Source organism: Mytilus edulis, chromosome 9, assembly GCF_963676685.1.
Source record: "Mytilus edulis chromosome 9, xbMytEdul2.2, whole genome shotgun sequence".
Classification (NCBI taxonomy): Eukaryota; Metazoa; Mollusca; class Bivalvia; order Mytilida; family Mytilidae; genus Mytilus; species Mytilus edulis.
The window spans coordinates 72,301,278-72,373,366 of record NC_092352.1 but is presented as its reverse complement, the minus strand read 5'-3'; the positions used below and the strand labels follow the sequence as shown (position 1 = coordinate 72,373,366).

The following is a 72,089-nucleotide window of genomic DNA, read 5'->3' as shown; positions in this document are numbered from 1 at the left end:
CACTGGTTACCTGTTTACGGCCATCTGTAGCATGTTTAGCTAATATCATTTAATGTATAAGTGATTGATGCCACGATAACTATTGACAAGTTACCTGGACAAGTAAAATAAACCAACCTGACAAATGCAAAACCTCTGCTTTTCCTAGTGAAACGATCTCTGGGAATATAAATGTCTCCAACCTCGCCGTACTTCTCAAAGGCGCGTCTAAGATCTTCTGGTGTTGTTCTGAACGTGAGATTGTCAACTTTAAGAGATGACATACGTTCTGTGTTAGGTGGAGGACGAGAGTAACTCATTTTTGTCGCTTGAGTTTCGACTTATGTATGTAAATTATATTAAATTGATACTATTTTGTTTCTTGCATGTTCTTTCTCGTCAAAATTTATCCAGCCTCGTTCTTGAAATTCTTTGTCTGTTCAACGCTTGCATGGAACTCACACAAAATCGGCCCACATTTTCACCAACCATGCTAACTCGCCCCACTCCTTTTATTTTCGTGATCATCATTTAGTTTTGAGAGTTCTCACTGAAAAGTATATATTCAACAAGGCGATAAAAAAATATTCACATGCTTTGTTGACCTACAAGCTAAAGAGTCTTTGACACAGTCATGATGGACTTTTTTTTTAGACAATAGCGGAGTGAACGCTCATGATAATTTATAGCTTGTGCAGCCAGTGTCCGGTGTGAGCCAAGAGGCCGTTCCTTGAACTATAATGATTTACGTTTATAAATTGTTTTTTGAACGGAGAGTTGTCTCATTGGTACTCATACCACATCTTCCTATATCTATCCGTATAATTATGCAGATGACAACAGTTACATTCTTTCATACGCAGTTAAAGATTTAGATCAATTAATTAATACTCTAAGACTAGAAAATGAAAGCCAAATTTTGATAAATTGGTTCTCAATTAATAAGATGAAACCTAATCCAGAAAAATCAGTTTCAATCCGTGAATAGCTGAAGGTAAAAAAACTAAAGACAAAAACTAGCTAAAATTTAAATAAGAAGGTAATGAAATAAAACTTAAACATGGTGTAACGGGAGTCACGGGAAGTTTCAACTGGCTTCGTTTTCTCGTTGCCGTCGACCCAAGTTCTGGGATATTGGACAAACTACGTAAAACTACGTAATTATAAACTAGATGTTTATTTTAAAAGACATACGTTATGGTTGAATACAAGTTACATATTCCCAAGCCAAATTTGCACGTGCCCGACACGGGAGAAAGAGTTACGGAACTATAATTATAAGTAATATCAACATTAACCAATTTCCCCTCATAAATCAGAGGGTTTATTGGAAATTTGCCTTTCAGTAGACTACCTACAAACCCCTCAAAGAGTTGTTGCAAGTTTCTTAACGTGCAAAGAGCGTGGCATTTTCCAGTGTATGTAAAGTGCGGATCCTAAAATATCATTTTCACTGTATATGCCAGAAGTTTTTGATGTAGAATGATAAATAAACAGACGACTTTTTTTTATTTTTGAAGTAAAAAGTATATGTTAAGAAACACATAATATAGTCTGGCTGATTGGTGAAATAATTGTGGGTTTGATGATAAAAGCAAAAAATTTGGCATGGTATTAGGGATGGGTATTCTAAACAATATTAGCTATGGACCCACCTTGAAATTTCAAAATGGCGGCTTTTTTCAAGATGGCTGCCATCGAATATCAAAATTAACACATTTGACTAATATTATGTTACTATATGTTTACTGTGGGTGCAAACTAGTTTAAAAGTAGGAAACATAATTGAAATCATGTACAAATAAGATGTATTCTGTCATTTGAGGTATTGGTAATCTTGTAGCTGTATATATTGAGATATAAACTTATATCGCTATTTTATTAAATTTTCCATTAATCTTGCTGACTAGGAACTAAGGACGAACATGCCTGTTGTCATGAAATTAACAACGTCGTCACAGGTCAGATAGCGATAAACAGATTATCATTGGTCATCTCAACTCGATTGCTTTTCTCACTTTCGCCGTACTGGCTCAAGCGAGAAAATAATTCTCGTTGTGATTATCAACGATAATCTATAAGTAGTGTTAGCAATGTCAAAACAGTGTCAAATTGTAGACCCTGATTTATTATAAACATCTTCTATATCTGCTGGCTTTGATTGTAAATAATGTATTTTGTGCTAAAAACAGACAAAAGAAAATTTACAGCGTACTGCTAATAGCAAACAATCTGACCTAAAAGAAGGAACAGGATACAAAACACTTGAAACGATTTTAGAACGTTGTCAGCTAATTGAATGGTTCCCGATTTAAATAGATAAAAATATTTAACTGACGAAATTAAAATTGTTTGGCTTTAAACTTGCAGCTGCACAATGCAAAGTGGCACAACATATGTAGAAATAAATTTTCAAACAGAATTAAAGATAACTAGAGGCTTTTAAGAGCCTGTATCGCTCACCTGATTCTACTTGGGTTTTTGAAATCATATAAAAAAATATAAAATATGGCTAAAAGTGACAACACAACCTCATTTATAAGGAAAGGAACATGTTTAATTTCATTCAAAAGTCCCCCACTGGTGGCCAATTTGATGACGGATCGGCTACAAAGTAACAACACTTGGTCAGCACCTCATAAGGAACATTCATGCCATGTTTGGTTTTATTCCATTCAGTGGTTCTCTAAAAGAAGTCATTTGTATGCATTTTCCATAGGGTCCTATGTTAAACTAAGTCCCCTGCTGGCGGCCATCTTGGATGATGGATCGGCTACAAAGTAACAACACTTGGTCAGCACCTCATAAGGAACATTCATGCAATGTTTGGTTTTATTCCATTCAGTGGTTCTCTAAAAGAAGTCATTTGTATGCATTTCCCATAGGGTCCTATGTTAAACTAAGTCCCCCGCTGGCGGCAATCTTGGATAATGGATCGGCTACAAAGTAACAACACTTGGTCAGCACCACATTAGGAACATTCATGCCATGTTTGATTTCATTCCATTCAGTGGTTCTCTAAAAAAAGTCATTTGTATGCATTTCTCATAGGGTCCTATGTTAAACTAAGTCCAACGCTGGCGGCCATCTTGGATGATGGATCAGCTACAAAGTAACAACACTTGGTCAGCACCACATAAGGAACATTCATGCCATGTTTGGTTTCATTCCATTCAGTGGTTCACTAGAAGAAGTGATTTGTATGCATTTCCAATAGGGTCCTATGTTAAACTAAGTCCCCCGCTGGGCCCTTCTTGGATAATGGATCAGCTACAAAGTAACAACACTTGGTCAGCACCTCATAAGCAACATTCATGCCATGTTTGGTTTTATTCCATTCAGTGGTTCTCTAAAAGAAGTCATTTGTATGCATTTCCCATAGGGTCCTATGTTAAACTAAGTCCCCCGCTGGCGGCAATCTTGGATAATGGATCGGCTACAAAGTAACAACACTTGGTCAGCACCACATTAGGAACATTCATGCCATGTTTGATTTCATTCCATTCAGTGGTTCTCTAAAAGAAGTCATTTGTATGCATTTCCCATAGGGTCCTATGTTAAACTAAGTCCAACGCTGGCGGCCATCTTGGATGATGGATCAGCTACAAAGTAACAACACTTGGTCAGCACCACATAAGGAACATTCATGCCATGTTTGGTTTCATTCCATTCAGTGGTTCACTAGAAGAAGTGATTTGTATGCATTTCCAATAGGGTCCTATGTTAAACTAAGTCCAACGCTGGGCCCTTCTTGGATAATGGATCAGCTACAAAGTAACAACACTTGGTCAGCACCACATAAGGAACATTCATGCCATGTTTGGTTTCATTCCATTCAGTGGTTCACTAGAAGAAGTGATTTGTATGCATTTCCAATAGGGTCCTATGTTAAACTAAGTCCCCCGCTGGGCCCTTCTTGGATAATGGATCAGCTACAAAGTAAGAACACTTGGTCAGCACTGCATAAGGAACATTCATGCTATGTTTGGTTTCATTCCATTTAGTGGTTCTCTAGAAGAAGTCATTTGTATGCATTTCCCATAGGGTCCTATGTTAAACTAAGTCCCCCGCTGGCGGCCATCTTGGATGATGGATCAGCTACAAAGTAACAACACTTGGTCAGCATCCCATAAGGAACATTCATGCTATGTTTGGTTTTATTCCATTCAGTGGTTCTCTAAAAGAAGTCATTTGTATGCATTTTCCATAGGGTCCTATGTTAAACTAAGTCCCCGGCTGGCATCCATCTTGGATGATGGATCAGCAACAAAGTAACAACACTTGGTCAGCACCTCATAAGGAACATTCATGCCATGTTTGGTTTCATTCCATTCAGTGGTTATAAAAGAAGTCATTTGTATGCATTTCCCATAGGGTCCTATGTTAAACTAAGTCCCCCGCTGGCGGCAATCTTGGATGATGGATCGGCTACAAAGTAACAACACTTGGTCAGCACCCCATAAGGAACATTCATGCTATGTATTTTAACCCATGCTACTGTGATATCGTGACACCAAATCGCCTGCACTACAGCCGTCCCTCTAGACCACACGACTACCTGGGCTCTCAATAAAAGAGCTTTCGCTGGCCGTGTGTTACCTTTCCTCGTCAGTTTTAATCTAGCGGCGTACTGCAGTACATGATATATAAGGCATGAAGATGTTATTGTTACAGATCAGCTAAAATATCTATAGTAAAGGATCCTACAAATTAATGTAATATACAGTCACAGAAAATAATTATATTTATAAGTACGTCTGAGTCAGTGACAACTCTAAATATATATTATACCGTAGGTTTCTCACTAGTAATATTTGAGGCTCTTTATAGCTTACTGCTCCGTGTGAGTCAAGGCTCTGTGTTGAATGCCATGCTTGGACCTATAACCGTTAATTGTACAAATTTTGACTTGAATAGAGAGTTGTTTCATTGGCACTTATATCCCGTTTTCATATATCCTAAGCTTTATATGAAGCATATTGATAAATTTAATCACCCCGTTAAATAAATTTTGCTACTAAAAGAATAAAGGTATAAGAAATTAGTACAAATATCTCATGATTTTCTGAAAGTCACAACATGATAAATTAATTAAATTAATCGAAAGTGGAGACGGGCCGTTATCGCCATGCACTTGTCATTATGGTTTATCCCAGATTTCAATGTAATGCCAGTAAAAGCGAGAATGAGGTTAAATTTTCAATTTAAGTAAGATCACACCACAGTGAAATTGAGTTCTCAATTATGCAGAGAACTGTGAATCACATATTCAAAATTACAATTTTGTGTGAAACGCTAGCTTGATGATATTTTTCCAAGAGGGGTAGGGTGTAACTTTAACAAATTATGATAACTAGAACACACCCGTGATATCGCGGGTCCGTGACTGAATTAAAGTATATAACTATGCGTAAGCCTTATTTTAGTATTGGTATTGTCATCTGATAAAGTCGTGCCGATTATAAGATACACAGTTTTCTCTGCTTTCAAATCTTTCTGTTTGAACCCGTCGACCTGGAACTTTTCAATTATTGGTAATATTCAGGTCCTGGAATTGAGTATTTTTTAATCAACAGCATTGTCTAATAAAGTTCAAATCTTTGATTCGCTGTTTTACGTCATGCCCGCTAACAAATTGAAAACTGTACCTATACGCCTTAGTCCAAATTTTTAGTATTCGTATTGTTATCTTAGAAAGTCTTACTAATTAAAAAACTACAATAGGGAACAATTTGACAATGATTGAATTTAGTTGTGTCGACTTTGTGATTATAACCCGTGTATATAGTAAAATCAAATACACCATTTGGTGGTGCGCCTGTTAGATGCCGAACGTACAGATAAGGTAATAGGTAACAGGTGAATATACTATTGGTATCGGTACCGGATTTGACCCGGAACTTGTTAATTATTGGCAATATTAATTATGTGGAAAACGAAAGGGTCTGGAGTGGTGTAATTTTTAATCTACACAATTGTCCTATATTAGCTATATATAAAGTTGAATTCTTTGATATGTCGTTTTTACCTGATGCCGGCTGATAAATTGGACCTCGTAATTTTAGTATTATAGATGACGTATCGACCAACACAGTATATTGTCCTATACTGTAGGGTTCAAATTAACAATAAATCTTCTTGGCCAAAAAATTATACTTTTTGGAACCGATAAAAATAAATTACCCCCAGGTTACATGTTTACAATGTCTGTCACTGGAGAAGTGAGTATTTCGACTCAACCCTCCTATTTGTATTTTTCGTGATACTGATAATATTTGGCTTCCTTTAATCTTAAAATCTATGTTTTACTTGCAATTACTCTGCCTTCAACATAGTTTATTTGCCGCTATGTCTGTTATTTATGCAGAAGTTCGTGATTCATAACACTTTACGATTCAGGCTCTAGTCAAAGGAAAACAACTAGCCTGATAAAATAACTGTACTTACAAAAACAATAGAAGTTTCGCTTTGTACTTACAAAAATTATAAGTTAGATAATTTGATATTAAGATATCGTCTATTTGTAAACGTGCACACATTCAAAATAATTTATTATTCTGTTGACCTATTTGTTTCTTTTGTAGTGATCAAGCCTATAACACATAATGGCTGCTATACACCAATTTATGACATTTTACTAAATATGGCTGATTGTTTTTCACACACTGTTGTCAATGTAACGGAATTTTATGCAGCTGTCATACAAGCTACAGGTACAGCTAGCTATACAAACTATGATTAATTGTCTACACAAGAAAATACCTGTAACAAGTCAGAAATATGACAGTTGTTGTTCAATCGTTTGATGGTTTCAGCTTTTGAATTATCCGTCTTGAGTTTCCTCGGAGTTCGGTATTTTTGTTATTTTACTTTTTATTAAACGTGTTAAAGCAATAAAAAACAAATCACAATAAAATTATTTATGGAGTGCTTTGACATCATACCTCATGGAGTAAAGGGATAAAAAAAAAACCCATATATATATATTTTTAAAAGCCTGATGACCCCCGTTTTATTTTACCTTAAAATGCCCGAAACGTTTTTCGTTTTCAGTAAAGAATAACACTTGCATATTATAGAAAATCGAATGAAATAATATGTTTAGCCTTTTACTGTAATTGAAAAATGGTAAAATTTTGACAGCAATGTAAAAATTATAGAAAGTTTAAGTGAAGAACAAACAAGAAAATCATTTGAATTTAAAATGTAAATGTTATAATAATACTGACTTAGTTCTAAAAAAATTACGACGTTTTTATTGTTGAAAGGCTGGCCCTAACCGCATATAAGTTGAAAACTGCACATTTGAGGTAAAAACGGCTTGTCTTAGCATTTGGATCAGCAAAAAACGGTGTTCAACATATGAAAAAGAAAAATTTTCCACTAGGAATCCTTATTCAGTGAGTCACCTTAACCTACAAAATTTGATACTTGGTTTGATAATGTAGGAACAAAACGATGGCTACCACTCTTCCCGAACACGAGAGAACACCAATTGTTGTTTTGGGGCTCGATATTTTCCATGTTGTGTTTTGTATACTTTGTTTATCTTTTGAAGTGTTTTTTTAATTACATGTTTGAGTGTTCCTTTGGTATCACTGACTGTCGTTTCTTGAAGAAGTGGATTTTAAATCAGGCGGAAACCCCAGTTAAAATTAAATCAAAGAAATGGAGCCCTTTGTTTGAGAAGGTGAAAAGCCAAAAGTGGTATATTTGATCCTTTTATAGCTGTTTATATTGTCTTTAAAAGTTTGATAAAGGTATATAGTTTAGAATTGTATGCATCTTATATACGCATTTAACTTTAATTATAGTATAGAGCCATTTGAAAACTTTTCATAAAACTGTCGATTGTGGCAGGTTCATTTTTGTGTGTGCATCAACATACATATCGCGATGAAACTCACAGAAAAATAAAAGATTGATCTTTTAAAAGCTTTTTTAGCATTTATGCCCCCGGTGATACTTTTTGGGAAATAATTGCATCGAAAAGAGATAGTTGATGTTTTTAATTAACCATTTTGTCTTGAAAATGTATAAAGAAAATATTAAAACATCAACTCGCTTCAGGTTCTATTGTTTTTATATATTTAGGTAACAGGTTGATGTTGATTGTTGTTGAAATCACAGTACTAAAATAAGAACTATATGGGTCAATTGAAATACCTTTTTAATGAGTCATAACAACAGAGTAGGAGTGTTCGTATAACACATTTTTGGGATACGATTGCTTTCAAGCAATCTGTAGACTTATACCGGTGGCTCAGAGCAATTTCCCTCACGTCAATCGTTTTATTCTAAACATTAAGGAACATCTCAGATTCTTATGATTGTCTTGCTTAAAAAGGTAAAAACAAACAAAGGGATTGAACTTAATCAACTTTCCTATAATGTTCTTTTCATAATCTTCATGTTTTATAATTCACTTGACTTCGATGCGTGTTTTTAACAACACGGAAAATCAGAATTAAGCAGTATTTATATTTAGTGTAGTTATAAATTTAGAAACACGTCTGAGGGACTTCCCAGTTTTGATAAAATGCGAGAGGTCTCTGAATACCGATAAATCTATTTCTGTCATATAAGAACTGAAGTGGAGTTTTTCTTATATGTTACCATTATGAAACTGATATTTGAGATTGTACTTCCATAAAGAAATTGAGAACCATCTAGGTCGTTTAAAAAGCATTTAATATATCTTCCCCAGGGTTTGATTTGGAAATTATGCGCATGCGTATAGTTTTCTTGACTTAAAGGGGTTTTAGATTGAATGGTTGCTCTGGATTCCCCACTCAATTAATTAATTTATAACTCATGGGATCTTTTCTATGTATGTCTGCTATTGAGGGTTATTGTTGTTGCATAATTTTAAATCACATGCATCATTTAGATTAAAATCAATATATTCCACATCGTAGAACACCCCTTCAGGCGAAATGGAGTCTTCCATATTATCGTTTCGAGTTGTCTCCCTTCCGGCAGTAACTTCCGTGAATTCTGAATATAAACAAGACATCTAGTATTAGCTCGTTCTGTCAATAAACGTCGTATTATATTGAAAACGAATGCAATTTAAACCGATAAATGTGTACGGAAAGGAGCCATGATGACTGACCCAAAGGAAATTAAATATTTAAAGAGTTAGGAATGGGGTTCCTCCTAGAATTAACGTAGGAAAAAAGGTGATAAGATACGAATTGAAATCTACATCTACATCATACGACGATCCATCAGCACATTGATGACTATACGTCGGCGCATCGCTAACAGACACGTAATAAAATATAATAACCAATGAGTGAAATAAAATACCTTCTCTGACATCTCTCACTCTGAGTCAGTCAGTGACTGCTGTGGAAAGTAAACTTGGTATTGATAGTACAAAAATAAAACACAATAGACCTAATTACATTGTTCATACACTTTTATCCGGGTTTTGCTATTTTGTAACTATTTTACATGTCTGTTTGTCATTTGAATTAGTTTTGAAAATAATATTATCCAGCTACATGCATACATGTGTCAATGAAACAATGGCAATCGTATCCCTCAGAGCTATCTGCTCTTTGATTATTAAAGTACTTGACGACAGACTTTACGGCGTATTAAATTATAAACCTGGTACCTTTAGATATCTATTATTCGTGTGTTTCTCTGTCCTATATGTTCTCCCATTTATATATATTGTAGTCCTGTCATGTTATGTTGTCATTTTAATGTTATATTTAACATTGCCTTAAAAGCGGGAGGTTTGGCAAGCCACAAAACTAGGTTCAACCCACCATTTTTTTCTTGATATGTCTTGTATGAAGTCAGAAAACTTGCCATTGTTATATTATATTTCGTTTCTGTGTGTATTTCATTTTAGTGTTGGTTTGTTCAAGTTGTATCGTAGTTTTCCTTTTATACTTGATGCGTTTCCCTCAGTTTTAGTTTGTAACCCGGGTTTGTTTTTTTCTCAATCGATTATGAATTTCGAACAGCGGTATACTACTATTGCTTTTATTTTATTTTATTTTTATTTGTTATTTTACAACTGGGTCTTCATAACTTAAAAAAACGTCATTGTTTGTGTGTTATCTAAAAGAGGGGCAAAAGATACCAGAGGAACAGTCAAATTCGTATACTAGTATCGAAAATAAACTATCAACGCCAAAGCTAAAAAAGACAAACAGACAATTGATAGTATACAACACAACATAGAAAAATAAAGACTTAGTAACACGAACCCCATAAAAAATGTGGGTAATCTCAGGTGATCCGGAAAAGTAAGCAGATCCTGCTCTACAATAGGCACCCATCTTGTTGCTCATATTACCGGTATTACAATCCCCGCTAAATATACGGTTGGTCAATAACGGTCAACTTGTGATTGCGTCCGTAAAATTTACGGAAGAATGGTTTCAACTTCACTATATATTTAATGTTATCTATAGTTATTAGTTTTCAACATCTGAACATTTTGGGTCTGCCATTCCTAGTTTATCAGTTTTTTTCAAAAATGTTTTAAAACAATCAGAATGTTAACTCCACTTGAAAACCGATCAGATAACTTATGACCATCGGTATAATACTAATAAAACTTAATGCAGAAAAGAACAGTAAATGGTGCGTAATAGCTTGTAGATACATGTGTCATATAAAATACAACTGTCATACAGGATTCGTAATGGTGCTATTTTGATAAATCTATAGGTATATTAGCAGATCGCCATCCCTATTCTGGCGTCCATTTTCAGGATTGTAAAGTTTAACTGGTGTAATGGGGAGATAATTTTGAAGATGTAGAAACAAGGAAAAGAGTTGACGCTCTGTAATCTAATGGTCATAAACTAAATTAGTATATATTGTTGTTATTCAAGGCAAATGAAAAAAAATATACATTTTCTTTTTTTTTTAATTCTTATATCATTCTTATATGGCTTTTTAATGTCCATTAATATGCTTGTGTCTCCTCCTAGCACATGGTTTCTTGGTTCCAATGGTCGTTGTAATTTCGGAAGTGGTCGTGGTTGGTGTGTCTGTAGTAACAGTCGTTGGAATTTCGGAAGTGGTAGTGGTTGGTGTGTCTGTAGTAACAGTCGTTGGAATTTCGGAAGTGGTCGTGGTTGGTGTGTCTGTAGTAACAGTCGTTGGAATTTCGGAAGTGGTCGTGGTTGGTGTGTCTGTAGTAACAGTCGTTGGTGAATTCGTAGTCACGCCACTACAGTCCTTCGGAATGCTTCCATCTTCTGGACAGGGTGTGGTAGTAGTTGATGGACAGAATGATGGAACTTGGCATACAGGAGGAGTAGTTGAGTCTGGAAATGAGGCTGAAGATCGCACAACAAATGTCAAATAAGCATGATAAGGGAGCAAAATAATAGTATAATTTTATATACATATATGAAATTGTAGTTGCCTAAAGAGATTGCAAATTATACATAGTTTGTTTTGTTCACTAAACGTGATTTATAAACTATGTTGCCAAGTCATTCCATATGAAAATATTTGATACAGTTCAATGTGTTACCTCATTTGTTATTTTGTTTCAATTTGAAATACAACTGTACAAATATTGACGATAAAGATTTACTTTAGGCCTGCCATGTCTGATTTATAAAGAAATGCGTAAACCGTTTTTCGATATGATAATCGAAAACAACTATTTGAAACACACAACGGCAACATGATGTCGATAGTTGATTCATATATACATTATTTTTGTATCAATGATTAGATAACAACAAACGTATAATCCTTTATCTACCTGTTCATAGACCAATGGAATTCTGTAATGATTATACATAATGTTTTATCAATACTAAATTAAAAAGACCCCGCACATTCATTTCATTTAAAATTGTTCTTTATATTTAATTTTATTATAATAGAACATACAAAAGAAGGCTGAAAAGTCTAGTGTTTACATTTGACGTCAACAGAAACCAAATGACATCATATTTTTGGATACCAAAGGCAATTACATCATTTCGCAGAATTTTGTCATATGCAGTTTAACAAAGAAGAGGCTGTTGAAATGGACTGATTTGTTGACATGTTGTTTGCATTATATTAGAGAAAACTGGTTTGTTTTTGAAGCTTGGCTTTCGTGAAGCTCTCGCAAATGTCCATTTAGAAGATCCGCTTTGCGTCGCTTAGAAATCTCAATATGCGGCTGCAAACCCCACGTTTTGCGTAGGCTTAGCTTCAAATATACACGTGTAATGATATTTTCAATTATCCTTGTCGTACATATTTTACTTTGTTACCTATACTTACATGGTTGTTCTGTAAAACAATAAATCATTGTTTGAAACAATAAATTATAGTGTGAAACAATAAATTATAGTGTGAAACAATAAATTATAGCGTGAAACAATAAATTATAGTGTGAAACAATAAATCATAGTGTGAAACAATAAATCATAGTTTAAACAATAAAGATAGGAAGTGTGCAATTTGCTTCAATTGTAGAATTAATTTCTCTAAAATTATGGTAATGGAAACAAAAACTGAAATGCTTGCCAATAAAATTAACGGTACCAATTTTCTTGCACCAGATGCGCATTTCGACAATACATGTCTCTTCAGTGATGCTCGTGGCCAAAATATTTGAAATCCAAAGCTTATATAAAAGATGAAAAGCTATAATCCAAAAGGTCCAAAAAGTATAGCCAAATCCGTGAAAGGAATCAGAGCTTTGCATGAGGGAGATACATTCCTTAATTTATAATAATTTCTAATATTTTGTAACAGCAAATTTTAATAACACAAAAAATCCGTATGTTCATGCCAGTACCGAAGTACTGGCTACTGGGCTGGTGATACCCTCGGGGACTAATAGTCCACCAGCAGAGGCATCGACCCAGTGGTAGTAATAAAATTAACGGTACCAATTTTCTTGGCAAACCATGAATAGAAACTAACGATTAACTATTAAGAGTCACAATGAACATGATTCTAAAATGATCTTTATAGTTCTTGTAAACGTAGCAACTATTGTCGTGTTATCAAATATCAATTAGCTAATATTTATTCGTTCGATGTGTTTTATCATTTGATTTTGCCATTGATTAGGGACTTTCCGTTTTGCATTTTCCTCGGAGGTCAGTATATTTGTGATTTTACTTTTTTTTGTATACATATTGTTCTAGTTTGAAGTTTCTTGTTCGAATTAGAGAGATAATAGTCGGCTATAAAAGGCCCCGACATAAAGAATATGAAACAAGTTAATTGAGAAAATTTACGATCGAATTTATAACAAATCAATTTACGAAATTTAGGGAGACTGACACCAACCAATGGTAACCACTTACCTACAGGGTTAAACATGTTTGAAAATGCCAATCCTTAAAGTAAAATTCAGTTAGGATCATTGATAATTATTTCTGTGATTAACCTTACCTATTGCTACGACTGTGAATTTGTCAGCACCGTTTTCTCCGCATACTTCACACAATTGAGACTCATTTAAAGCTGAACTTACATTCTCAAATACTTTCCAATCGAACTCACCTAAAAAAAAAAACGTATTACAACACAAGTAAGAACCTATAAACAAAAATGAAAAAAAAAACCAATTGATGGACAAATCTGTTCAAGGAAAAAATATGCCGACACTTCTGAAATTCAAACCCAGTTAAATTATAATACAATGTTGACTGCTGTACCCTCACGTTTGACATTTTTACCTGTTATGTCGGTTTGTTTTGTTCACACATTGTTGATTTATACAGCTATAAAAAAAGTGAAATTCTTATACTTACGGAAAAACCAGAAAGTCAGAAATATGACAGTTGTTTTCAACTCATTTGATATGTTTGAGCCTTTGATTGTGCCATCTGATAACCTTGATAAGGGACTTTCCGTTTCGAATGTTCCTTTACGTTCGGCATTTTCAAAAATATTTCTTCTTGTCAAGAAAATGACAATCACAAATAGAGATAAAGTATAGCTAAAATTGAAAAAAACCTTTAAAATGATTTCCTATAATTTGTTACGTCATATTTTAAGATCAAGATTTGAGTATTGCCATGCCAGTACCGGATACCAAAATACTGGCAACAGTGTTGTTGAATCACAGTCAAATAGCAGACGTCTAGTGGTAGTATTAACATTGACAGGTACAATTTGAGTGCACCAGATGCATATGTCGACAAGAAAAGTTTCTTAGTGATGCTCAATGCCAAAATTTTCAAAAATCCAAAAAAACTTTTTACAAAATTATCGAAAACTGCTCTAAAAGCGCTGTTCCTTTATCTTTTGTGCTTTTTACTTTTGTGTCATGGATGGAAACCCCATAATATTTTTTCTATTGTAAACAAGATCATAATACATCTTAAGCTGTTCGAGGATAACGAGCTTTTGCAATGGGGAGATATACTTTTTGGTTGTTAATGATTTAAAAAAACATTGATATATATATATTTTGATTGCAGTATCGGTATATCCATGCCAGTAGTAGATGTAATTAAAAAAGTCAAATTTGTGTTGGTTTTTTCACTTCATCACCTACAGAAATATTTAAAAAAAATTATAACAATAGTGTTTTCGTCCCGGGCAATTTTATTGCAATAAATGGCAAATCTTCACATGGACATGTTTTATATATTAAAACTTGTTAAAGACACAATATTAACCATTGAACAAATATGACAGCTGACAGCAATCAACGAAGATATTCAAATTACCGGCTTTTCACTATGGAAATGTATATGAGACATGTGATCGGGCTAACATGTTTTATAGCACTCAATTTCCCTTTAAGCTTGAATACAAATATTTTGATAATAAACTCATACTCGTAAAGTTATAACTATATAAACCTATTCTTTTATCAATGAACAAATATTTAATGCTCTTATCATACGTACGATCACAATAATCAGGTGGAATATTTACGGGCTATGATGGCAAATTATAACCGAGCATAACATTTCCATTTAGTATTTATTTGTTTATAAATTGATACCAGGTCTTCTTTTTCGATAATTAAAAATTGGTGTGGGATTTTTAAAGAATAATCACTTTTTTAAATTGAGTTTGAAAACATATATATTGCGGATACATTGAATACTGACAATAGCACGTTAAACCATCAACAATTAATTATATCAACTTACCTTGCATGATAAATGTAAAGTTTGATTGCCCGGCTGTGTAGAAGATTGGGAAACACCAAAATCGTGACGATTCCTCTATTCTGAACAAATATTAAGCAATTACCATAAATTAAAAAATAAAGGAATCATTTCTCCGCATGAACGCAGATTTTTCTGTCGTTGATTCCTCTATTCTGATAAAATATTTTACAATTACCAAAAATGAAAAAAAAATCATTTTCCCGCATGATCAGTACCAAATGCCATATAATATGTAGGTGTAATATTTGTCTCTCTCTTTTCATCCACTATTACAATGTATTAGCGACTTTTAAAAAAAAACTTGTAAAATATCATTATGCTACCATATCAAATGAAATGGGTGATGACAAAAAAAAGGTGTGAGTTCAATTTTATAATGCAAACTAATTCTTTATCAGGCTGCAAAATTGTAAACCAACCGTTTTAATTGAACAACAATATCTGAAACATTTTCGACCCTCCCCTTCTTTGTTTTGTTAATCGATAGATACCAAAATGTTTTCTATCTGGGTTTCTTGAAAAGCCAATTACCTTCATCAAAATTGCAGGATCAAACGGCCTTAATGGTAAAATTATAGATAAGAACGTTCATAACAGTTTATTCAAGATGTGTCACAGTCGGAATTTCTTGTAAACATATTAAATTGTGAATTTTCAAGTCAGGGAAACTCAAAGTAACATGTTTCCGTTTCTACTTGGAAAGAGCTATAAATGGATGAAGGCATAGCTGTCCTTTAATGCTTTTATGAATGACCCCAAGATTTTGATTATTCTCGATATTGTCGAATAAGCCCTGCATAAAAAATGGGCTAACAAAGCAAATGTTAAGAACACTGCAACAAAAAACTTTTCTGTTCAAATTGATGATCAATTCGCCGTTTCAGAATCAATGCATTCTGGGTAAAATTTTCAAAAACGTGCACCAACATCTTGTGATTGGTTTAAAACGTTCTAAACAATGGAAATTCAACCAATGACGTAACGTTAATTTCATTTTGCTGCACGAACACTGAGATTACCCATAGTCCTTTAGATTATGAAAAGGCGAATCACAAAATGATGACGATCTGTTGAAAAATATACCTGACAACAAGAAACTGTTCAGATATTTGAAAACAGTTTACAGTACCACCAAACACGGTCGATGCCGATCCGTCAGCATTGAAAGTCCAAGTAATGAAGGGTTCAGTACCAAATACATCTAGATACAGATCAAATGTTTTATTTCTAAAACCACAAGGAAAGGTACAAGCAGCCTCAGATTGACCTAAAATAAATGAAATGTGGAATACTTATATAAAATTGCATATGGTTTTGTATTGCTTCAAACAATTATATATCAGTTTGATTTAGCAATTGGAAATCTACATACTAATTAAAACAGTTCTGTATTTGTTTTGATTTCAATCACAAGAAAAAGAGCAGTAAGTTATATTGATTATCATCATGACTGGAATTGAACGACATATAATTTTGGGTTATTCCTAATGTCGTATTCAGAAAGTGCAGTTATTTTATTGAAGATTAATATATTAATAAATGCTAGTTGGTTAAATGATAATAACGGTAATTGAAAATAATTATGTGTGTTTGTTTTGTATACGCAACGTTGTCAATATAATGGAATTTGATGCGACTATCATACAAGTTAGAGGTTTAACTAGCTATGAAACCAGGTTCATTTCCACCATTTTCTACATAAGAAATGACTGTACCAAGTCAGGAATATGACAGTTGTTATCCATTTGTTTGGTGTGTTTTAGCATTTGGTTTTACCATTTGATTAGGGACTTACTCATCTAAGAAAGTTAGGTAGTTAGGTAGCCATTCGTGAAGTAATTACATTTGGCATGTGTTATTTTTTTTTAATTTGTTAACAGTAAAAGATGCTGCATAAATTTAGAGTCGCTGGAAATTAATATCGCAACAATACAACCATGGCCAATGGGCAAAAATTCAATTAACAAGTAGATTAAATTTCAGAATTTTTAATACAGCAAATAAAAGATAGAAAAAAAAAGAAAAAGAATGAACCGTAAAACAGGAAGAAAAAAAAGAGAAAAATTAAAAATGAAAACTTATGGCTAAAAACACAAAATGTCCATGAACAAAACCCTAACAAACAAAAATCCAAGTATAAATTTATTAAGTATGTGAGATGAAAATTATCACCAAACTATTTGCATGACTCATTTTTTCTTGTTGTTCTAACTGGAAAAAGAATTTGATTTCAGATTAAATGCGTATACTAGTATGACATTTAAGTAGATAAAAAACGTAGTAGAGGGGCATTATGTTTTCTGGGTTGTGCCTCCGTCTGTCTGTTCGTTCGTCCGTCCGTTCGTCCGTCTGTCCGTCTGTCCCGCTTCAGGTTAAAGTTTTTAGTCAAATGATAGTAAAAGGTTCAGATGAAATTTTTGGTTAAAGTTTTTGGTCAAGGTAGTTTTTGATGAAGTTGAAGTCACACCAACTTGAAAATTAGTACACATGTTCCCCATGATATGATCTTTCTAATTATATTTCAAAATTAAACTTTTGACCCTCAATTTCACCTTACACATCTATAATACTAAAATTACGAGGTCCAATTTGTCAGCCGTCATCACGTAAAAACGACGAATCAAAGAATTCAACTTTATATATAACTAATATAGTACAAAGGTGTAGATAAAAAAATACACCACTCCAGGTCCTTTTGTTTTCCACGTAATTAATATTGCCAATAATTAAGAAGTTCCGGGTCGAGTCCGATACCGATACCAATAGTATATTCACCTGTTACCTATTACCTTATCTGTACGTTCCGCATCTAACAGGCGTACCACCAAACGGTGTATTTAGGATTGATATGCTATATACACGGGTCATAATCACAGGGTTGACACTACTAAGTTTAATCATTTAATCAGTAAGACTTTCTAAGATAACAATACTAATACTAAAAATCTGGACTAAAAATAAGGCGTATAGGTACAGTTTTCAATTTGTTAGCGGGCATGACGTAAAACAGTGAATCAAAGAATTCAACTTTATTTATAACTAATATAGGACAATGCTGTTGATTAAAAAATACTCCATTCCAGGACCTTTTGTTTTCCAAATAATTAATATTACCAATAATTGATAAGTTCCAGTTCGACGGGTTCAAACAGAAAGATTTGAAAGCAGAGAAACTGTGTATCTTATAATCGGCATGACTTTATCAGATGACAATACTAATGCTAAAATAAGACTTGCGCATAGTTATATACTTTAATTCAGTCACGGACCCGCGATATCACAGGTGTGTTCTAGTGTACATGGAAAATGATAGTGCGAGTGGAGCATCCGTGTACTATGGACACATTCTTGTTTTTAATTTAAATATTTATAATAAACTCGACGAAGGCTAGTTTATTGACATATGGAAATCAAATAATTCCTGTTGATATCAAGCGATCTCCAATTCTCATTCGTTATGAAGTCTATAATTACATCATGTTTTGAACCTTTTTGGTCTTATAATTCATCACGTGATTAGGGAAATATACATCATTGGTATTCAATAGTAAGGGGTTTAAGCTTTCGTTGATAAAAATAAATTTAGAAAAGGGCTTCCGAAGCTTACACTTTTTTGTAAAGTGTTGTTTAAATTTCACCACACAAATGAACTATAATTAATGATAAATGCAACAATATTATTGATTAATAAAATAAAACTAACCTGCAGAAAAAACATGAAGGTAGAACGTCAAATAAATTACAATTTTCATGTTAATGTTGCCTGGTCTATACTCCATGTTTGTCAAAACAAATTATGATTCACAACTCAGAATATTCCTCCTTGTTAATTTTATATACCAACTGATTTGCTTGCTTGCATTTTTGTCTTGTGTTTTTTTTTTAAAACCAGTTGTGACGAAGTAAACATGTGTGAAGAAATGTTTGTTTTTTTCTTATTAGGAAATCAATTATATATATATTTGATACAGTGATGTTTCTATCAATGAACATTTTTTTTCAAAAATTAAATGAAAAGAGGGGGGAGGGGGATAAACGACGGTCATCCAAACGGATATGAATATACAATTAGTTACAAATAGATTTCGAAAACGTTCCAGTTTGAAATACATGTTAATCAACGTTTTTACTTTTATAGAATGACTATTAACATTTTGTGGATCGAATCAGTCAATCAAATGGTTTCACTTTCAATGTTCATATTCATTTCCTTTTATATAACATATAACCCTTATCTAACTATTCTATTAAATTGACGGTCTTTTGAATACGGACTCACTGATATCGCATTATTCACTTGCAAGTGAATAATTCATTAGCGATATTTCTAAGTCAAACTTGAACAAACTATTAATAAAAGCGAATTTTCATGGCAATATATGATATGTTGATCTGCAATCTGCCCCCGACAATGAATTTAAATGGATAATGCACTATCCTGATCATCTTACCAAAACCGTGCTTAGAGCTCTGAAATCTAAGAGAGCTGCTAAAGTAGCTTATAAATTACTTGACATTTTTCTTCTCTTTGGTGTGGAAGTAGGAAATTTTGGCTCTGGTGTAAGGACAATAGCTGGTAATTTATCAGGAGATTTAAGCAGAAACCAACTAGAATCAATCAGTGACTCTTCTTTGTCCGTTACAAAAATTCCAGATTTAAACTTTCCCTAAGGGAAGCTATGAATTTTTGTCTAAAAACTGGTGGACAGGGTCATCTCTCTTGCAAATGTAGAGGCGGTTGTAACAATTCGAATTGTAAATGCAAAAAGCAGAATGTATTGTGTAATTCAAGGTATCATGGTTCGCTCACCTGCTCCAACAAATAAGAGCATTGTATATTATTGTATAGTATTATAAATAGAGTTATCAGTGTGTCTCATATTTATTCGTAATTAAAATTGAAATTTTTATCAATTAATTTGAAACTTATTCTATGTAAAATATTCTACAAGCTATAAGTGAAATTAAGCCTTATTTTGTACAAATTATAATGTGTACAGGCACTTTTTGTACAAATTACAATTTGTACAAAGTCAAAATACAAATTATAATTTGTACAAAATGATATCTTGTAAACAACATATATATATATTACTATTATTAATTATTGAAAAAAAAAAAATAGATTCAATTTGGCTTTTCCGAAAATGATCGAAGCTTTATTGGACTTTAGTTATTATTACATAGATGTATAAAGATGACATTGCTACATCAGGCCAACCCAGATACAAAATTCCTTGACTCTTTATAACGATGACTGTTAACTAATTATCGCTTTAAACATGAAAAATACGCCCAAAGGGGGATTTTAAGAAGTAAATTTACTAGATCATGGCGTCCGGTGAAATAATATTTTGACAGCAATACAAAGAAACTTCTTCTAAAAGAAATTAAAATCATAGATATAAGAAGATGTGGTATAGGTGCCAATGAGACAACTCTTCATCAAAGTCATAATTTGTAAAAGAAAAGGTGCAATAGGTCGGAGTACGGTCTTCACTATGGAGCCATGGCTCACACCGACTAACAAGCTATAAAGGGCCCTAAAATGACCATGTTCAACCATTCAAACGGGTAAACCAACGATCTCATTAAAAAGAAACATTTATGAACCACATCAACAACATAATTGATTATAAAACCATCCTTAGATATGAAAACAGACCAATATTCATCTTATCGCGTACGAGGTTTTACTGTATTTATAGATTGCACAAAGACGTTTAACCAGAAGAATACATCAAGGAAGGATTCACCAGTTACTGTTATTTGATTGGTTATGACTAACTTCTCCTTCTTGTACTTTAATGATTACAATCTGTTGCAATGGTATCGTCCTTGTTGTTTCTATATTTACTTCAGACATGTCATTGACTTTGTACATAGGACAACAACTGATAATAAAAGTACAATCTATTGATTTACACGTTAACAATAACTATATTAATATTATAACAATTATTATCTCTAAATATATTCGCAAGTCAATAATTTGTTACATCGAGTCAATTCTTCACTGAGGTCAGCATGCTTGTGACCTCCCTATAGTTAGCAATTTAATTAGTCATGCATGCATACTTTGACATCTCTATCATTTATTTGTGTTTTCAGATAGGCGTAAAATTATAAAATGAAAGCCTTATAATCTTACTGAATTAGTACGACTAAATAAATGACGAATGTCGATTTGGTAAGGGAATTTTCGTTTTGAATTTTCCTCGGAGTTGAGTATTTTTGTGATTTTTTACTTTTTATTACATTTGACGAACCATCAACATTGCCATTTGATTAAATAACTATTCTGAATATGATAATTGCGACACTCCTTGTGTCCTTCCTACAGCTCGGTGAATGTGATGCACATATTCAAAAATGTTTCGTCGTAGATTCCCTAATACAACCTCTGTAACAATAAGTCTTGGTGAGTACTTCGCTAGCTCTTGGAAATTCAATTGATATATAATACCATTGAGAACTAATGCATTGTTTCAGAAATTGAATAATGATGGAGTATTTGCTTTAGAACACGTCATATTAGAGGGCAAAAATGCATCTGAAAATTTAGCAATCGTGTGATATGATTAAGTCCAATTTAATGACATTCATATGGTGATGTGTAGATTAGAATACCTCTCTATTAGTGTATATTTTTTTTAATTTTATAGCACTTCATTTTTTTCGATTTTGTACACCATTGGCTTTTCAATATTCTACTTCCATCGTTCCTGATGAAGGTAAATCCAGAAAAGCCCATTAAATTTATAATGTATTGTTTTCTTCTTTTTCTTTCTATTATAACGTTAGATTGGCTCAACTTCAAATTGTCGAATCTTTTTTTGGACAGAAGTATGTTCAACAACTCATTATTTTATAGATGTTTAAAGATTATATTGCTTCATCAGGCCAAACATTGTAAAAAGCGATGGACGCTTTACCATAATGATTGTAAATACATTATATTAAGGCTGTAACTATGCCACAAAGAGAGACAATCAGTGATTAATTAGATCATGGCGGCTGGTGGATAAATATTTGGACAATGATAACAAAAAGTAAGTAAAATTCAATACAACAAACCATTTCTAGTAATAAAAAAACTCAACACGTTAATTATCATATATTGAACGAGGTTGTACTGTATTTACACAGAAATTCAACTATAAAAAATACAATAAGGTTTACCAGTATTATTCAACAAGGAAGTAATCACCTGTTACTGTTATTTGATTGGTTATAACTAACTTCTCGTTCTTGTACTTTTATGATTACAATCTGTTGCAATGGTATCTTCGTCGTTGTTTCTATATTTACTTCACACATGTCATTGACTTTGTTTATAGGACAATAACAGATAATACAAGTACAATACTATTGATTTACACGTTACCAATAACTATATTAATATTATTACAATTCTTATCTGTAAACTTTTTCGCAAGTGATTTTTTTTGTTGCGTCGCATCAATCCTATTCTAAGGTCAGCAGGAATGCGTTCACCCTATAATTATTCAGACATAAAAAAACGTCGAAATATCTGTTAATTTGTTGTGTTTTCAGGTAATTATAAAAGTTCAACCATCTCATGCTTATGGTTTAACTGTATACAAATGAAACACAAAGTCAACTAGAAGAGGATTGCAATTGGTAAACGTTGGAATGCCGTTTGTTTGTTGAAAAATACGTCGTCCAAAAATAACAGATATGTTGTGAATTATTGTAAACCAAATAGTTTTGGCGAGCGATTTATTTTCGCGACTATCGCTAGTAGATAAATAACACGAATATAAATCGGCGAGAATATGTAAAACTTGAATTTTGTCGTCCTTAACTACATTAAGTAAATTTGAGAATCGCGAAATTAAATCGCCGCGAAATGGGCAAGAATTGGCCAAACGCGAAATAAGGTATCCGCGAAAATAAGTTGGTTTACCGTATGAAATCATTTCTTGTAATAATCTAAGATTTACCGATCTTTTGCATTCACTCAGATTTACATGTTCCGTCATAAAACAAGATAAATAATCTACTTCGGTCATTCTTTTTTGGAAACAATGCAGAATCATTTCTTTAAATTTGTCTTTATTTTAGAACGGGGGACAGAAGTCAAATGTTTAAAACAAAAGGAAAGATACTTAGAATTTATATACAGATTATATGGACTAAAAGATTAACTACAGATTCATTTTTAAACTGCATAGTTATACAAAATGTTTGTTAAACAAATTTGGAAATAATCTACTTATATTGCAAATGAATCTGTAAAATGTAAATCCGATACCAGCAATAAAAGTTTTGATTTAGGATAAGAATTATAAAAGAAAAAAAAACACCCAAATAAATACAAAATCATCCACGTCTAAACAAAAAGCTAGTATACCAAACGGATTGGTTGAAAATTGTTCAAGAACAACTGATGCACTAAGAGATAATGTTTTGTATTATTGTGTTATTGTACAATAGTTTTGTGTATTCTTGTCTTTGATGTTTGTTAATATGCTTGGTTTATATGCCATTCTGTGTTTCTTTGTTATATTTTTGTTTTTTTAAGTAATTAAGATTATAACACAATGTTGACTGCTGTACCCCTATTTTGGACATTTTTACCTAATATGCCTGTTTCTTAGTTCGCGCATCGTTGTCAATGTAATGGAATTTGATGCGACTTTCATATATTTCATATAAAATAGGGACGAAAGATACTAGAGGGACAGTCAAACTCATAAATCGAACATAAATTCACAACGCCATGGCTAAAAATGAAAAGGACTAACAGACAAACAATAGTACACATGACACAACATAGAAATCTAAAGAATAAACAACACTCATATAAGTGAGCGGTTTATAGCTAGCTATGAAACCAGGTTCAATCCACCATTTTCTACATAATAAAATGTCTGTACCAAGTCAGTAATGTGACAATTGCTGTCCATTCATTTGATGTCTTTTATATTTTACCATTTGATTGGGGACTTACCATGTAAATTTTCCTTTCAGTTCAGTATTCTGCAGATTTAACTTATTTGTATCTTTCAGTCAGAGACTAAAACGTTTTATGAATAAACTAGAAAGAAGTAAAATTCAAAAATAAATTAATAAAACAATGGAGAACAAGTTAAAGAAAAAACTAAGTTGATTTAAGATGGTACCCAACACTTTAGCTAACATTAATTTGGGTCGTTCAATTTTCTTTAAATTTTGACAAAGTATTTACTTTGACCCTTTTACAAAAATATAAAAATTTCAAAAAGTTTGAACCAACCGTTTTATCAGAAAAATTACACTGGTTATATAGCAGTTTGACAAACACTTATTTTGATCATTGAGAAGCTTAATATTCTTTTAACAACACAACGTAATTAAAACGTTGAGCTGATCTTACAGAGTTATTTCCCTGTAGTGTTAGATACCACCTTGAAAAATTGAAGAGACTATTTGATTTAGGAAACATAGAGAATAAAACTTAATATATATATATAAATGGGCCCAGAGCTATTTGATGATAGAAAATTAATTAAAGATGGAAACTCTTATATTTTACTCTTTCAGACAATGTTTAATCAAAGCTATGGAAAAAGTTTCCAAACTCAGACTGTTAGCACTGTAACATTAAAGAAGATTAAAACAACCCCTATTTTGTTTTTATCAAATGTCACTTTCTTGATAAGTTATGGGAAGAATTATATAATCTGTCAGAAAAAGTTAGACCTGGAAAACTCATTTAACTCTAAAGTAATCAATTCGGGTGACAAAATAAATAATAAATTATACTAAATTGTTTATTCTTCTTACCAGTACACTTTGTACAATCAAAAACCTGATAATAAATTGTTCAAATAAGGCCTTCGAAAATAGTGGAATTAATCACTTTTGGAGTGTCAAGAACTCGTTGGAAGTACTTGATAAATTGCATGCTTGGTGATTTTGAATCTGTTCAACGATTTTATTTTTCTACCCTGTATACCACATTGCGTCACATTCTCATTAAGAAAAAATTCACACACCTAATTGAATGGGGATTTAAAAAAAAGTCAGAATGTGAATATATATGTTCAAACAACATCTGATAAACAAATTCAAAATTACATTTAGATGATATTTTGGCTCTCAATAATTACGACTTCAGTATGTATACTAAAGAAATTTATCCTGTTGAACTTACTTTAAATAAAGCTAATACTAACAATGACCACTGCCCTTTCCTCGATGTTGCTATCTATATCACTAACGGAAAGCTTAATTTCTTTATTGAAAAACACTTTACGCCCATATGGGCCAATGGCTTAAAACATTTTACATAATATACAGTTTACATATATAAAACAATGAAAATAAACAATGCAGACACTTTGAACTATAATCCTTGTCTTTCTTTAAACCAATATATATAAGAGATTCAAATTATATCAAGGACTCCCTGCCCTCAGTCTTAAAAAGGAGCCTAATTTGCAATTGTCCTGTTTTGTTTAAGGATTGAGGATATGTTTTAATTTATCTATATCATTTAAGTTATTATATTTATTTTCATTTAAAAATTCTTTTCTTAATTGTTCATTTATTTTACATTTAAAAAAGAAATGAAACTCATCATCTAGTACATCACAATGTGTACATAGTCTTAAATCTCTTGGAATTTTCCTGTATCTACCAGTTTCTATTAATAAGCAGTGGTCACTTATTCGAAATTCAGAAATTAGTTGTCTATATTCAAAGTTTTGATGAAGTTGGTATGGTTCAAAGTTATAGCTTTTCTTTATTTTTTTTTAAAAGTTGGAGTTTGCTATTCTCTTGTAAATTTAATATTTTATCATTATATAAATTTTCATAGGAGTTTTCTAAATTTTGTTTGTATATTAGCCTATTATTTTATCCTTATTTTGGTTAACAATTTCTAAATCATTTTGACTTCTGACATTTTTTACATAGGAGTACCAAGAATAAATACCTGCATTATGTAAAGTTTTTGCCAAATTTAGTGTCTCTTTTAGTAAGGGACTAGTTTCTTCCCTTAATTGTCTATCATGAAAAAGAAGAGTTTGTCTTTTTTATAAAGCAATCAATAGGGTAACTGCCTTATTCAGATCGAGCAGCTATATTACAAGAGCATTTTTTTTACTCCTAGAGTTAACTTATTAAATTTATTTAGTACTTTATCAGGTGAACTTTTGTCAATGAAATTAAGAGTATCTACTTTTTTATTATTTTTATCTCCGTTAATTGAAGCTTTATAAAAGGATGAGTATGTATCCATATACCATATTTCACTGTTATAAGTTAATATTGGTCTAACGAGTGAGTTAAATAAATGGTTTGACAAATTTACAGGAGTCTGATGAATCGAATTACAATATGTTTTTATAGAATACATGACTTTCATAGATTTTTTGGCTAATTCTTGTGCTGAATGAATAAGATTTCCATTCTGACTAATGATATTAGCAAGAAATTTAAACTTTTCCATTTGCTCTAATTTGTCCCCATTATAATTAAAAGAGTGGTTAAGATTTTTCCTATTGTTACTTGTGCTTAAAATCATAGTTTTAGTTTTTTTTACAATTTACAGTTAACTGCCATTTATCACAGTATTGAGCCAAATGGTTTAAACTTGACTGAAGACCCTCTTTAGTTTCAGACATTATCAAAATATCATCAGCAAATAGGAGGCTTTCAATATTTGTCTGTTCTATTTTCAGGGGATCACAGTCATCCTGTTTAAAAATTTGAGGTAGATCATTTATGAAAATATTGAATAGGGTGGGACTTAAATAATCCCCTTGTTTTACCCCTCTAGTTACTTCAAACCAGTTAGTGAGTTTATCTTTAATCTTAATTGAAGATTTTGTGGTTGAATACATATTTTTCATTACTTGATACATTTTACTGCAAATACCCTGAGACAAAATTTTATATTATAAAGCTGTTCTCCAAATGGAGTCAAATGCTTTACGTAAGTCGACAAAACAAATATATAATGGTTTCTTTTTTAAATTCAAATATTTATTAATACAAATAGACTATCTGTAGTTCTTAATTTAGGAAGAAATCCAAATTGTTCCTGGCTAAATTTGTTTTCCATATATTTAATTATTCTGTTATTTAAAATTGAACTAAATATTTTGGCAATACCATTTATAAGAGATATTCCTCTGTAGTTATTTGGGTCTTTGGAATCTCCGGACTTAAATATTGGCACTAATAGAGAATATTGCCATGTTTCAGGGGAATATCCTGAATCAAGAACAAGGTTATATAATTTTGTGTAGCATTTAATAGTTACTGGACTACAATATTTAATCACCTCATTTTCAATGGAGTCTGGTCCAGGGGATTTTTTATTTTAAGGGATTTTATAACTTTATTTACTTCTCATACTGTTATTGGACTATCAGTTATTTCATTAAATCTATTTTCACTCTCTTTGTTTTTCAAAAAATGGTTTATCTCATCTTCTGCTTTGTCGTAAGGTTCGTTCCAAAGACCTTGCTTTTGAAAATGGTTTGTGAGGTTATCTGATTTCATATCAATTTCTGTGGTATTCATATTATTTCTTATAGATTTAAGTAGTTTCCAAAATTGTTGAGGGTCTTTAGTTTAAAGATTTGATAGTTTTTCAATCATTTATTGTTGATATTGGATTTTTTTCTTTTTACTTGTTTTTTTTTCTAAATATTTTGCAGTTTCAAAAAATTGCTGTTTAAAATTTCTATCAAATGGTTTATGTTTTAGTTTTTTTACCTAAATTATTGATCTTACTTTTTAAATCTTTTAATTCATTGTCTGACCAAGGGTTCCTTTTTTGTTTAGTTTACTTATATTTTATTGGAACTTTTATTATACATGTTTTAGAGGCTACATTATCTAGAATTTCTGTTAATGATTTTGAAACTTCATTTATGCCTTTTTCATTTTTACAAAGTGGGTGATTTCAAAATACAAAATCTTATTTTTTACTTCGTCAGAGTTTAATGCTTCATACATCTTACCATGTGACACATCAGTCCATCTGTTTGTTGTGAATTTTTTCATATTTTTATTATTAAAGTCCTTTTTATTTATATATTGTTTAATATCACATTTTAGTTTAAATGAAATCTGTACATGGTCCGATAAATTTTTTAGATCAGAGGTACAAAAATATTCTGCTCAATATTGCATAGTCAACTGTGCTACAGCCATTTTTAGAAAAATATGCGTGATAACTCAACGAATCTCCTAAATATCTACCATTTGAGATCCTTAGTCTTGAGGATAAACACATGTTCAGTAAATTATTACCTTGTTGGTTTAAAATATTTAAATTATTTCTTTGAATAGGAGAATCTAGATTATAGTCTTAGGGTAACATATCCTGTAAAAATTGGATACTATTATTTTCATTTTCAATGTAGTCAGCTTGTTCCCCAGTTCTGGTATTAAAGTCCCCAATTAGGTCTATATCCCTATATTGTGAGTAATTTGCTATCTCAGCCTCTAGATTAAGTAAATCATCTGCCGTGTGTGTTGAATTTAATGGGGGGATGTACACCGCACAGAGATATATATGTGTTCCCGTCCCAAAAAATGTTTTATTCAGTTTAAGCCACATTTTATTTGGTGACTGAGAGCCATCCTTTAGATATTCTATTCCTGGATATATTTTTTTTTATATAAATTATAATACCCCCGCTATGTCTCTTAGACCTTTTATTCCCCCCCCCCCCCCGTAGATTTTGAGATTTATATAAATCCATTTATTTGTGTATCGCACTTTCTGATTTTCATGTTTCAAGAATTACATTTATATCAGATTTAATATTTTCAATAAAACTAGGGTCCATGTATTTATCCCCAAGACCAGGAATATTCCAAGACGCTACTGATAAATGCTTTTGTTGAAAAGTCATAATTACCAAAAAAGTGAAACAGTTTTAAATTCTGGTGCATGGGATAGTTCCAAGAGTTTTACTAAAGTATAACAGTTATCTCCCTTTGTACATAATGTTATTCAATAAAACTGAGAATGGAAATGGGGAATGTGCCAAAGAGACAACAACCCGACCATAGAAAAAAACAACAGCAGAAGGTCACCAACAGGTCTTCAATGTAACGAGAAATTCCCGCACCCGGAGTCGTCCTTCAGCTGGCCCCTAAACAAATATATACTAGTTCAGTGATAATGAACGCCATACTAATTTTCAAATTGTACACAAGAAACTAAAATTAAAATAATACAAGACTAACAAAGGCCAGAGGCTCCTGACTTGGGACAGGCGCAAACATGCGGCGGGGTTAAACATGTTTGTGAGATCTCAACCCTCCCCCTATACCTCTAGCCAATGTAGAAAAGTAAACGCATAACAATACGCACATTAAAATTCAGTTCAAGAGAAGTCCGAGTCTGATTTCAGAAGATGTAACCAAAGAAAGTAAACAAAATGACAATAATACATAAATAACAACAGACTACTCTACTAGCAGTAAACTGACATGCCAGCTCCAGACTTCAATTAAAAAGCTGAAAGATTATGATTTCATCATATGAACATCAAGTATACATACAAGTGAAAAATATTTTTATTTAAATATATATGTCAATTATATATAAATATTCTTAAAGTTTCAGAAAAAATTTCAAGCTGTAATTATTTTCAATTGAAAATATCTAGATGTACAAGTAATTCAGATGTATTATTTACATTTTAGTGTAAATATTGTTCTCTTAGTGCTTAGCTTATATATATCTATGTAAACCGAACAATGTAAGTAAATTCTTATAAAATACAGCAAATGTATTTCTTTGTCCTTATGAACAATAAAATATGAATAATTTGAAAGGGATCCTATTGATCCTATAATACATGTAGATGAAGGAATTACTACTATTAGCTACCAATATCAAGATAATATTGACTTTGTTTTCTTTTTGTTTCAACAAACATATCAGATAGGCCAAAGCAAAACATATTGTACTTCCTGTACTACTAAAATAAACAATTCAAAAATAATTAAATCTCATGTTTTCTTTCTTTCTTTTTTTTTCTCTTTTTTCTGTTAAGAAACAGTTAAAATATTAAAGCCCTCAGCACCTCATCGAATCTTTCAACGTCAAGTTATCATTAATTATGAACAAAAATAAAAACCGTACCTATCAAAATTTGATATAAATGATAAATACAAAATTTACTTTTCAGCTTTATTCATGTTGTTTATGATTTGACAAAAAAATCTAATTAAAAGACAATTTTCTTAATAGCTTTTTCATCAGTATATCCATGTTGTCATTTTCATGATTAACATTGTTTCTCTCATCTGATTGGTACGGGTAGTTTTGATCCATTTGAAAGTGTCTATTTTGATATTCCCTCTCATTTGGGTATCTTTGATATTCTTTCTCGTTCTGATGTCTCAGATGTTCCCTCTCATTTTGATAACTTGGATATTCCCTCCCATTTTGATATTGGTTATCATTATAGTTTGTATATTGGTGTCCATTTGAGTATGATTGATGTCAGTTTTGTATTCCATATTGTTGATTATAGCCTCGGTTGTACTGGACTCTTTCTCTCATTTGTTGATTGTTCCTGGAACTGATTCCTAATATTGGGTTCAAAATTTTCTTTAAATTTCTGACGTAAGTTAGGACTCCCTTTTCTAAAGACAGATGTATTCCATCCATGAAGTAAATTCGAGTCAGGTTTTTCTGTCTAATGATTGTAAATTTTCGTGTTTCTGTTCTTTTTTGGTAGACTCTAGGCAAAATTTCTCCTACAAAGATGTTGCAGTCAGGGGGCATACTCTCATGTTTCATCAATTTTTTCAGTTGAATGTAGAATTTTGGCTGTATTTTTATCCTGTGTGGTCAACATTATTTCACACTTTTCTTTGATACATTTTTGAGTTTCCATGGTAACATTGTCAACAGCTTTATATATATATTTTCTGCAAGTTATCTTGTTTCTTTGTGTTCCTTTTCAACTTTTCCAGAAATTATATTCATTTCAGATTTAATTCCCTTTGTTATTGTTGACATATCTGTAATTTTATGACACATCTTGTTATTAGATATTTCTAGAGATATCAGTTTATTTGCAAGTTCATTTACTTTGTCAATTGTTTGAATTTTTTCAATAAATAGCAGCTCCATTTTATTTAATGTTTCTTTGATTTTATCGATATCTTTTTTGTATTCACAATTTCTTTGATCATGAGTTGATTCGTCTTCCTTACTGTTTGTATCATTTGGGATACATGTATAATTACTTCTTGTAATGTGTTCATCCTCTACTTCACTGTTCTTTTCAATGTTGTCAGTATCTTTATCATGAACATCAAGTAAAGTTTTGGGATTTGTTTCCTCAAAGTCCTCATTGTCATCACTATTATGATTGGTTACTGGTATTTCTTTTTCTGAGTTTTTATTATCAATAATTGTAAAGTTTGGGGGCCTCATGTTTTTGATTTTCCCATCTAGAATTTTTGGATTATCTCCCTTTAAACACATTATTGATCATTTTCTTAATGTTATCGAATTCCCGTTTAATCCAACCTTGGCACTGAATTCCTTGAACTAAACATTTGTACGTTGAGAAAAACAGTGTAATGGTTAAAAGTTTATTCCCTTTGTAATGGATCTGAACCACCGGCTTGAAGAGATTTGGGTCCGAAATCTTCTCCGAGAACGGTTTGCTTTCATCGTTCAACGTGAGAAGTCTTGACTTTTTATCAGAATTAGACCATACAATATTAGTTTGAGGGTCTTTACCTGCTTCAGTGAAATAGTGTATTAATAAAGTTCTTCTCAAATACCCGACTGACTTTTTATTAAGCTCAAAGGTAATCTGGCGTTGATCTCTTTTTTGTTGGATACCGGTGTCGTCTGCCATGTTATTAGTTTGGTTCATGTAAATGACTTTTGTACAATTATTAACGAAAGTTCTTGTGATATAAAGTTAGGATTTATAATTGTTTTGTTTTATGACAAGCTAATTTAGTCTTAAACAGCTTGGAATCCACCAGAATTCAACTTTTTTCACCTGCATGATTTAGCGTGTCCACTCACTGTGGCGGCCATTTTCATTATACTAAAATTTATGATAAAAGAGATGATTTTTCATTTCCTATCGTTAATTATCCATTTTTAGATGGTGACGTTCCCTTGTCACCACCTTACGGTGTTTATATATCTCAACTTGTACGATTCGCTCGTGTATGTAACAGTGTTTTAGATTTTAAGGAGAGAAATTTATGTATTACTGAAAAATTATTACACCAGGGGGTTCAATATCACAAACTAGTCAAAACATTTACTAAATTTTATCATCGGTATAAGGACATCATTCGTAAATATAGCTCAACATGCAGACTTTTTATACGTTCAGGTATTTCACATCCAATTTTTAATGGAAATATTCTTTATAAAGCACATAAATGGCAGTATTCACCTCAGAAACTAACAAAACCTTTACATAGACTTATTAAGAAGGGATATAGTTACGATACTGTTGTCAGGTCATTAAAGATTGCATATTTTGGCGTTAATATTGATTCACCTATAGGGTCTTTGCATCGGAACTAAACACATTTATTTAAAAACCAGTTGTTGGCATGACACGGGTTATGTTCTTCTCATATATGTTATGATGGTATGATACTAAACCCCTAACGGGAAGGATAGTGCCTGATATTCATATGATGAAATCATAATCTTTCAATCAGTTTAATTGAAGTCTGCAGCTAGCATGTCAGTTAACTGCTAGTAGTCTGTTGTTATTTATGTATTATTGTCATTTTGTTTATTTTCTTTAGTTACATCTTCTGACATAAGTCTCGGACTTCTCTTGAACTGAATTTTAATGTGCGTATTGTTAAGCGTTTACTTTTCTACATTGGCTATATAGGGGGAGGGTTGTGATTTCATAAACATGTTTAACCCCGGCGTAATTTTGCACCTGTCCCAAGTCAGGAGCCTCTGGCCTTTGTTTGTCTTGTATTATTTTAATTTTAGTTTCTTGTGTACAATTTTGATATTAGTATGGCGTTCATTATCACTGAACTAGAAAATATTTGTTTAGCCTAGGGGCCAGCTGAAGGACGCCTCCGGGTGCGGGAATTTCTCGCTACATTGAAGACCTGTTGGTGACCTTCTGCTGTTGTTTTTTCTATGGTCGGGTAGTTGTCTCTTTGACACATTCCCCATTTCCATTCTCAATTTTAATATACTGTATTACCATATTATTATGTTTTCTTAATTTTTTTTATCTTCAAGCAATTTAGTTTTCAATTCACAAAATACAATGTTTGTCAGAATTTAGAACAGCAAATATTATTCTTTATTATTTCTTTAAGTTGTTATTTCCTTGCTGCTAGTTTTTTAAGCTTATGTGTGTCTTGTGTTCTTGATTTCTCAACCCTTATAATTGACTCTCATTACTATCAAGTGACGTATTCTCTTTTTCTCTTTCGTATTTTCACAGCATTTGACAACATGTAAAAAACGCAATTATAGCAGTAGACGGTACAACCAGTAGAATGGTTACGATAAGTTAAGTATAAATGGCCAGGCGTTTATTCATTGTCCATTTTTGTGACTATTGACACCACTGGGTCGTTGCCACTGCTGGTGGACGTTTCGTCACTGAGGCTATCACCAGCCCAGTAGCCAGCATGAATATCATTTATATGGTCATTTTTTTTTAATTTCCTGTTACAAAACTTTTAATTTTTCGAAAAACTAAGGATTTTTTTTATCCTAGGAAAAGACTACCTTAGCAGTATTATGCACAACTTTTTGGAATCAAAATGTGACAAGAATGTCACAATTATCAAGATATTTTAAAGATATGACTTTTCTGCGATGACTATAGTCAATCAAATTTATGAACTAAAGAGTTTTCAAATGTTACGCCATCACAGAATACAACTGTGTTTTTCGGTCACACGTTGTATATTTTTTTATGCTTGATTTACTGGATAAACCATATATATCAACTGACGTCATTTGCACTCTAGTGGATAGTTGTCTCATTGGTCATAATACTACGTCTCCGTATTTGTACAAGCGGTTGTCCCATTAGTAATTATACCACTTTTCCTTATTTGTACCTGCAGTTTTCTCGTTGGTAATTATACAACTTCTCCTTATTTGTACAAGCATAACTCATGGTATTTAAAAGATAATTGTTAGCACCTACAAGTTGAAAAATACCAGACATGTATCGAACTTATATATATGACCCGTAATTATACATCACACAAGAGTGCGCACGCTGATATGTCTTGTCTTTTTTGCTGACGATTAATTTGATGTTAATAGTTCTGAATATAAAGCTTTACTAAAAATATCAATTCTAATATGACGTTCTGCTTTAGCTTTGCGTACAAAGCCATGTTCTAATTCGAATAGAACATGGGCTTGCACGTGATTGACGTCACAATTAAAATTGCAACGTCAGATGAATTTTGAACAACGCCAGAGATCAAAATGGACATTTTTGTTGGTGTTCCTCGCTAGGAAATTAAATAAAACATTCTAAAAGTAAGTTTAAATGATTCTGTTCTTTTTTTATTGATAAACTGTTGATTTGTCTATAACGTTTTTGTTAATCAAATCAAAATGGCGACATTTCGAGCGTCTTCTATTGGTCCGCTTCGAAGTACAATAGTTCAAAGTATTCCTATTAGAATCGAAATAATTCTATCATGCCATGCTCTATGCTCATTTTAACATGGGTAGGCATTATATTTGTAAACATTTAATACCTCGCTAACGCTCGGTATTAAGATATTAACAAATATAATGCCTACCCATGTTAAAATGAGCATAGAGCATGGCATGAAAGAATTATTTCTTAAATAAACTTTATAAGACCGAAAACATTGAGGTCAAGGTCAGATTAACCAAACCGGAAATACATGTATATATTGCAATCATTCAATAAATCAAATAAAATTGACCTATTGCTTATAGTATCTTAGAAAACAGACGTAAACAAGAAACTAAACATTGACCAATAAACCACGAAAATGAGGTCAAGGTCAGGTGAACCATGCCAGACAATGTACACCTCACAACATGTATAACCAATCTATGCATTACATATAGTTGATCTATTACTTATAGTATCTAGAACCAAACTTAATCAAGAAAACTTAACAGTACCTAACTAACCATGAAAATGAAATAAAGGTCAGATAATACCTGCCACACAGACATTCACACCTTATTATCATTCCATACAACAAATATAGTTGATCTATTGGTAATAAGTTATGAACTTTAAAAATGAGGTCAAGGTCAAGGTCAAATAAACCCGCTAGATTGACATCTACATCGTAAAATATTTCCATACACCAAAGAATTTTTATTTCCTCATTACTTAATGTTTTGTATTGAAAATAATAAAAAAAAACGTTTTCAGAAAAATCTATGACCTAGACAGTGAAATTTATCATAAATGGTAATTTGTAAATAAATGAAATATCTATAACTAATTAAAAATGAAGTTTAAAAAAACACCGGAAGGCAAGTTTATACATTGATCTGTGAGTTCCAGTTGATATCATTTCCAAATTAAACAGAGCTAATTAAGTAACACGAGTAATATTACCACAAATAAATACAGTTAGTTTATTATCATTTCATTTACAGTGATTGTTGATATATAAATGTTTAAATGATATTACTTTGAATACCTTGACATTTAAAACCAGTGTAACATATTTCATGCATATCAAGAACAAGTAAATTAAGACAACTCACAATGTTATTTATTTAAAAAGAACTAAATGGAACAAGGGAACTGTATTAAATGAACGAAATATATTAATATAAAAATTATCAAATAATTAAAACACACTTGTTTTCGAAATAAAACATCTTGGTCTTTAACCTGTTGGATACACTTTTCTGAACATCATCACGGATGATTGTAATGAAATGCTTGATGCCTTCCACATGTACCAATGAATACTCTTTAAGTCAACCTGTCCACCTTGGAGGTACTGTCCGTTAAGATTGACGGATGTACAGGAGTGATACCACCAGGCTCCACCTCTGTCATTCGCACAGTTAACTATATAATGAAGATCGTTTTCCCTGTCCTTTGTAGTAAAACTCATCCCATTATTATGCTTCAAACTATTTCCTATACAAAAGAATTACAATACAAATTGTTACAAACTATTTTATTGGGTTTCATTACATTATATATATATGTGTGTGTGTGTGTTTTTTTGTTTTGGGTGTTAATAATTCATTCCACTACTTTAAATCATTCTTTAATTAACCTGAATCTATTAAGAACGTTATTATGGCCGTCGATCGTCATCCATGGTTCTTTCTAAAAAGCTCATCCCATTATCAAAATGTAAATTATCTCATATTGAAAAAAATTGAAATAAATATTTGATAATATCGTTTCACACTATTTTTAATGGTTTTTATTACGTTTTCTTTTGTGGGTAAGGGGTCCATAAAATAAAAAAACTTCTACACAAAATCTATTTTAAACGACCGTTAGCTGTGTCCTTGTCCTTTGAAGTAAACCCCCTTTAGTGTATTGAAAACTATCTTCCTATTCAAAAGTATTTAAATATATATCTAATAATATTGTTACACACTATTGTTATCGGTTTTCATTACATTGGTTTAAAAAAAAGGGGGGGGGGGATAAAAATCATACAACTACTTTAAATATTTTCAACCCGGAATCTATTATAAACTGTAGCATGGCCATCGATCGTCATCCCTGTCCTTCCTAGTAAATCTCCTCCCATTATCAAAATGAAAATTATCTCCTATCGGAAAGACGGGGAATACATATTTGATAATATCGTTGAACACTATTTCTATTGGTTTTTATTAAGTTTTCTTTTTTTGGGTGGGTAAGGGGTCCAAAAAATAATGTCCTAGAAATTTCTACAAAAAATATTTTATAAACGATCGTTATCAAAGTCGTTTGTAGTAAAAATTCGTTATTCATGTTATTATACTGAAAAATATCTTTTATTAGAATAATTTAACATATATTTGATGATATCGTTACACACTTTTTTTAATTTAATAACATTACGTCAGTTTGTTTGTGTGTGTGCGGAAGGATAAAAACTCATACCACTACTTTAAATACTTTTAAAAGTAAAATTTCACCCTGAATCTATTACAAACTACTACATGGCCTACGATCGATATCACTGTTCCTAATAATAAAACTCAAAACTATCTCCTACTCAACAAAATTAAAATGTTTAAGAAATAATATCGTTGTACACAATTTTTGTAATTTTTTTTTGGGGGGGGGGGAGTCGGTAAAAAACCCAAACATATTACCATTAAATACTTTTTAAAGTAAAATTTAACCCCGACTCATAGAAAACTGTATTATGGCCAATGATCGTTTTCTCTATCCTTTGTAATAAAACTCATCCCATTATAAAACTGCAAACTATCCCCTTTTCAAAAGAATTGATATATATATATATTACATAATATAGTTACACACTATTTTTATTGTTTATTTTATATTTATCTAGGGAGTGTAATGGGTTTGGGAACAAAACATTATACCACCACTTAAAATACTTTTAAAGGTACATTTTATCCCTGAATCTATAACAAACTATATCACTGTGGTATATTATAAAACTCCTCCCGCTATCAGACTGCAAACTATCTATAATTCAAAAGAATTAAAATATTTATGTAATATTATCATTACCCACATGTATCGGTTTTTATTACGTTTTTTTCGAGGGAGAGGGTATAGGCAAAAACACAAAACATTTATTACTTTTCAAAGTATCAATTCAATATGTTTAACCCTGAATCATTTATAAACAGCATATTTTCTAACAGTCTTCAACTCTTCAATTATATTATAGGTATTTGAAAAATTTAAAACATAATCACAAATACATTCAAATTACTCAAAACAAAGTGACGTTTTGGTCCAAGGGAAATGAGTATTGAAAAGGCTATGATCTAGGTAGGATATCACTTTAACTACAATATGTGTAAAAAAACTGTACATGTACTGCCCTCATTAAGACGAAATGGTAAGCCTTGTCTTATATCTCAGAAACGAAAACAAAAACATCTAAGTTTGGATATTTCGATAGCAATATTATACAAGTGATCACTTTATTGTTGATTAAAACATATGTAACCTTACGAGTCTGGTATAAATCATGACGAGGCCACATAGTTTCAACTTTGTGAACTATCTGCAAAATCGCAGATTCATGAAAAAAAGTTAAAAGATTGAATGGCAAAGCAGAATGGTATGGTTCTATTTTTTTTCCGAGAACCTATAAATAGAAGATATGCACATAAAGCACAGTTTGAATTTAACGTTTACTCACCGATGTTCCCGCTATATCCACCAACTTTAAGCTTGTATTGGGTAGAAGCATCACCGACAGAGAACCTGGAATATTTGGCATATCCGCTGTTTCCGTCAAAATCGGTAAGATCTACCCTTAATTCATGTAGTCCGTTCGACGTTAATTCGTTGATTTTGCGATTACCTGAAAATGGTTTAAAAAATCTTAAATTATATAAACAATGTCTTTGTCTCGCCTGAGACAAAGTCATGAAGGTTAGACCCGGCTTCTTCATATCATGTTATCGACGTCATTTATAGTTATCAAAGAAAAGTATCTAGGACAACATTGTTTTGGAAGCATATGTCATCTGCAGAATAATTGTTTGCAGCTATAGTTTTGTATTGAACTTATACACAGCTTTTGGTAGTCACAATTGAACTTTTGTAATCAAAATCACAGTACAGACAATGAGTTCTGCGGAACTATCGACGAATTTTTGAGTGAAATCAAATAAAAATCGTCATTAAACATCAAATTAAAGCTGGAAAGTATTAATTAAAGGACAGCCAACGGCATAACAAAAAGACGACATTGTGAGGTAAAAATAAAATACAACGTCTCACAGATGTGGCTTTATACTGGTTTAACCTCTCTGTAGTTTGGTCCCGTACAAAGTCATACTATCTGGATATATATGTGGTTCATGTTGTTAGTCTTTAATCTAAAATTTATAATCGAGGGTCTAGGTAGCCGAATGGTCTTAGTGGTCTAACTAATAACACTATAGGCAGTTAAAAATGAGATTGCACGTTCAAAACCAACACGCGACATATGTGTTCAACGTTTATTCTACTTCACTATAGCTAGGACTGTCAGTTTTATCCTAAAAATGACGGATCTCGACGGCCACTAAGGCTTCCTTCACAAAAAAAGATAAACAGTTACGATATTGCACATTAATGCCGAAAAATTACGTTAAAACAATCAATAAATCGATCGATCAATCAATCAATCACATTTATAATCGTTATTGCTCCTCTAAAATAATACAAAACATAAAAATTTACCAAGCCAAAATTCCGCTTCCAAATTTCCAAATCCATTTTCATATTCCTCCCATCCTCTGAAAAAGTCTGTGGTACCATTTATTCTTCTCTGAAATACCTGACAAATATAAACTGTAAAATCAAATATCAATATCAAAACATTTAAAAATTATTATAAAATCATGATACATATAGCATGCATATTCATTCATGATTACAAGTGATGGATTTTGTATATTATTTTCATTTGTTCAGATTTTTTAGTTATATTGATAGAGCAACAAAACAGTCCTTAATGAATTTTCAAACGTTACATGTACATTCATCCTAGATTGATTCATTGAAAAGTTGTTGATTTAAAAAAAAAATCGGTGGCAACAATTTTATGCATGTTCAGGGCTAGGAAAAAAAGCAATATATAAAAAAGGTAGGTAATGTTATAGAGGCTGCCCGGTATGAAGGTCAAGATTTTGACCGCAATTTGAAAATGAGGTTATTTTGGATAGGGACAGACGTTTTGCATTGCATTGCAACAGGTCACAAACGAACCCTCCAACAGTTGTTGCAAAATGTTTTTTTAACGTGCAGAGAGCATGACATCCTCTATACAAAGAGCATCGGTTTTAACGTCCAAATTCCGACTAGACGCGTAAATGATACAACCTGCAGAGCAAAAAAAGCAAATAAAAACGCCGTCCTTAGGCAAGGGTTATACTGCCAGTCGGAAGAAGATCAGTAATGACCATATATCTATTTCCCAGTCACCATTATAAAGCATTTATTTATTCATAATGTATCACATAGTTACTCTTGTCCGCGATAAAGCATTTATATAGACTGATGCATCGAAGTGTTAAATCGGTCCATGACAAATAATAAATTTGAGAATGGAAATGGGAGATGTGTCAAAGAGACAACAACCCGACCATAGAACAGACAACAGCAGAAGGTCACCAATAGGTCTTCAATGCAGCGAGAATGTATTCAGATGGATACTCATTTATGATATCAAATTAATACTACTTTATTCAGACATCTTGCAATGTGTAGACCATATATGAATGTTATTCAGAATAGTACATAAATAAGAAAAATGTGTAAATATACATTAGACAGAAAAAAAAAGAAAAGCAATTACCGTCCAATTTCCGTTGTCCGTTTCAAAATCACAATAGACTGAATAACCACTGCTACTGGATGAGTTTGGAAAGAGTGTGTAAATCCCATTTCCTCTTTTTGAATATATTTCTCCACAGTCTTTTGGTCGAAATTCAATACCTTTCACTTTTTCTTTCAGTAAGAGAAAATAAAAATATGAAAAGGTGTTCTATTCATTTATAGCTTATATATATTGTTTTAAATTGGTTTACAGCCGTTTGCAGCGAATAATAAAAATTGTGCTTCTTTGACAAAATCTTCTTTGTACACAAACAGAGAAAGAAACAATACCAAGGGATCATTATTCCCATTAGTAGAAAGAAAATTGATAACGCCGAGGCTAAAAAAATGTAAAAAGACAAACAGACACATATACACACAACAGTATAAAAATACTAGATACTGACCAACACGAACCCCACAAACAAACTAGGGCTGAATTTATTTGCTCCGGACATGTGGGCAGATTCTTTTTTCGCTATTGACTATCAATTATACTTTTTTGTGAATATAATGTAGACACGAAATTGAGTAAAAGATGGAAATGAAAAAAGACTACTATCCCTACATAATAAAAAAACACAAAAGAACCAAACGATTGTTAGATGACGATGATCAAAATCAAACAACAGGCACATAATTAACGTGTGTAAGGACAATAGTCGGTCTAGATTTTTATAAATAGGTCCGTGTTATTTATTTTGTAGAGAAACGTTGAAATGTTTCCAGCACTTTATAGTTAAGAGTATTTTGAACTTGAGAATGTCAATGTATACTCAGGCTACATCCTATTACTTCAACTATAGAGATAAAGTTGTATTTCTCACAAAAGCTTAGCAGCCTTAATGGCAAATTCTTAACGAAAAAACTATTTATTGTTCTATTTGATTGACACTGAACGTAAACATTATGGGTTCATTCCGAATTTATGGATATCTTATAAAAATGATAGGTTCATGTGTATTTGATAATATTTTTGCAGCAGTCTTGGAAAGTTATAGTAAATAATACTGTAGACGAAGAACAAACTGATGAATGGACTCGTTTTGGTTTTAGAACTATTCACCTCTCAGTCAAAGTCCGTGATGTCTGTAAAAGCCAAGATCATCCAGAGAAATCATAAACGTATCTTTCATAACAAAATTACTAACTAACATTCCTAATAACAAGGGAAGCACTTGCGAGCTATGCGACAGACCATTTCTAGATATATACGTGCGTGCGTGTTGTAGTTGTTGTGGTACTCAATCAATCAGACATATATGGTGGTATTTCATTATTGAAAATTTCACATTACAATTATTTGTTGATGATACACAGTTCTACTGCATTCTTTTGGGCAAGCACGTAATAACAGTCAATATCGTCACCAACAGTTTTCTCAATCTGTGCCACGTACACGTTGCACTTTGTGTTGGTGAGTATAGCAGAGTTACGATAGGGATGATGCGATAGCTTGCCAGTACATGGATTATCGTAAATGAAAACAATTATGTTTTAGCTAGTGCCAGAAATTCATCTGAAATCATCAAATGCCATGAAAAAAACCCGTGAATTGTGGTGGTTAAATAGTCTTTATATCAAAATGACACGAAACAAGAATACCTTCATTAAAATCATCTTTTGGAGTTCTATCATCTGGCATTTCATCCACCGACTGAATCCTGTTATCATGTTGAGCTACACATAGAATGTTTTTTTATAAATAATATTTTTGTAATATATTATAGTTACTGTACATATTGTAATATTGTATTGTGTTGTCTGTTTTTTTTTAAAAACTTTTGTAATTTAATCTGTAATAAAATTGAGAATGGAAATGGGGAATGTGTCAAAGAGACAACAACCCGACCAGATAAAAAAACAACAGCAGAGGATCACCAACAGGTCTTCAATGTAGCGAGAAATTCCCGCACCCGGAGGCGTCCTTCGGCTGGCCCCTAAACAAATATATACTAGTCCAGTGATAATGAACGCCATACTAATTTCCAAATTGTACACAAGAAACTAAAATTAAAATAATACAAGACTAACAAAGGACAGAGGCTCCTGACAACATATATGTTGTTCATTGAATCTGTTGATAGAGGAAATAAATAAAGAAATGAATGTAAGAAAGAGGTGTTCTTCTGAGAACAAAAAAAATGCAGGAGCTCTGGAAGGGGTAAACATATCCTGTTCCATATAAGATATCTTGTGAAAGTAGCAAACAAAATTATTCTGAAGTATGAGCATTAATATTTCACCATATCTAATTGTAACATTACAACCGTCAATGATTTCATAACAAATAGTTTAACAAAATTGCATATGCATAGTAATTTCAAAAGAATATTTAATGAGTTTCTCTCGGTTTTAGTTTTGTTTTTTGTCCATGGATTTATGAGTTTTGAACAGCGGTATACTACTGTTGCCTTTATTTATCTTCCGATCGATTATTTTTTGGAACAACAGGGGTTCATGTCTTATCTCCCCTATGTTCAAAAGTCGGTACATCATTTGGTTATTAAATTTTTCAACATTCTGCATGTGCTTGTCAAAAGCGAGTGTCCTATCAATCAGCTGCTTTTTTTTAAAAATTATATCCTATTTGATAATGTATTTGATTACACAACACAAAACGAATGTTGTTGATTAATCTGGTTTGAACGGTGTTTCAATTTGTCATTTTGGAGTATTTTATAGCTTGCTATACGGTATGTGTGACGTTCATTGTTGAAGGCCGGACGTTGACCGATAATTGCGAACATCTATTTTCTTTGTTAATTGTACATGTCTTGTTGGAAAACATACCAAATTATTTTTATACGGCATTAAGAATTTATTCAGATTACTGTCCTTACAACACATGCTTTGTTCATGTGCCAGTCTTTTGTTTATATTTATTGGTCTAATGATGTCGCATTGATATCATTTCTATTCTTTTATAGAAAATTACTATTTGTGTCTTTTGAATTGAAATGTTCAAAGCGGGTTTCAGAGAAATGAAATGTCGAAAGACGATACAAAATATTGTAGTGTAAGATACCAAAAAGAACCTAAAGTTATATTCAAAATCAATAGTTAAAAACATATTGACAATGCCATAAAGCATTTTTACTTGTCAATAAATGTAGATTTCTTACCGTTGTCTTTAGCCAGTTTATCCGCTATTCCATTCAAGTAATCAGTGAAATGAACAGTCAATTTTCTTTCAATATTTTGAATACGTTTCAAATTCTTCTCAATTTCTTTTATCTTTCTTTCGAAAGTATGAATTAAAAACATGACTATATCCGTTGATGGTGCATTTTGATTATCGAATAAACGAACTTTTACATCACTATCAGTTTCTAATGTGGTCACTGAGGTCAAATAAAACAATACAAATCCGAAAATCAACATTTTTAAGTTGTTCTTGCATATGCTGTATGTTGTAACTGACTGAATCCTTAACATTCCATTTATTTATATGCTTTCAATTGCTCTGATTAACCCTATGTAAGTCAGTTGCGTACCTTATGTGTATTGTTATAGATAAAACAACTGATATCTTTTGTAGTGATATCATCATTCTCGGAGATCATTACGTCTTATTTTTGAGTAGATGCAGGTTTCTTTACGCCTTAATTTGTGACCTTTCGTTAGGTAAGACTTCGAAAGCTCGGTAGAATGGATTTTTTTAGCATTTAGTATTTTATCCCTGTACCATGTGTCTGAACTTTTTGAATTTGAATACATGTAATTTTTTTTTACCTTTATCTTCATATTTGTTAAATAAGATACCATTAATTTCTAGGTTTTGCACTAGTATTTTTTTGGGACCCTTTATAGTTTGATGTTCGGTGTTGAAGACTGTTCTTTAACCTATAATGGTTTACTTTTAAAAAATGTGACTTGGATGGAGAGTTGTCTCATCAGAACTCATACCTTATTTTCTTATATCTATATACAAGATTCCCTAAGGATGATTTAAGCCAAGTTTGACTTGTCCAGTAATTTCATAGACGAAGATTTTTGTGAAAGTAAACGAAGACGAAGATTACGACGGACGACGACAGACGTTTGCCAAGTTATCTCTTTTGGCTAGGTGAGCTAAACAGGATAGTAGACCTGGACATAATTTGCTATTTGTTTGTATGTTTAAAAACTTTACATTGAAAGTCTAGAATGAAAACAATTAAGCCATGAGATCTAAAAATATTTACACCGAATATTCTAATGACAAAGCATGAGGTATTCACGTTGATCAAGTGTTTTCTCGATTCATCTCTTAATCGATTAACATTGCTATATATTCGTATGTTGCTGATTTACAACTTAAATGAACGACACTGCTAGTCAATATTTAAAACTGAGAAGCTGGAAACACATATTTTTGGCGATACGAATCATCCTAGTTACTTCGTTCACTTAATTAATACTAACAGAAATGATTTGTTGGGTGTAGAATGATTATACAAGTAAGGCTACAGATTAGCAGGTACAAAGCAATTACCAAATATCTGTCAGTCGTTCAGCTATATTTTGATTGTTTTTGTTTGGTAAACATTTCGCTGTTGGGTAAAGCATTTACTTATCATAATGGAAACCGAAGCTGAATTGTGTGTTTATGTAAACGATTCTCATCTCGAATTTTTGGATAATTTTTACATGCATCTTGGCAAACATCATAATTTCTGTGATATAGAAATTTATAAAACAATATTAATCAATATGATTTTGTACTTAAGTAAATTATTTTATGCTAGGAAAAAACTTTCATAACTCATGTATCAATATATATATATATATACAACTCGTCTAAACATCAACCCAACAATGTTAGATTTGTAAATTTGCTTTCGCAAATTTTTTGTTCTTCCCTCGCCGGGATTCGAACCCACGCTACTGTGATATCGTGACACCAAATCGCCTGCACTGCAGCCGTCCCGCTAGACCACACGACCACCTGGGCTCTCAATAAAAGAGCTTTCGCTGGCCGTGTGTTACCTTTCCTCGTCAGTTTTAATCTAGCGGCGTACTACAGTACATGATATATAAGGCATGAAGATGTAATTGTTACAGATCAGCTAAATTATCTATGGTAAAGGATCCTACAAATTAATGTAGTATACAGTCACAGAAAAAAATTAATTATATTTATAAGTACGTCTGAGTCAGTGACAACTCTACAACAATATATATATAAAATTCTTCTTTACCTTCCATTACCAACATAAAATGCAATGTCAAAGAAAATATTTTGATAACAGATGTTTCAATGCTAAGGTCAAAAATGATAAATCAAAACTTTGTTTCCATCCTTTGCCAACAAGATCTGTAGTAGAGACGTTGAGATGTGATCATGTTTATTGTGTTTATGGAATAAAATTTCATTCCTACCAATATTAAGCACAGTAAAAGTATCAAAGATATGTATTTCATACACAGAAAAAGATGTTATTAAAACTACAAATAAAAAATAATATATAAACAATTTCTTTGGGTCACTTATGATGAAATGGAACTCATTTAAGATATATAATAATTATTTTTTGAAATATACAACCAGAAACCATATCATTTATATTCTTAGAATTTGATAATGAACAAATTCTGTTGAAAAATTCTGATACGTGATTTTCATCTACAGCAAACACAAGATTTAATTATATTTGTAAGATGTAGTATTCAATATCATATACATACAAATTGATGGGTGAAATTTCTATCACTCAATGCACTTAAACCAATTGTAAATGATATGTACTGTACTGAAAACAAGGTAGCTATGTATATGCAAAATCAATACTGGTTTGAGAGAGAACAGCTTTTCTGAAAACGTGCTCGGTAAAGTATACAAAATAAAATAAAGGAAATCAAAGCTGCATTCTGTGTTAATGTAAACGATTCTAACCTCGGATTTTACAATAATTTCACATGTTGACGTTCTAATTGGCAAACATCAAACTTTCTGTGATATAGGTGTTTATATGATAATACTTAGCTCCTTGATTTTCATTTTTGTACTTTAGTTAATCATGTTGTGCCAAAAAAGCATGTTTTACTCATATCTCAATGCTTACATAAAAAACCACAAAAAAAACTTTTTTCTTCCATTGCCAATCGTATATGCAGTGCCAAAGATAATGCCTAAATAACAGATGTTTTATACTAAGGTAAAAAATGATAAATAAAACTTACTACCAATTATAATTTTGGAAAGATAAAACGTGTTTGAAGCAATTTTTTGGAATATACAATAATGTACCAGATTTTTGTCTGATCTGTTCAGAATTTTGACCCAGATACCAAAAACTATAAACATCTAAATAATCCAAAATCAGAAGATAAAGTTGAATGTAATAATCGTCTAGATCCATTTAAAGAGAGATACCCAGATCTCAAAGGATTTAATTTCTTAAGCAAAGTCTGGTTTATCGAATGCATTTTTTGCTGTTATTGCTATTGTTCAATAATTCAATTTTAGTAGTTGGCTACAGAGAAATAAAGTCACTACAAGAAATGTCTCATGTCACAAAAATGAAGACGATACGAGTCACTTTACATGCAATTTTAAGTTAGATTTACCCTTTAAATGTACTTTGCATATTTACAATCGCTCCCGTTTCGACGGTACGTCCAGTGGCACTTTCGTGCGTCCTTCCCTTTCATGAATGTGACCTACCGAATTAGACTATTTACCGGATTTGTTATCACATAAGCAACACGACGGGTGCCACATGTGGATCAGGATCTGCTTACCCTTCCGGAGCACCTGAGATCACCCCTAGTTTTTTGGGGGGTTCGTGTTGTTTATTCTTTAGTTTTCTATGTTGTGTCATGTGTGCTGTTTATTGGTTGGCTTTTTCATTTTTAGCCATGGTGTTGTCAGTTTGTTTTAGATTTATGAGTCTGACTGTCTCTTTGGTATCTTTCGTCCCTCTTTTAGGCACTATCCTGGACATCATTATAAACTCAATATAACCGAGGAATTGATTACTGAGAATGTTGTCACACAACTCTAGATTATCAAATTAATATATATATCAATTGGATATGTATTGAAAATAAAGACCATAGAACAATGTGACTTGTATAATGTTTGAATAAAAGGGATTAGAAAATTGAAAGACAAAAGATTAAAGAAATGGAAAACTTGACTTCAATGAATTAAGAATATAGACATCAAGACAACTTCATTTTTTGTCGTACATTTATTTTTCTCAACCGACTCTTCTGGTCAATGACTAGATGTACGTTAATATATCTGGCAGACATAACTGCATCTTTTGCAGTAGTATCCTTTTTAGTCCTGTTTTGTGCATATATCAGCCCGTTGATTTTCTCGTTCACATGATCTTATGTCATGCTGTGACATTTGACCTGTTATGTGGTACATATTTTGCATATTATTGACCGGAGGTTTATCTTGTGGAGATAATATATCATTTTCTATCAACCTAAATCTTTTTTTTTAAATTGGTATGAGGCATCTAGAAAATGCATAAAGATAACACCATTATAAAAAGAAAACAAAACGTACTGTGAACCGTTGTTCATTGAGTAAACTTAACCATATGTCATTAATGTATGAAAAGAAGTTGCTGACCAAAATGTGACAAAAATGTCATAATTATCAAGATATCGTATAAAGACAAGATTTCTCGGCGAAGAAATGTATTCCTCCAAATGAATTGAAAAATAGACAAACTATTTGTAGATCTTTTCTTGCTGATCTTTATTGATACATTAATATGATTGTCAAAAATACATTGATCGTACCTTACATATTGCAATGTAAAATCCGCATGTGAACACATCTGTGGACATTGAACACTGAAAAGTGTTGGACTTTTTTTTAAACTACTACCAAATATTTATTTACAAGGTATCACCTGTTGTGTTAGAATATCTGAATATCCGAGTACAGAATATCTATATACATATATTACATGTCTATTGTATGGGTTCATGTCCTTGTTGAGATATCATATTGCTCTTCTGTTGAGCGCCAAGTTTTCTTTTAAAGTGATTGTAAATTGATAAGCTCCACATATTTTTTGTAACACTTTATCTGTTTATATATTATTCAACCTATGCCATTATATTTGCATAACATTTTATACCTAAATTTCAGAATTTTGCATAGGTTGAATGAACCTACTAGTACAAATAAGTTCTTATGAAGGTATCATGTATTACATGCTACATTCTTAGCGTTATTAAAAATTAATGAACAAATCTTTAAGGTTTAGAAGTTATTGTAATGTATTTCAGTTGTTTCCTGTAATTAGTTAATACTTCAGTTTTATCATGTACATCTTTTGTATAATAATTTTATAAATTTACTGTTTGCAAAAGTATAAATTATTTTAAATAATAGGGATGATCTGGTAACTAACAGAAAACCCTGGCCGTTTTTGGCACAACTTTTTTGATCTTTTGGTCCTCGATGCTGTTCATCTTTGTGCTTGTTTCGGCATTCAAACTTTTGTATCTGGGTGTCATTAGTAGATCTTGTGTGGACTTCTGGCGTATTAAAGGTTTGAACTTGTTGCCTTTTGTTGGCTATTGTTCGTGTGTTTCTTTGTCAAATGTGTTCTCCAATTTATTTATATTGTAGTCCTGTGGTGTTGAGTTGTCATTTTAATGTTATATTTCACATGGCTATAAAAGAGGGAGGTTTGGCATGCCACAAAACCAGGTTCAACCCACAATTTTTTCCTTTAAAAATGTCCTGTACCAAGTCAGGAATATGGCCATTGTTATATTACAGTTCGTTTCTGTGTGTGTTACATTATAACGTTGCGTCGTTTGTTTTCTTTTAAATTTTGAGTGTAATTTCACATTGCGATAAGACGTGTCACGGTACTTGTCTATCCCAAATTCATGTATTTGGTTTTGATGTTATATTTGTTATTCTCGTGGGATTTTGTCTGATGCTTGGTCCGTTTCTGTGTGTGTTGCATTGTAGTGTTGTGTCGTTGTTCCCCTCTTATATTTAATGCGTTTCCCTCGGTTTTAGTTTGTTACCCCGATTTTGTTTTTTTGTCCATGGATTTATGAGTTTGAACAGCGGTATACTACTGTTGCCTTTATTGACAAGACAGGCGTGACCATTTACAGATAATTTTTTTTCATTTTACCCTCTTCAGGATTGAAATATGAACGTTAAAAACCAGGAATGTTTTTAACTCTCTGAAACAGAAACGATTCGCACAAACATTATTTAAAGTTTATTTGTCTAGGTTCTTCCATTTCTATAGTTTGATGTTAACAATTACATATACATTAATAAACATATTGGCTGTAGATTTCAAAACCTTGTTTTGTAATCTGAATTGATTGTTTTAAAGGGTTTTGATACAACCTAGTATTTCATTCATTGCTATGGGCATGTTAAATGTATTAAAGGATAAGGTATGATAAGGCCCGTGTTTTGGCCCCATTATTTTCTCATTTTTCAAATTTTGTTTTGGAAAGCTACTTATCACGTTAAAATATTGCCTTAGGTTTGAAGTTTGTTTGGATGAACTTCAAAACCATTAATTTCAGAAAGTGGGTGAGATTAAGGGGTGAAAAGGGCACCAAAAACGCCAAAAGAAGGAAAAATTACGATTTTTGGCCATTGTTTCCTAAAATCTAATAGTGTACGCCTACGTGACCCGGAGAAAATTATGGCAATTTAGACAGCAAAAACAGTTCTCATGACATTGAAATAAAAAAAAATCCTGGGTCAAATTGGCTCAGGCACTTAAAAACTAAAAATTCATTGTACGGAACACCTGCAAATAGAAAAGTAATTACAATATTTGAATTATAACATAAAGTTAACCCACCTCACCTCACCCAGTTGCTAAAATTAGTGGTTTTGAAGTTCATCCAAACAAACTTCAAACCTTAGGGAATATTTTAACGTGATAAGTAGCTTTCCAAAACAAAATTTGAAAAATGAGAAAATAAAGGGGCCAAAAAACGGGCCTTATCATACCTTATCCAAACAAACTTCAAACCTTAGGGAATATTTTAACATAATAAGTAGCTTTCCAAAACAGAATTTGTATTTGGTACTTTTACCTTCAATGTCTTTCAGCGTTACATGCCATGTTTACTTTATTTGCATGCAATTGTTCAAACAAAATTACATTCATTTGATACTCTATAAGCTTAATTGGAAGAGTAGTGAAATACTTTGCATGGGGTCTCAGGTTTTAAATCTAACAAGTATATTAACAAAGAACACGATTATTGATTGGTTTTTTTTTTTCATTACGTCTTATCAGTACTGTAGCGGTGACCAATAAAAAAAGAGACATAGATTATACGTCAATGATACATTACTAACTAAAAGACCATTATATTCTTTGTACCATATATAGTAACAGTCAAAATGTACTTCGGTCAACGATTTTACACCCCAATGAAGTTACAAAAAGAGGCATTCAATTCTTAAATAAAAGTTATCAGAACATGGCTGAGATCAGTATAATTCGAAGTCATTTATTTATAAAACTCTATTAAACAGAAATAGTTTTTAAAAACCTTATAAAACATTAAATTTGTTTTGAAATTCCACGAAACACATAATGTGGTAGCTATGAATAATGGAGATAATTGGCTTAAGTGTCCACGAAATTAAAAAAACTATTTTCATGGCATTTTCTCGTTTCCTAGATAGTTTATTACTCCATATGGTTTTGTTACCCTTTTCCACGAAAAGATCTTTATTGATACATTAATATGATTGTCAAAAATACATTGATCGTACCTTACATATTGCAATGTAAAATCCGCATGTGAACACATCTGTGGACATTGAACACTGAAAAGTGTTGGACTTTTTTTTTAAACTACTACCAAATATTTATTTACAAGGTATCACCTGTTGTGTTAGAATATCTGAATATCCGAGTACAGAATATCTATATACATATATTACATGTCTATTGTATGGGGGTCATGTCCTTGTTGAGATATCATATTGATCTTCTGTTTTTTGTCCGAAGAAATGATCATATGTATCTTCTCTCGTTTCGTCATTTATTTTATGACTTCCGGAGTCATAAATAGTATCAACGGCATTGTTACAATTATTATCCTCTGATTCATTGTGACTAATGATTCTCGAATGATCGTAGACTCTTTCATCAGATAAAACATATTGATCCTCATCGCCATCTTCTCTCGTTTCGTCATTTATTTTATGACTTCCGGAGTCATAAATGGTATCAACGGAATTGTTATAAATGTTATTCTCTGATTCCTCGTGACGATTACTTCCCGAATGATCGTAGACTCCTTCAGCAGTGAAACCATATCGATCCTCATCGCCAATGTTGTTCTCTGATTCCTCGTGACGATTACTTCCCGCATGATTGTAGACTCCTTCAGCAGTGAAACCATATCGATCCTCATCGCCAATGTTGTTCTCTGATTCCTCGTGACGATTACTTCCCGCATGATTGTAGACTCCTTCAGCAGTGAAACCATATCGATCCTCATCGCCAATGTTGTTCTCTGAATCCCCAACAGGCTTTGCAAACTCATAAACTGAAGGAGTGTTAGACAAATTTCGATTGAAACCTGTGACGGATGGATCTAATGCCATATTACTGTCTGTTGTTCTAGTTCCGTCGTCTTTAGTCTCATTAAATTGTAAAGTTTGTTCAGCTGTCTGATCCACCTTCGAATAGTAACCGTTATTTAGAGCTTGATTGTCTGATAGTGTTGTGTTCCGACGCACTGCAAATGCAGTATGAATATTTTTGCCATCGTCTTGCATAAGTCTGGAATGATTAGCGGTAATTAGTGGTACAGCTATATCTTGACTTCCTCCTAGAGTGTTTCTTATTTTTTCTATTGGTCTGCTCTTGAATGTACGCCTTCAATAAACATTACGTATAGAAGTATTTTTGTATTATGACTCAAATGCACTATGTAAAAAAAAGTCATCTGTATAATTTATTAACCTTAAAAAATCATGCATAAAGAGTATATTGCTTTAGTTCTAATGGATTCCATTTTTGTAGTGTAATAGAAATATGCAAACATTATTTCCACAAGAAAACTTCACGCATATATACGATTTTTTTTATTAATTAGAATCAAATATCAATTTGAAAAGGAGTTAGGAATTATAAGCTACCAAATATAATGAACATTACGTGGAACATTTCAAGAAGGAATATTGAAAACACTCAAAGTATAAATTTATATAAACATACCTTCTAATGAGAACAACTATCACAATTACAGCGCATGCTAGTAATAAACCACAAATAACCAAACCTACAACTAAACCTGCAAAATGTAAACAAATAATAATATGACATAGCCTTTACAGTTATCGGTTGGAGGCAACAGGGAATAATTTTATTTCAAAATTTGTTGTTACATGCGAAGGCCACATTTTGGATTGTTATGCTTTCTAAGCACTAGATAATTTATTAATTCTTAATGTATTTGTTTTGTGTGGATACATTTGATCTAATTAAGCTTTGTTTTTTAATGTCTGGTAAATGCATGCCAATTTAAACTGTGGGGTAAATGGTATTCTTTTCGTCTCTGTTTGTTTCGCAATGGTGTGGCCAGTTTTCCGTCGTCGTATCAGTTTTGAATGTCCCCTCTGTATCTTCCAGTTCTATCTTATATCGATATAGATAATCTAATGTTCACAAGTAAGACATAATAAGCGTAAAATAGTCTTTACCTGTTGCTAAAATATTTGTACCACTGGTATCATTTGTTACACTGGTATCACTTACTGTAAAGAAATTAATCAATGTATTAATATATCGGCCATAAAAATATTGCTATCATTGTCTCGAACATAACATTTGATTATCATAATAATCTCCGCCTCAAAGGTGAAATGGCTATATATAGAGTTTTAACTTCCATGTCTAAATATTTGAAATCTCACGAACCTCTCACATTTGTTGAATAATGGTGGGATATGAAAGAGGACAACCGGTTAATAGCAGATTCAGATTCAGATTCAATAGTTTATTAAAGTCTCACCACATACAACATGATTAAAACACGATACAATTATAAAATTAAATATACAGTAAACATATTTAAAAAAAATAAATATATGTATGTGCCATTCTTAAAAGAATTATGAGAGACTATTAAAATACATATAATACTTATTCATTTTATAAAATACTACAAATACAGTAGTAAATGTTTCTCCTTCTCTCAGCGTGAGTTTTAAAGTGCATTTTATAGATTATATTTCCCACCTGCTTCTCAATATGAAAATAATGTATGAATTACATATTTTCACACCTAAATATGATAAAAAAAAAAAAAAAAAGAAAACAATGCATTTGTGAACTTGAACCATGAATAAGATTTTGCAAGGTTCATAGTTTGAATAGGACAAAATTGCAATTTTAGAATCAATCGTCACGTGTCTGTGTCACGTTATTTGCCATCTCTATGATTGTTATTAACATATCATTTTAGCACAGAGATACGCCAAATATTTTTAAGTGAAAGCAACAATAATTATTGTTTTATTAACAGCAGATGGGAAATATAATCTATAGAATGCACTTTAAAACTCACGCTGAGAAAAATGACTCCCGTAGAATCTATTGTAAAATGCATGCCAGTTCCCTCATGGAGAGGTAAAAATATTATTTGTTTCCTTCATCTTGTCCCATGATGCAACTGATAGACACTATAAATTACTTGTCGCCTTTTGTGATGTTTATTACACATATCGATTCACCATTATCCTTCCATTGACTTATACTTCACCAATATCATTTAGTTAAAAATCACTATGGAATCTTCTTAACATGAACATACGTACATATGTATGAATTACATATTTTCACGCCTAAATGTTATAAAAAAAAAACAAAAATAATGCATTTGTGAACTTGAACCATGAATAAGATTTTGCAAGGTTCATAGTTTAAATAGGACAAAATTGCAATCTTAGAATAAATCGTCACGTGTCTGTGTCACGTTATTTGCCATTTCTATCATTGTTATTAACATATCATTTTAGCACAGAGATACGCCAAATATTTTTAAGTGAAAGCAACACTTACAATAATTATTGTTTTTTTAACTGTTACTATAGAAAAATATCAATCCTTCAAACATGTACAAGTACAGACGACGTGATTTCAAAGTTCCGTTATTCAAACAATTTTGTTTTCAAACCAATTGATGGAAAATATTCAACCGATTTTTAAATTACGAAAATCGCATATTTTGGTGATTGGAATAAATCAAAGATAAATATGCTGTAACTAAAGGCAAGTGTAAGTGTAGTTATGCTGAAATTGTCTGTTATCTAGAATTAATGTTTCCCATAACAATGTCGTGTTTCGTCATGCAGCAACAATACCTTAACTACAGAATTATAAAAAAAAAGTTATGGAACAATTTGATGTCAACTCTATTTAATCTGACGAAATACAGGGATCAAAAATAATATCTGAGTCTTTTACTGAAGAGAGAATCATTGATTCTTATTCTTGTTGTATTAAGAGTTAAGACCTACTTGCTCTTGGTACGTCTCTTGGTGAAGTAACTGATCCAACTGTTGTGTTTTCCGCAGCTAAAACAAATACATGATGAATATTTTTTAATAGTATCTATGGATGATTACAAAGAAATGAATGTTGAACCGAAGTTATTATCAAATTTTATGTTGAGACTGAAATAGTTTCCGTTGAAATATGAAGTCTGCTTATTTTAGGTAATACAAACTGCTAAAATATATGGAACAATCGAAACTTTAATAAACATTGCAATTGATGGATTCTAAAAACAATTTTTTAGTCTTATCATGTTTTACTTTCTACAGAAGAATCAAACTATTGTTTTTTCAGAATCGTATCTAATATATAGGTAATTATTGAACTGAATGCCATGGATTAACTAGAAGTTTGTATTGGATTCATGCAGAATAAAAAATATAAAAAATATGATACAGCTCACGAAAGACATTTGATTATATTTGTCAACTTGTTGAAATATGAGTGAATAGAATAAATGTGCTAAAATGAAAGTTTTTTCTGTAAGCATGAGTTCAATAAAATTTATACCTCACTTGATAAGAGTTCATAAAAAAATGTAATGTGCACATTCGATGAAAGGAAAAAGCTTCCAAGGGTATAATGAAAATATCACAAATCTAAGAAAAATACCAAGCATCTGACATAAAAGGAAACCATGAACAAAGAATTATCGAAACAGCAGTTTACAGTTTACAAAACGTTACATATCAACAAAAGAAGATGTGGTATGATTGCCAATGAGACAACTATCCACAGGAGACCAAATGATACAGAAATTAACAATTATGTGTCACCGTACAGCCTTTAACAATTAGCAAAGCCCATACCGTTAACTATAGACTAAGCAACACGTACTTAAAGAAAGCAGGGATAATCTGACATGTTCCTAAACTGTAATTAAATGGCACTCGGCATGATGTTTATTGCAAGTAAACAGAAGATGATAATATGCATCAAGTAATATATAAATCGAGATATTGAGGACTGGGGTTTGGCTTGAACAATTTGAATATGTCGGTATTCTGTGGTAATTGATGATACAGATATTCCCTACTGGTCAACCAAATCACAACAGCGTTTTAAAAAAAATTAACTATTGACTTCACTTAACCATTTTGAACATTTGGAATATCATCTTCTATGTAAGCAGCAATACTTTATCTTTATGGGAAAAAAAATGATAGAATAGTTATCAAAGGTACCAGGATTATGATTTAATACGCCAGACGCGCGTTTCGTCTACATAAGACTCAACCTCTTTATGATATACAAATGTATATATATATGTGTATATATAAGTGCCTATGGACGTTGCTAACTTCAACAACCAATTATGTATTTTTAAGGTAGCTAAATCCAAGTGCAACATGTACATTGAGCTGCAAAATTTTCTTATTTTCAAAGCAGCTAAATGCAAGAGGTCATATACATTGAGCTGCAAAATTTTCTTATTTTGAAGGCAGTTCAGTGCAACACAGACGTTGAGCTGCAAAAGTTTCTTATCATCTACATCCGATTTCACCTGGATAGATGCACGCTTGATAAAGCTAGTTGGTCTAGCGAAATATTGCGTTTATTTTCATCATTTTGTAAATATTTTAAACATTCTTATATTTACATACTAAATAGTGTGTTAAAATTACATTGTTAGGCAATCTATATGTGTATATATAAATGCGTTTTGTTAAAATATACATTTTCACTTTTTTGGGTCTTTTCGAAAATGTTGTTTGTGCTGTATTTAGACCCCTCTACCAAGAAATTTGTTTTGCATGCACAGTAAAAAAAATTGCGGTTTTTTTCGAACGCAATCATAGGTTTGAACGTTGTTTTCAATTTAGAATTGTTTATATTTTTTTCATTTGGGCTTGTATTATATTTGAAATCACCGAAGAGACATTAATTGTCGAAATCCAGATATGGTGTACCAATTTGTGCACCTCATGTTTGCGGTATACCATCTTTTCCGCTTTTTATTGTTTTCTGTTTGGTATTCAATTAATAAAAAGATCATTTTGTTACATCTGTTGATCCGTTTATTTGGCAATCGCTATCGCAGTCAGCAGGGTTTAAGAACATCCGTTGTTCGACCTGTTAGTTAAATACGTTTTGTTAAAATATACTTTTGAACTTTTTTGGTCTTTTGGAAAATGTTGTTTGTGCTGTATTTAAACACCTCTACCAAAAAAATTGTTTTCCATGCGCACGTATACAATTATTTTTATCCAACGCAATCATAGAATTGAACGTTTTTTTCAATTACGACTTGTATATATGTATATACTCAAAGTGCATGGTCTGCTTCAATTTTGCCACATACATGTATATAAGGAAATTTTACAACTGGATATCTGTTTTCATCGCTCTGGTTTGTCGTAAAGTCTTGATCTTACCCGGTCCTTGATGTCAATCAAAAGATATAAGCCAATATGTGAAACAGACTAAACAATATTATGTGGTATCCTCTTTTATTTGATGGAATAGTTCCATTTAAAATAGGCTTTCGTTTGTTTAGCGAGAAGACATCATCTATGATAAAACATCTACAGAAAATAAAGTTAAATGGTAAATGAAATCTTCTTTTGAAGGTTACGCATGAACTGCTCTTCCTCTAGTAATGGAAAAGACGCTAGAATATCTAAACAAAATGCAAGGGTCATACAGGAGATCAAAATCAACTATTTCATACACCTCAAACAATAAAGTTGTTATTTGAAGAATAGAAGATAATTTGTGTTACTTTTTGTCCTAAGCGTTCGGTCCTACGTTGATAAGAATGAATAATAAACTTGACAGCAAAGATGCACACAGATGAATTAAGACCAAAAAAGATATACAAGAGATGCCGAGCAGGCATTTCCAACGATTGGAAAGCAAAATTTCTCAGAATGAAAGAAACATTCATAAAGTATAAGTGTTTATATTACTATACATATAACTTTCAAGGATGCTGTTGAAATTGATGAAAAGCTGGAACCCAATCTGGTCACTGTGAAGTGCTACAATGTTTATATATAAGCAGCACATAATCAGTAACAAAAAAGGCTGTTAACTTGTAAATTTTTAGACACCAATAATTTCAGAAGTTAAAATGTTTACCTTCACTTGAATCGTTCGTTTTGGCAATAACTGAAGAAACTGTAGACATTCCAGCAGCTGAAAAACACAATATAATTAGTTCACTTATTAATAAATAAATCTCTACATAACTATAAACAAATATTTAAAAACTAGAGTGCACACGCCTGCATGTCTTGCCAATATAATTAATTCAATAGAGTAAACCCCCACATAACAACCAACAAATATATAGAAACTAGGATGCACCCACTTACATGTCTTGCCTTCTTTACTAATAAGTATTGAAGGTATGTTGAAAATTCTTGACATCTGGCCTCGCGGTCATAAAACTTTTTGAGCATGATTTTTGTACTCAGACTCGAAAATCAACCAATGAAATTGCCGGATTTCATGTTTCGAGCATGACTTTTGTGCTCAGGGCACTAAGCAAAGTTTTATGCCTTCAAGGCCAGGGTTCTTGCATGGTCTTCTTCATTATACTTTCCTAAAAACCCATTGTTTTTTTCATTATTGAATAATGAATAATGAACTATGAATAATGGACGTACTTCAGCGCGGTTTGTTTTTTTTAGTTGTAGTATCGACGGTGGTGAAAATAATTTTTCGGCATGCTCCTTCTAAATCATTCTGTATAGAGGTACAATGTATGTATTAGATGTATAAAATATGTAGATATGTATGAGGTTGAACTAAAACTTCAGTGTAGAAAAGGAGGCAATATTAAACAGCACTTTATAAAATGGCGAAGATTTACAAATGTAGTAATTCTCAAAATACATGGGAATCCTCCCACTACATATCAAATCATTTTAATTCAACACTTTCATGTTCAGGGTCAAAGCAAAAATGAAAGAAAAGTGCATTAGAAACATAGTAAATATAGTATTTTAAATATGAAAGATATAAGTACTTTTGGTAAAAACCTGATACACAAGGTACATATAAAAGCCACTGATTATCGTTATAATCGGTTTAAATTGTAGACATGTAGTGCAGTATTTCCTGAAATAAGTGCGTTCTTAATATTACTGACCCCCTCCCCTTTTTGCAGCCATAATTACCCGAACATTTAGAATAACCTAGCTGAATTAAGGAAAGCTGTCCACGTTTCGCATTACAAAATGGAATATTATATATAAAACACAGTCATATTAATTTGATTTATTTACTCGAATACATTTTCGTATTATCCTATAGTTTATTTTCCCGTTCCCCTGCCTGAAACCCTGCTTTATTTTCTATTTAAAATGGTTCAAATGTGTATTTTCTATGTTCGTGATGTTTGCAGCATGTTGCACGCTACAAGCTAATAAATAAGGAATTATCCATAGCAGCATGCTATAGTACAGTTTATGCTCGAGACGAGCAATTCGGGGGAGAAGTTGAGAATATAACCAGAAGAAAAGTGACGTTAGGAACTTTTCAAATAATACAAAAAGTGTTGTTTAAGAACATTATTGAGTGTCGTTTTAAATTTAATATTCCCTGTTTTAAATGTTTCTTTATTTTTAAATATAATATTAATATATGTTTCTTTATTTCAAATACCCAAATAGATTATAGATTTCAATAATTTACAACTTATTCCGATGTCAGTTAAAAGTGCGAAAGATAATACATGTATCTTACACTAAACTACAAAAGAAGCAATTATCGCTATTTTAATAGTTTTAATAGCTGAAGAACAATATTCTGATTATTATTGTATAAGATTGGACAATAATAGATATATTTTATCAGAACACTTTGTAATGTTATAAGGTTATTAACTTTGAATGAATGTTTAAGGTGGTACCTAACACTACAGGGAGATAACTCTGTAAACTCAGCTTTAAACGTTTTAATTACGTTGTGTTGTAAAAGGAATATTAAGCTTCTCAATGATCAAAATTGGTGTTTGTCAAACTGCTATATAACCAGTGTAATTTTTCTGACAAAACGGTTGGTTCAAAATTTTTGAAATTTTTATATTTTTATTAAAGGGTCAAAGTAAATATTTTGAAAAAAATTTAAGAAAATTAAACGAGCCAAATAAATTTTAGTGAAAGTGTTGGGTACCACCTCAATTGTTTTGTGAAGTGTTGCTTGGGCAGTCTTCACTTAGCCTTCAAGCTGTAAACGTGTGTGCATACATTTGTACATATATTATATAGTTTACGGTCTTGCGTTTAAAGCAGACTCAGTGTCTATTATAGACCAAAGAGACTGTTATGTTAACCACGAATTTACGAGGTTACAAGTACCAGGTACAAAAAATTTTGCTCCTATATCATTGAAATGTATTGAAATAATTGGTTAATTAAGATTATAATCTAACAATTTGCCAACATGATGAAGTGTCTCCAAATATGCATTCAGCTAATAACAGCCTTTTTCAATTTTTTTTTAGTGCAATATGCATTCGAACACGGTTGCCCATTCAAACAGTTACTGTGAGGTATGGGTTTTGCTTATTGTTGAAGGCTGTACAGGGACCTATATCTGTTAACCTCTGCGTTATTTGGTCTCTGAAGGATAGTTGTCACATTGCCAATCATACCTGATCTTCTTATTTTTATATGATACAGAGAAGAAATCATTTTTTTTACATAATGAAAATTATGATTACCTACCCATGCCATTTGGTATCTGGTGATAGTTGCCTCATTAGTTGGCAAAGCATACTGCATCTCTTTATTTTTATATAATACATTAAACACTAGAAAAACAATAATCAGAACAATAAACAAACAACGTGCATGAAATAACGACAGTTGCATATACCTCATGAAATAAATAAATTAAACATCACACGCGAATAAGCGCTGTAAAACAAACTAATTCGTTACATTTGAGAAAAAAAACAAATCAAATTTATTAAAATCGCTATATTAATTTTGCAGGTTTTCCAGAAAATACCTTTATGAGCAACTCAAATATAATCAGCTATGCCGGGGACACGACATTCACAATAGTTGATTTAAATGTAAAGCAACACACAACATCATGTTCACAATTTTAGAAGTGTATTCAGACAGAAAAACAGACGGATGCCATTAAAATGCGTTGTAGTGAAGAAACATCATGCACTATTTCCACGATTATTCAATATTCCTGCATATTCAATGACTATGGACACGTATCTATTTCATATGTATGCATAGGTGAATATTGAGCCTTAATTCATTTAGTATAAGAGAGATGGGAGTGGAAGATTTTACAAAACAATGAAGTCAAAAAGGACGAAAGAAAAAAATGATAAGTCTGAAAAAAATTAAATATATTAGATAGCAATTATTACTCTTAATGACAAATTGTTCAAATACAGTCAACTCTGCCGATATCTAAAAATATTCTTGATGTTACCAGTACTATATTAGAATATGCTAACAATAACTAAACTGGCGCTTGACGATATTTACTTTAATTTATTTTTTATGACACTTAAAAGTCAATACTTTGCGCGTGCATTTGCATATGTATGCATCCAATCCATAGTTGACCTTAGTTTGAGATTTTCTGCGCATGTGCTCATTTTTGGATTTGATAAAGCCTTTAAAACTGATATCGATCACATGACGTCATACATATTATGCGTTTGCTAAAGACTGATCACGGATCACTGATACAGCTAGCCAAATCGACATAGATATCGATATTATCATGGATGACTGATACAGCTAGCCCAACCGACATAGATATCGATATTATCACAGATGACTGATACAGCTAGCCCAACCGACATAGATTGATATCGATATTATCACGGGTGACTGATACAGGTAGCCCAACCGACATAGATATCGATATTATCACGGATGACTGATACAGCTAGCCCAACCGACAAATATTGATATCGATATTATCACGGGTGACTGATACAGCTTGCCCAACCGACATAGATATCGATATTATCACGAATGACTGATACAGCTAGGCCAACCGACATAGATTGATATCGATATTATCACGGATGACTGATACAGCTGGCCCAACCGACATAGATTGCATAACAAATTCAATCTACTTGTTTTAACTAGAAGTATATAATACAGCTGGTCTCGATTACCCGAAATGCCGGTTTAAAAAATCAATACGGATTCTAATTGTGCGTTTATAGTTTCTTCTAGTTTCCGTAACGCATTCCTGATTTTTATTTCATAGTCACGGATAGCACGCGCGAGCATATCTGTTGTATTTTATACAGAAATAGAATATTATGATGCAGTTTCTCCCGATTGTCCTTAGCCAATCAAAATTACGGATTATAATTAAACATACATGTAATGTTATTATTCTAAATTAAATATAAAGAAATATGTATTCGAAATAACGTACTTGTTAGAAAAATCATGACACAGTACAAACACAGCATAAATTCCGGTTTTCTCAATAATTTACGCTAATCATTTGAACAAGACTTTTATGCTTAAACTATACATGTATACTCTACATATTCATCACATATCTCCAAAATGTACCACTCAATAGCATACTTTCAAAGAAAAATTTAATAAGAATTGAATGCTTCTTTTTTTTTTTTTTTTTTTTTATAGATAAATGCTTTTGGTGTGTACCAGCGTTGGCCGAATCATTTTTTGTTTAATGTGCTGAAGCGCTTCTTAGTAATGCCCGCGTCACACTGTCTGACTGTCCCGATTTTTATATACGATGGACACCCGAATGCGAAAATTGTAAGTTCGTACGAAGTTGGTCCCGATCTCGTTAAAATACCAAAAAGTGACCGAAGCAAGTACGATGAATAACGAAGTCTATACGATGGTGCCAAAATTATATACGATAGCAAAAGATGGACATACGAAGGTTAACCGAAGACGGGTATTTAAGCTTCATATCTCAGCCGAAGCCTACACGATAGATCACGAAGGCTACACGATGGATTACGATGATAGCGCGATGGCCATACGATGTCTAAAAGAGGTCGTGTACAGCTTACGATGCATTTAAATTATATGCCGAAGGCATCACGCGTTTTAAATTGTTTGATCAATATTGAATATATATTATATTGTACATTTAATTTCTGGTTTCGTGATAAGACGGAAGACCATGGGCTTGAAGGGTAAAACTTGACTCTAATTAGTCTCTGCATATAATGCCACCAAAATCAGGGAGAGGGAGGGGTATTTCTGTACAAGTCTGCCATGCATGGCGGGAAATCGATCTTTTTGTCTAATTCTAATAAAACTTAGTTTAGTATCTCCTCGCCTACTACATGTAAGTTGCGTGTAGATAAAATTGTTATTGACACTCTAGAACCAAAATGCTCAAAACTTGGTATGGTGTTACTCGTTAAAAATATCTTAAGCGCTATTGACTTTAAAGTTCAAAGGTCAAGGTCACAGTGGCAGTTATAATACAAGGCAATATCACCCTTGTGGACACTCTAAAACCAAAATGCTTCAAATGATTTTAACCACATTTGGTTTATTGTTCCTCCTTGTAATGATCTGATATTTTTTACGTTCAAGGCCAAAGGTCATGCAGATGGACTTGTTTTTCTCCTTGAAATAGCATAATACACAGGAAATTGGTTGCTCATTTTTTTTACCTGCTGGTTCTAAAGACAATATTAAAGGGATTTCCAGTTACTGAATGTTTTGGTTGATTTCTAAAAAAAAAAATAGTTTATGTATCAAATATGCATATTCAATTTACCATTTTCTGCATGTGTCATATACAAATATAGGGAAAAATTCGTGTGACAACAACTCAGACGATACATGAAAAATCAGAATAATGAAGAAAAAGTTGGTTTCCCTATATACGTGTACCTGCAGTGTTGGTGTACGAGACGCGTTTATGATTTTCATTATGTTACTTGATATGAAAAATTGACAAAAAATAATATTTTATTGTAAAAGTAAATCCTGAGCCTGTAATAGCTGCTCTTCTTGTTCCATTTGAATTAATTAATAGAAACAACGCTGTCGCCTTTCTTGTTCTCATAGAATCATATGATATGAGCTCCATGTTTTGTGAACGTCTTTCTTAACTGTCGTATTAGACTGACCAGTGCATATCGCGCATCGCACTTTAAATGTATTTTAGCGTGAAAATTAACTTACATTTAGCTGGATTTAATGCCTTCGTAGTTCCATTTTGTCGCTTCGTACTTTTATTAGATGGCAACACGACGGGATTACGAGGTCTTCATTCGTGTAGACATCGTAATGTCAAAACTGCCCGATGGAAACGATAGAAATACGAATGCAATACGATGTTCAAAGATGCATTCCCGGTGACAATACGATGGTGTGGATGGTGATACGAACTCAATACGAACCCTCAACATCGGACGCACCTTCGTTTTTTTTTTAACATGTTAAAAAATTTAGAACCCTTCCCGAAGTTGTCCCCGAAGGCTAGAAAAAGTGGCCGATGGTTCTACGGTGGTTTAAGATGGCACTACAAATAGCCCGATCTGGATACGATCAGACCCGATTTTGAAAATTTCCATAATCGTGTTGCCATCGGCGTAAAAATCGGGACAGTGTGACGCATGATTAACACTTTTACAACCCTATAAATTATAAAAAGAAGCATTTTTATAATTATATTTTTAAGATGCAACCATGAAACAAAAAGAAACATCGATTTTTTTTTTAATGCAATATTTTCACATTGTCACGGAATGCACTTGCAGCCATGTGTTATATTTTTTTTTAACGGAATAAACATTAGGAGAGGTAGGAAACGAAATGTATTGTATTTTAAACTTGGCCTTCGTAAAACGTAGATTTTACTGTTGCAGATTGAGTTTAGTATACCTTGCGACGCATTTTAAAATAATTTCCGTTTTGGTAAAAATTTTGGCTTAAAAAGGCATAAAATGAAAAAGTCCGCAAAACTGACTGTTACATCATAAGTATACAACCAACATAAACCATACGTGTTTATACTTTTCGTATGCTTGGAAAGGGTACAAATATTGACACAAAAAAAAAAGATTTTGAGGCACAAAATGTGACGTTTTTGTTTATTTTTTTTTAGAAACATACCAACAAAATTCGGAATTCGAAATGGTGTCTTTCCTTAGTTACGGACTGATGAAACGTGGATTCTAACCCTTCAAAATATTTGTCAACAGCCAATGAAAATGATTGTACTAAACGATTCGCATAAGATGTATGATATTGGAGTGCCGTGTAATTGTTGTCAGCCAATCAAAATTACAGATTCTAATGAAACATTTGTCATGTAATGTAACTATTGATAAACATATGAATTAATACGATGTCAAATTTGTTCATATGAACCTGAAATGACTACAAAATATCAAAAAAAAAACCATTTGCATTATTTTTGTATGAACAATCGGCACTCCGCAAATCATATCACCCCCCTGTATTTTTATCCAAAGTTAAGGGATAATCGTTTAAACCACAGCTGTCAAAATGCGTATGGTCTATAAAATAGTTCCTAACTTTTGTCTGCATATTAACAAAATATAAATCACACCAACATAACAAAATTACAAACTCCAATATTTTCCTCATTACTAAACAACCAGGAAGGATCAGGTGTAATTAGTTTTCCGTCGTATATCAATTGAATAAACATAGTTACGTTAAGTATGTGGTCATACTTGTTAGAAATACTTCACAAGGAAAGTGTTGTTTTAAAACGCACATACATAAGTATGACTTGTTTTCTTGTCCGCTTATTAATATCAGTACACAATTAGATCGACCAGCGACAACTCTAGATGAAGCCGACAAGGAAAGGTTTTACTCGATTGACAAAAACTATGTTTGGTATGTAGCCAACAAAAGCCCAGTGGTCTAGGTTATGTGCTAGAGAACCATGTTAAACTTATGAAATCAGTCTGTTACGTTTTCAATAAAATGAAATATCTCTTTAAAAACATTTACCTCTGTTATTTTTTTTGAATTACATTTGTGTTTTTGGATCATCACATGTAAAACGTGTCTATTATTTGCTGGATATTTTATACAGACAGTGTTCTATAATGTCCTATCCAAATGAAGCGATGGCACTCATAATAACGCGTCAATGCACCACACAGGCTGTTAAAGGGAGATTTCATTTACGTACGCCATTCCTAATAAAAAAAGTTCAGCTCTCAGAGATTTATGTAAAGTGTGAAGATAAAATATAAAAATAAGAAGATGTGGTATGATTGCTACTGATAATTCTCCAACTGGAAACAGTCTTTTATTTTCAATAGGACTATTTCAAAGTTTTGACTTAGAGAGTATAACGTTCTTCGCAACATTTGCACGAAGTATCATTGCTTACAACAATTGTATTTGCATGCATCTAACTAAGAAATACATTTATGTTTTCCGCGTTTCCCAGTGGTAGACATATTTATAATTTTGTGGATGTATCCGGCGAAGTTACAAATTGAATTCAAATGCGTAAAAGATTTAAAGCTACATTTCATTATGTTAGCGATATGTTTTTATTAATTATCGTTCAATTGTATGTTTTTTATAGTTATGTATATATAACATGTATAAGTGTTCCAGACCGTATGGGTATTTGGACCGTACGCGTACGGTCTGGACCGTATGCGTACTTTTTCAAAATACTCATACGGTCGGACCGTACGCGTACGGTCTGACTAATATTAAAAAGTTGGTCAAGTTTATTAGTTACAAATGCATATAGCAGATCAACATAACTTAACTATCAAATTAATCTAAAAAAGTTCAATTGTAATTGAAACAAAAACTTTATATTTTTTAACTTTTTTTAAATTCAGGCTAATTAAATCTGTTAGTCTCTTGTATTAAGCATGTCGATCAGTAATACATTAATTGAATTATGATCACTGAAATTGAAGACATCGGAAGTAAACATAATGTGGGAGGTCAATTGTTTTAGAATATTTAGCAACTTTACCAAATAAATGCAAATGCAAAGGAACATGCATGAACTGCATACATGAAAATGTAAAAAATATTACGTTACTTGAATTGTGTCACCTTGGGCGAGAGTACCAAAATGGGATTCAGATATAAAATTAAACAAATACTTAATTTCAATTGTTCGTTTGTTCATTTTATCTATCTAATTGTAATAAATTATCAATAACAATTTGTAAAACTAAAAATAAAGATTGTGATAAATGCTTGTTTCAATTTAACCCATATGATCAAATAACATGTATGGTCGTATGGTCAGCTCGTACTGGACCGTACGCGTATACTCATACGGTCCGACCGTACGCGTATGGTCGGACCGTACGAGTATACGTATACGGTCCGGACCGTACGCGTACGGTCCAAATACTCATATGGTCTGGAACATAAGCAAAATGTTCTGTACCTGTAACATAGAAAGTTCCAGAAAATAAATCCATAAATGCTATATACAATAAAACAATGGCTGTCTTCATTTTATCCATTCTTCTTCAAATAAAGTTAAAAAGGAAAGTTAGATAATATGAAGTGGAAAACAAGTACTTTAATCAAATTCATTTCCGTTTTGATGACTCGAGCGACACAAGACATTACGTCAACACAATTTATTTCATTGACGTATTTGTAAGAAATTACATGTACAACTGTACTACTACGCATAATCTATGTTATCCGTTTAAAAACTTTAAGATAAAAAGTTCTTCAGTTTTACTAAATTTTAGTCTAAGAGAAAACAATGATGAAATCAGTTTTCTCTTCATACATCTATGCTTCGAACATGTATAAGAGATTTTGATATTTTAAACATGACAATCAGAAGTAATGTATTAAATGAAAGTATCTTACGATATGACATTGTCCCGACATACATCTTATGCTACCGTCCCAGGTTATGGGGAGGAATTGGCACAATCAAACTATTTTAACCCCGCAACATTCTGTATATGCCAGCATGAAGATTAGTAGTTAACTGTCGTTGGTTTGTGTCTGTCATATTTGTTTTTCGTAAATTGCTTTGCTATAAATTAGGCTTTTACGTTTTCTCAATTATATTGTTTAATATTTTTCATGTCGGGACCTTTAATAGTCGACTATACGGCATGGGTTTGTCTCATTGTTGAAGGCCGTACTTTACCTTTAATATGACATGTCTTGTCCATTCGTTCTTGATGCGTTTTGTTATTTGATTTTGCCATGTGATTATGGACTTTCCCAATTGATCTTCCTCTAGGTTCAGTATTTTTGTGATTTTACTTTTTACATTTATTTCATTTGAACTTCGGTGGATATATTTGTCAATGGAAACCATACTACATGTCCCCTTTTTATATAAGAACATGTTTTAGGATGGTCATTCCTTCGCTTGTAATTTGATAACCCTCAAACCATTTTTGTCTTATTCATATGTAGTATATATAATATGAACATAATATGTAAGTAATATTTTCAAGTATGCAAGTAAATCGCCATTTTCTGTTTTTACGCAAAATAATCTGTTACACTACAGAGCTAGCCCACGTGGACTTTATCATTTCCACGAGCCCACGGTGGGCGTGTGCATTGGGTGGACATTTCGGTCCACACCCGCCCACGTATCCACTTGTCCACGGTATGTCTCGTGCATTGGGTGGACATCTCTTGATATATATCTTTTGACAGATGTTAGGATTATCATAAAACCATGCTAGGATATGTATTTAACTATAAATCAAAGCATGAGTTAGAAAAGTATTTTTTCAAGTTCAATTTTTCGGAAACAAACATTTGACATCTGCTCCCAAACAAACAAATTAATACAGTCGAATAGACATGTATATATTTGATGGAGACTTTTGCATGCAAATGGTTAAACCGTTTCTAAATTGGATATGTTGTAAGTATCTTAAATTTTAGACTCACACTGACCTCAAATGTCCCAGTCAATCATAGTGCATAGCATGTAATATGTAACTATCGCCACTTGTATAAAGTAAATTTATATACTAGTATACGACTGAACTCACAATAGTATTTGAACACTTCATCAATAACTAAACTTCAATTTCCACTGCCGTCGAAAATTTCGCACATCCTTGATTACATACATACATATAACAAGTAGTATGTGTTGTTAACCAAATAAGGTGACACAACTTCTTTTTTATAATCTGAAAAAAAGACAGTCCTAAGTTAAAAATAGAAAAGGTAAAATCCATAGCACTTTTTTTACATGAAACTACACTTATCAGCCAAGACATCCCTGAAACAAGGGATTAAGACATATGCTGCTGAAATCTAATGATATTCTACGGTCCCTTATACGGGTCTCATTGGGGTCTAAGCGTGATGCGGGATTGCCGATTTTTCGTAAGCGTGAAACGTGAAAGTCAAATTATTGTGTCGTGAAAACGGGAAATGAGGTCTTGCAGGACCCGGGAAATTACAAAAAAAATGAGAATTGCTTACCCTCATAGTGTAAGCGGGATACGGGAATCTAACAAAACAGTAACCGGGATCCGGGATAGGAACCTCCCAATGAGACCCTCTACATAAGTTTACATTTTAAAACATAAAGTAAAGATGTTATGTCATACATAATTGAGTGCTGAAAAAAGCAAAAGAGAGACTGAAAGAAATAAATAGAAAGACGAAATAATCTGATTTTCAAAAGTGACCTGTTTGGTCGCTCGTAATCGGTTGTCTATAAATATAGTTCCTGGCATTTTGTATGAATGTAAACCTTTAGTACTGTGTTTTTTTACATATAAAAAACTATGGCTAAAAGTATTATTTATGTAATTTCTTTTATAGTGAACTTTATGATATTTTTGTATTATAGTTTAATAATATCATTAAGGCATTGTGGGACTTTGTGTCAAATTGTATGAAGGGCAACTCTGCCTATTCAAGCAGCGACGATTCTCACGTGTCTTGTGACTTCATTTCATGTTTAAGCAGTTCCGAATTAGTAAACTCTTGAGTTTACGCCAAGAGGAGCATCATCTTTTCAACTTTTATTTCCTTTTGTAGACTTTGTACCTGAAATGTTTTATCTGAAAAATATGTCGTCAATAGGGAACCCCAGAGCTGAAACGTGCACACGTCAGTTTAGCAGGGACATTACTCTGTAGCCCTATTTTTGTCATTTTTGCACATGGAATCTTTACAGACGCTGTCAATGGTTTAGAGTTCTGCTTGTCAGGGGCGTAGCTAGAAAGAAACGATGTGGAAGCAACTACCGCCGACCGGAGCGAGGCGAAAAATTTTTGGGACCCTATTATGCAGAAAAATGTGTTTTTTTTCGGTTTTCGGTCATAGGATGGTTAAAAGAGGCGCTATATGTAGATAAAAATTTATGAATGTAAAACTATTAATAAATCTTCTGAATAGAGTAATACATAAACAACACATATTTGTGATACAGAATTTACTCAAAATTGTCCAAAATCTGCTCTTCGGGTCTGGGCAGAAACAAATTACTCTATTACTTTGACAATATTCACACTGAATTCCCGATGAATATGCAGTAATGCTATGAAACTGTCGTTGTTCATTGTTGATCGTACATTTCTTTTCAATTACATACGTAGTTTCGGCATCGAGCGACATCCCAATTGAATTCGTCAAAATTACATACCAGGTCAGTTTCGTATGTCTCAGACAATATTGAGATTTGTTCGTTTGTGATATTTCCTACAACACGATGAAGCAGATACAGCGCAAAGAAGCGATTTTCTGATAATACTTGACGCGACTTCACTCTCCAGTTCCCTTATCATATGGTGTATGAACGCAAAAAATAATGAGACTTTCCAATACTGTTTTGGCATGGTTGCAGGGTGATTGGCTCCGCTAGTCTGTCGACCACATCGCCTCGGCATATTTTTAATGATATCGAAGGGATCTGATAATCATAATGCCGATTGGTACATCTTATTCCAAACTGATGAACTGTACACTGTAAAATGTGCTTCAAATTTACATGTCTTAGACTGAGTATTATAAATTCAAATCTTGTAAAAGATACAAGTTACCTTCCGATTTTGTCATAATCTCCCCAAAAAAAATATTTAGAAACAAAATGTCGTTATTTAATGATATTTCATCAATTAAAAAAGTGACACCATAGGTGTTTCCTTGAACATTCAATTTATAAATTTTTATTTTGCCATTTCTTTCTTGCATGCCGAATCAATGTGCACGCAACTGTGTGTTAGCGTATAGCACGACTCGAACACTGGTAACTAGGTTGTCAAACTAATATCCGGGATAGATGGAAAAGACACCAACAGTCTCCGAACGTTAAACAAATATCATAATAATAATAGTCTTAGTTAATACATACATCACGCTGTCCGATTCCGATTGACCAACTCATCTCTCTCTCTTCTGGTTTTTTTTTTGTTGTTGTGAAAACGACGTGGATGCACGTGCTGTCGTGCCTCCGGGTAGCTACGCCCCTGCTTGTCAACGACATGTCTAACAAGATAGTAAATGCAGCATTCGAATAGGGATAGTTCAATTCATACTCAGAAATTTTGCAATCGTCGAAAATAGAAAACACCCTGTTTTATTCAATATAGATATTCTACATTACAAGGTGTCGACTCTAAGTTAGTAATGGAACTTGAAAAACTTTTAAAAAGTTGAATTTGAAACAAGACTTTAACAAAAAGGTTGCCACGTATGTAATATGATGGACACATCAACCTTCAAAAATAAGTGCCTTCCATGTTGTTTTCATCTTTCAATCCTAACAAATCTTGTAAGTTTTAAGCTTTCCTCTTAACTTTTTACAAATGATGAAAACAATTTCCCTTAAATTCTGCCATTCTGATAGGTATTACATTGTTGCAAAGATGAAGAGTTTGTCCAGCGGCACATATTACAGTCATGTCCAGATTCATCATTATACCATGCTGCAAAAACTCTATCGACAAATTCAATTTCAAATGAATATCGTCTTGTTTAACAAAAATAAGATATGTGTGTGAAACGTCTGAAATATACAATGATTGA

The 72,089-nt window shown here is 32.2% G+C and overlaps 4 protein-coding genes and 1 long non-coding RNA gene across 6 annotated transcripts in view; all 5 read right to left on the bottom strand.

Moving 5' to 3' along the window:
- Window positions 1-500, bottom strand: part of LOC139488981 (serine/arginine-rich splicing factor 2-like) — an 8,677-nt gene extending 8,177 nt beyond the window's left edge. The window contains exon 1 of one of the 2 annotated variants that reach the window (XR_011656126.1): window positions 118-420. Coding sequence is in view for 1 of the 2 variants with exons in the window: in XM_071274978.1 (XP_071131079.1) it covers window positions 118-299 (182 nt within the window). In the remaining variant the exon portion in view is untranslated. Of the gene's footprint in view, window positions 1-117 lie in introns of both variants that reach the window. The other variant, XM_071274978.1, reaches the window with a different exon arrangement.
- A 12,833-nt stretch (window positions 501-13,333) lies between these two features.
- LOC139490161 (uncharacterized) lies at window positions 13,334-18,960 on the bottom strand. The gene is made up of 4 exons (XM_071277011.1): window positions 18,808-18,960; window positions 16,188-16,371; window positions 15,084-15,163; window positions 13,334-13,476 (listed from the first exon to the last, which is right to left on the bottom strand). The coding sequence occupies exons 1-4, from the start codon at window positions 18,881-18,883 to the stop codon at window positions 13,334-13,336; spliced, it is 483 nt and encodes a 160-aa protein (XP_071133112.1). The 5' UTR covers window positions 18,884-18,960.
- A 16,735-nt stretch (window positions 18,961-35,695) lies between these two features.
- On the bottom strand, window positions 35,696-41,766 carry LOC139490160 (fibrinogen C domain-containing protein 1-like). Its single transcript, XM_071277010.1, has 5 exons — window positions 41,761-41,766; window positions 40,590-40,778; window positions 39,473-39,569; window positions 38,442-38,606; window positions 35,696-36,226 (listed from the first exon to the last, which is right to left on the bottom strand). Exons 1-5 carry the CDS (start codon window positions 41,764-41,766, stop codon window positions 35,967-35,969), a joined length of 717 nt encoding a protein of 238 aa, XP_071133111.1. The 3' UTR covers window positions 35,696-35,966.
- Window positions 41,767-42,214: 448 nt separating this feature from the next.
- Window positions 42,215-44,030, bottom strand: LOC139490422 (uncharacterized). The gene is made up of 2 exons (XR_011656322.1): window positions 43,735-44,030; window positions 42,215-42,289 (listed from the first exon to the last, which is right to left on the bottom strand). It is a non-coding gene; the product is annotated as an uncharacterized lncRNA (long non-coding RNA).
- Window positions 44,031-51,059: 7,029 nt separating this feature from the next.
- On the bottom strand, window positions 51,060-67,661 carry LOC139488978 (uncharacterized). Its single transcript, XM_071274975.1, has 6 exons — window positions 67,498-67,661; window positions 58,219-58,275; window positions 55,101-55,157; window positions 53,283-53,336; window positions 52,798-52,873; window positions 51,060-52,455 (listed from the first exon to the last, which is right to left on the bottom strand). The coding sequence occupies exons 1-6, from the start codon at window positions 67,574-67,576 to the stop codon at window positions 51,531-51,533; spliced, it is 1,248 nt and encodes a 415-aa protein (XP_071131076.1). The 5' UTR covers window positions 67,577-67,661; the 3' UTR covers window positions 51,060-51,530.
- Between the last annotated feature and the right edge of the window lie 4,428 nt (window positions 67,662-72,089).

Bases quoted from the DNA above. Each gene is read 5' to 3' on its own strand.
- LOC139490161 (XM_071277011.1), bottom strand. From the start codon at position 18,883: ATGGAGTATAGACCAGGCAACATTAACATGAAAATTGTAATTTATTTG. The intron at 16,372-18,807 runs GTTAGTTTTATT...CATTTATTTTAG, and splicing joins CCTTCATGTTTTTTCTGCAG to GTCAATCTGAGGCTGCTTGT. The intron at 15,164-16,187 runs GTATATTTTTCA...ATATTTGTTCAG, and splicing joins GAACAGTTTCTTGTTGTCAG to AATAGAGGAATCGTCACGAT.
- LOC139490160 (XM_071277010.1), bottom strand. The intron at 38,607-39,472 runs GTAAATTTTTAT...AACCATTTTCAG, and splicing joins GGAAGCGGAATTTTGGCTTG to GTAATCGCAAAATCAACGAA. The intron at 36,227-38,441 runs GTGAGTAAACGT...TCTTTTGTATAG, and splicing joins TGGATATAGCGGGAACATCG to GAAATAGTTTGAAGCATAAT.
- LOC139488978 (XM_071274975.1), bottom strand. From the start codon at position 67,576: ATGGATAAAATGAAGACAGCCATTGTTTTATTGTATATAGCATTTATG. The intron at 58,276-67,497 runs GTACAGAACATT...TGTGTTTTTCAG, and splicing joins TGGAACTTTCTATGTTACAG to CTGCTGGAATGTCTACAGTT. The intron at 52,874-53,282 runs GTAAAGACTATT...TACATTTTGCAG, and splicing joins TACAAATATTTTAGCAACAG to GTTTAGTTGTAGGTTTGGTT.